A 72,089-nucleotide genomic window follows, 5' to 3' on the forward strand; every position below is an offset into this window, starting at 1 on the left:
ATGCATATCCATGTTCATCTTTGCTCTATTCACAATATCTAGGAAATAAAAGCAGACTAGAGGTCCACCATCTGCTAAATGGATAATCAAAACTTGTGTGTGTGTGTGTGTGTGTGTGTGTGTGTGTGTGTGTGGTACATAGATACATGTACATTTTATTCAGCTGAAAAGAAAAAAAAATGAGATTGTGGAATTTGCAACCAAACAGATGAACTGGAAAATCTTGTACTGAGTGAGGTAATCCTGGAGCAGAAGGACAGATGCTGTGTGTTCTTTCTCATGTGTAGATCCTAGCTTTGATTCTTCTGTTATGTTTCCTTAACATGGACTACCTGGAAGTGGGATCTAGAAAACTAGGAAGGGGACTTCAGGGATGAGGGTTGTCTTACAGGAGGGGGGATGGCAGAACAGGTAAGGATGGAAAATGGGGAGTGAAAAGATTTAAGCAAGGTGGAGTAAGGCAGGGGGTTGGGCAGATGAGGGTGTTGGTGGACAATCAACCAAAAAAAAAAAAGGATATTAAAAAATCCATACAGAAATTTATTCTTTTATAACCCAAATAAAAAATGCAAAAGTGAAGGGAGTTGCCCTATGTGGCTAGATATTGCTGCTCCTCCTAGAAACAGTGGATTTATAAAGCAAAATTTCCAGTCCCAGGAGAGGGACACCTCCACAAGAGTTGGTCAAGAAGGTCAGTTTTCTTGGTTACCCCCTAGAACTAGAGGATAAGACCCTATTGCCGAAGATGCCACATACCTTAGTTATAAGATATGGAGAAAGCAAGCTAGAACTGTGCTGGAAACTTCATGCTAGCTAGCTTTCAAAGTACTAGAAGGTATTTTGTGGGCTACTGATAGAGAAAGAGTATCGATGGTCTTACCCAGCTGTGAACCCTGTGAACCAAAAACCTGCAAAGTAAAATTGGCTCACCTGTACAATAGAGGCATAGGTGTTATGTAGGTAACCAATTCTCCTGCTACTGAATCTGAACCCTCGTCCTCAGGAGGAAACCCATGTCTGGTACTGTAATCCTTGTTAATAATCAATATCCAGGGAGTCCATAGTCCCAAGTGGGGAACTTACTATTGTTGATTAAATAAACTGACACCACATCAAACTGCCTTCTAAATCCCAGTGTTTATACCAATATTCAAAAGCTATTCTCAGCCTTAGATTAGTCTCTCTTTGCAGTGAATAGCAGTGAATCCAGAGACTAATGGCTGCTCAAGACAGTGAAAATAAGTGATGGTTGAGGACTTTAAGACTCAGAGAACACTGCACAAGAGGGGGCAGAAAGCATGTATCCAGAAGGTAGATGAAAGACAGCAAAATGGCATCCTCTCAACTCATACCGCCATTACAATCGTTAACTTACAATTTCAGTTACTTACACTAGGGCTTGCCCTGTCAATAGTCAGTCATGGAAGAGGCTTACAGATCCCTTACCGATGAATAGTTAGCTATTGGTAGATCCTAGAAGAAGGGGAGTCATTGTCATCCATGTATATCTGTTTCTTCGCCCACATAGCCCCAAAAGATAGCTCCAAACCCATGGTCAGACAGACAATCTTGGTTAAACTCAATAGGTCAAAAACTAAATTAATAAATATAATCATGTGAAAAAAATATCTGTAGGGAAGGTGGGCTAGACAGGGCTAACAGAGGGATAGGAGAAGGGAGACGTGACAGTGGTCAGCATGCAGTAAGTACATGTGTAAAATTGTCAAAGAACACATTTAACATTTAGAAAATCCAACCTGAACAACAAATACAAGGCCTTCTTCTTTAACTGGTCCCTAACCCAGCCAGTATCCACTCGGTATCCACGCTCTCGCCATGCTGACTCTGGACTCATTGCTCCCAGCTTGCTGTCCTCCCTCTTTTGTGCTTCTGTGAGCTGCCTTCTCCTCCACTGTGTCTCACTCATGATCTGAGTTTCAGCTCAGGGATCACTACCCTGAATCTTCTTTTCATTGTCCCTACTACCTGGGTGATCATGTCCCTTTCCCAAGCTGTGTAATGCTCTGCATACTCCTGGTGGTGTGTTTTTCCTATTCATCTGTGTATCTATCTTCTCCTCTGGACTGTGAAGACATTGAGAACAAGACTTTGGTCTCAGTCTTCGTGTCTCCTTACAAAAAACAGTGTCTGACATGCACAAAAAGTCAAGCATTTCTGTGCTAATAAAGTGTCATGGCTGAGTGGCTGAATTCTAGTTACTAAGATGCTAATAATGACAGGAAAAAAATATTTGAGAGGAGAGGGACTGTGGTGACTTCCATTTGAACAAAGCTCAGAATATCTGTGGGTCATGGAGAGTAGAGATACCCAGTGCATATACAGATGCAGGAACTGGACACCATAGGAGAGACCTGGGATAAGGATAGAAACTTAGCACCATCTGTCATAGAAGCCAGGCATGGTGATACATGACTTTAATTGGGAGATAGAGGCAGGTAGATCTCTGTTGAGTTCAAGGAGTTTGAGGCCAGGTCTACATAGTGAGTTCTAGGACACTCAGAGATACATGAGAGAACCTGTCTCAAAAAAGCAATATATATATATATATATAAATATTATACGTATATATTTATATATATATATAATTACATAGGATAAATAATGGGTCTTAGAAACCCCAACACTCAATGGGCCACAATAAAAGAGGCAATAAAGTATCTAGCAGAGGAGAAAGTGTGGTGAGGTGATGGATATCAACCACTCCAGTACTTGGAATGTAGGATATGAGGACCAAGAGTTCTAGAGAACTAATCTCAGTTACATAGCAAGTTTGAAGCAATCCTGGGCTATATGAGACTCTACCTCAAAACAAAGAAAAAAAAAGAATATTTAAAACTCCAATACAGAGCTAAGGAAAGGGGAGAGCCCATTACACATGTTAAGACTTCATGTGCTTTGAAACAAACAAACAAAAAGGAATGAAGGAAGAGAGAGAGAGAGAGAGAGAGAGAGAGAGAGAGAGAGAGAGAGAGAGAGAGAGAGAGAGAAAATAAACTTCAAGAATCTTTGGCAAAAATGTCTTTGGCTTCCCAACTACTTTGGCAGAGAAACTAGCTTTCAGCAGCCTGTTGAATTACGTGGATTCCATTCCTAAAGTTCTAAGGAGAAATGTTTTGGGGTGCATAGAGGACATAACAAATTGGTAGATCTGTTCAGTGACTCCACCCATGTCCCCAACCTAGTGCTAATTTGTACAGCCCAGAGTCCATTTCCCATCATTCAAAATCCCTGTGTATTTGAACGGAAATACAATCCATGTGTTCATGATTCATTCGCTCTTTATGTAACCAAATGTTGGGCTAAAGCTGTTTGATGTCCAAGAGGCCATCTGAACACTCTTTGCAGCCAGAGTCATAGACTGCCAAGGAAATTAGGAGGAGAGAAATCTTGGCCAGCCTCATCCAAAATCAGTCAGTCAGCAGGGAGACAAGAAATCCACTCTCCTGGCCACATCCTCACCCTCCGATTCTAGACACTGGATGCTAAATGAGCCACATCAACAAACAGACAATGCCTGGAAATCCATTGCCATTTATCTAACTCATCCACCGTGTACATTACGTCCAATTTGGGTGCTATAAAGAAAGCTTTCTTGGTAATTTTTGCTTATCAAATCCTAAGGATAAACTTGCTAACACAGAACTGGATCAAAGGGGGAAAACAAGATGTTATGATACATTTCAGAAAAGCAATATGCTGGTTTCCTCCCAGGAGGGGTGAGTGGGCATGTCTTTCCCACAAAGTGTTCCAAAGCATGGCGCACTTTCAATAAGTCAATCCAACAGAGTATTATGAGGCCATTAAAAGTATCTTCTCATGCCAGGCAGTGGTGGTGCACGCCTTTAATTCTAGGACCTGGGAGGCAAAGCCAGGTGGATCTCTTGAGTTTGAGACCAGGCTTGTCTACAGAGTAAGTTCCAGGACAGCCAAGGCTACACAGAGAAACCCTGTCTTGAAAAACCAAACTAAGAAAAATAAATAAATATAAGTAGAATTATTTCCCCAGATTATTTTATATAATGTGGTAAAATATTTATAATGTAAATATGAAATTGTATTATTTAATATAAATAATATAATAATAAATAATATAAATAATAATACAATGTAGAAGCTCATTTTTCAAATTATGACACAGATATGATGTTTATTATATTAGGCAATCCTTCCAAAGAGGTGACTCAGGAAACCAGGCTGTCTCCACCTTGTGTTTCCACCTTCTCGATGTAATTCCTCAGCAGCAATTAAGAAAGCTTGGAGAATTATTCCAGGGTGCAGTCATTAGTGAGCGGTCCATGCTGCAGGAAATATCCTACTACACAGGCTCACGCAAGCAATATTAACTAAATTCAGTAGTTCAGTGAGCATGGGCAGAGGATGTGGGAGTAATAGGGAATGCTACATATAAACAAATCACTTTATATACGTGTGAGATTGTCAAAGAAGAAGGAAAATACAAATGAAAGATTTCTATTAAAATATATATCAGTTCCGTGAGAGTGGCATGACCAACCCAAACACTTCATAAAGATCCCATCACCTCCCAGCAATGTTACCTAGGAATAAAATTCCAACATGAGGATTTGGAGAGGTGGCTCCCAAGTGAAGAACTCTTGTAGAGGACTCGAGTTCAGATCCCAGCACCCAGGGTTCAGAGAAGCTCACAACTGTAACTCCAGTTCCAGGAGCTATGGCCTCTTTTTGCCTCCTAGAACACTGCACTTGCATGCACAAACTTGCACTCAGACGCACAATTCATTTTTAATTAATTGAAAAAATTTAGTGTGAGTTTTGCGAGCATAAGCCACATACACCCAGCAATCACAGACTGATCCCAGTGTTCAATGACTTAACCCAAAACCCTGAATGGTCACATAACGCCTGACCTGAATGTGGCAGTGGCAGGCTGGGGCCTATCAACACAATGAACATTAGCAAAGCTTACCCCACTTTCCTGTTTTAAAGTGGCCATTTATTCCTTTTTAATCAGAACACTACAAGTCAACAGGTAACTCAGTTGTTTTTGGGAGTGTGATCCTTAAATCTGACTGTCTGCAACCTGCTTTCTCTGAGTGGATGGACCTCCAGGGTCTCGTGTGTGTGTGTGTGTCTGTGTGTCTGTGTGTGTCTGTGTGTCTGTGTGTGTATGTGTTTGTTTGTGTGAGTGTGTATGTGTGTGTTTATATGTGTATATGTGTGTATGCTTGTGTGTGTGTATATCTTTGTGTGTGTGTATGTATGTGTGTATATCTTTGTGTGTGTGTATGTTTGTGTATGTATGTATATGTTTGTGTGTGTGTGTGTGTATCTGTGGGTGTATCTTTGTGTGTGTGTATGTTTGTGTGTGTGTTTGTATGTGTGTGTCTGTGTGTATGTGTATGTGCACACACGCGTGTGTCCCTTTTGCTTCACTGGTCTCCACTCTATGAAACTTAACAATTCCACTCAAGGTTCCTCCCCAGCCCCTGTCCTCACATTCCTTTTTGTTCTTAGCCAGGTTTGGCTTTCATAACTTATATTAAGATGTACTGATGTGCCTTTCTCCTTTGCATTTTTGTTTCCATTCTTTTCCTAGACTGCCTGAGTCTCACATTGCTGGCAGAAGAGAAAAGAGGCAACAACAGAGCCCAGTGAGGCAGGGAAGTGACAGAAGCCACCAACCTGGCATACACAGAAGTTGGGCATATTCAGTCCTCAGCTAGGTTACTGCAAGAAAGTGATTCCCCTGCTTATTTTCTTAGACCCCTTTCCCCTGAGTTGCCAAAAGACAGGTCCAGATAGTCAATTTCATGATGTCACCAATAAACTAAAGAAAACACCTTTGGTTTCAGAGGCAGAGAGACTGGAGGCTAGCTCTGGTCCCATAGAATAATGGGCAGGATAAGGAATTGGTGAAAAAAGGAAAAGACCATTGCAATCTATTGATCTTGATGTCCAAGCTGGATTCACCTCTCAGTCTCAGTGGGATCTTGCCTATGCAGCCTGGCAGCAGCCCAGGTAAAGCCAACCCCAGCTCCAGAAAAGTTACAAACAGCCCTGAATAGTTCCGCAAAGAGGGCTGGCTGCTCTGCATTCCCAAGACCCCAAAGTTATGGCTTATCAAAGAAGACTTGGCTGAGGGTGTCCTAGAGGAGGTCCCTGCTACAAGGACAAAGTGAACTATCCTAGAAGGCTGCCGTGACGCCACTGAGGACCAAAGTGAAGCTAAGCCAAACAGGGAACTGTAAGAAAGTATTTAATAATACCTTGTGGTACTGCTCCTTGGAAGATGAGGACCTTGAACTATTCCTCCATGGATGAATCCTCTGGCTCAACAAGAATGGGGAGGGGAGATGAGCCACTGAAACCCTGTGTGCCTCTAACATGCCAGGTAGTATAACAACAGGGAAGGAATTCTGGGATCATGTAAATTGCTAACTGCACATGATGACCTCCTTGGGAACACTTGGAAGGAGGTAACACAATATACTCCTTGCTGCTGTTAATTGGGTTTACATAAGTCAGCAATTAGAGGAGAGCCAAGGTATGAGAACTCTGCTGGTGGTTGACTGTGTCCCTGTGCCACCTCTGTAACAGTGAATTGTGCCCCTCTATCTCAAGCTACATAAAAGGAGCTTCAGAGAAGCACTTTGCAGTATAATTGGTATACCCTCTCTGCTCTTGTTTCTCATGTGAAGAGCTCCTGGACTGGTACTCACTCCCACCTGGAAATACTAAAGAGATAAAGGAATAAGGGACTATTATTGAGTTGGCACTTTGATGGCAAAAAAAAGGGAAGTAAGGAAGGAAGAAAAGAGAGAGGGAGGGAGGGAGGGAGGGAGGGAGGGAGGGAAGGAGAAAAGCAGGGAGAGAGGCAGGGAGGGAGGGAGGGAAGTGGCCGCATTGGAAATCTGGGAGCACAAAGAGTCCTTGACTATTTCCTATAGACCAAATATGCAAGACCACACTGTGGGCTCATCTTCAGCTTAAATGGTGGGTAGTCTTGAGAAGGTAGCCAGACCTGTGTGAGCAGAAGACAGCAATAAGGACAACAAGATGCGAGAACAAATGGCTGGACACAACACTCAGTCACTTTTGACAGCAAACTGTTAACAGGCTTTCTTTTAGGTCACCAACCAGCTCCCAAATAAAGACATGGAGAGTTATCAGTTATGAGTGTTTGACCTTAGCTTATGCTTGTCCCACCAGCTCTTCTAATTTTATTTAACCTGTTTCTCTTCATCTATATTTTGCCTCAGGGATTTTTACCTTTCTTTCATTCTGTATGTCCTACTCTGTGGAGCTCTCTCTCTCTCTCTCTCTCTCTCTCTCTCTCTCTCTCTCTCTCTCTCTCTCTCCTCCTACTTATTCTCTCCATCTGCCTGCCTTACCTATCCCTCTACTACCTAATTATTGGCCATTCAGCTTTTTATTAGACTAATCAGGTGCCTTAGGCAGGCAAGGCAACACATCTTTACATTGTTAAACAAATGCAGCATTTAAAAATGTAACATACCTTTTCCTAGTTAAAATAATATTCCACAATTGCAAACCCCTAAGTTAAATCCATAGAAAATGAGATGATTGCAAGTTATTTGCCCAAACACTCAAATTAGTCAGCTTGGCCATTTGCTGTAAGGAGTACAGGTTTTTCCGCCCGCCACCTGGTCTTGACCCGCCGCCACACCAGGCCCAATAACACACCGAGACTCTGTATTTGATATAATCTGTTGGCCTGTTACTAGTTTCTTATTGGCTAGCTCTGTCTTAATTATTAACCCATTTCTGCTGTTCTATGTATTTCCCTTACCAGGAGCCAGCCAGCATACTGCTTTCTCCCACTCTCCATCTCGGCTCCTCCTCCCTACTTCCTATTTCCTCCTTGTCGCCTAGTCCCTCCTATCTTCCTTTCCTATTGGCCAACAGTGCTTGATTCATTAACCAGTATTAGAAACATATACAGAATGACATCTCCCATCAATTTGCCAAGACTGGAGGCCACAGAAGCTGGTCTTCTGTGAAATACCATCAACAGAGAACTTACCAGGTATGCTGGTCTCTTCTTCCCTCAAGCTCCAACTCTAAAGCATTAGAAACTGCAGTGGGTGAGATGCGGGAGCAGAAACAGCAGGGACTGAAACCAAAGCTCAAACTCAACACTAAGTTTAGAATTTGATTACCACACAGGGGGAAAAAGGAGACAGCATCTTATGTATCCCAGACAGAATTCAGTGCTACAATCCTCCTGCCCCAGCTGCCTGAGAACTGCAATTCCAGGCTAACCATTGCATCTTAATTGCTAGAGTGAGCCTATGTTGAAGTGTTTAAGGAGTATAAAATAGTCAAAGGTCATTTTACTGAGGGGAAAGTCATCTTAGGAATCCATTGAGCTAAATAAGAAGAGAGGCAGAGAGTAAAAAGTTGTAGTAGCCAATGAAAGAGTTAGACAGAGAGGGGAGGGCTGTCCATACCTGCAGGTCTCCATTATGTCTTCCTCCTGCAAACTCCTGAGACCCCCCACCCTCCCTGAGGACTTTCTCTTCATCCATCCATGTATGAAGGAATAAAAGGTTGAAAGCCCCAAGTAGCCCTCCAAGTGGGACTTGGAAAAGCAGACTCTTCACAGACTCGCACATCCTGCTTCTCAGAATTTACAGTAAGATAGCCCCAGCCACCCCCAAGCATCCCCTTCTTAGTAAGATGCCTTTTATTAACTCCTTTCTTCCCTGCTTTAGACCACCTCCCATATAAGGGGTCAAGGTCACTTTCTCATTTTTTCGTCCCAGCAGGCCTCTAACTTCCTCTCTTCTGCTGGTGTGCACAACCTATAGTAGTGCCCTCCCAGAGGAAGCCAGGGAAGTGTGGAAGGGTGCAGAACCTGAAGGCCTCTTTTGCCATTCTCTCACCCTGCCATGAAAGAGACCAGATCTGAACTCCTTCCTCCCCATCCCGCCAGTCCCCAAGCTAGCCATGCAAGCCATGGACCCTGCAAGCTCAGTAAGGGTGGTGCTGCTTCCTGCCCATCTGGAAGCACATTCAGGAGCCATGCCAGGTGTTTGGCACATGTTCAACCTTACTCCCTTCAGCCAACAATAATACACCGCAGAGACCATGCAGGGAGGGAGTGGGAGGTTGCCCAGCAGTGTGGACAGCCACAGGAGGTCCCTCTAGGGTGGGAAGAAGAGAAGACATCCATGTGTGACTCCACGTGCTGAGAGTTTACAGCATAGTATGCACAGTGCCTGGATTCTGGAGCAGAACCCTGGGTGTGTCCGTCTGGTACATTTAGCTACCCCAGTGCCCAGGAAGCCTGCATAAGCTGCAGGCATCTGAGTGGCCTAAAACACAGTCCAAGGTTTGCCACTGGACACATGGGCCATCTTGAATGACCTCTCTGCCAGAACAGAATATTTTCTCAGGATAGGTCTCCAGTCAACCTCGTCTGGCTGTCCAGAATTAGTGTACAGGCTGCCTCTAAATACTTTCCATCTAAGCTGGAGTAATACAATAGGGAAAATGAGTTTCCAGATAAACCCAATCAGCATGTATATTCTCCTTTTTAAAGGATTGGTTGAAATATTAAGATATTTAATTAACAAGGAGGCTATGAGTGTAGTTCAGCTCACAGCAGACAATAGGCCCAAGATTCAACCCCCAAGTCACAAAACAGAAAGAAAAAAAAACAGCTTAATTGACAAGTATTTTATATAAGACACACAATGTGACAGTTTGAGAGACACCACTCAGGCTGAACGTTAGATGTTTCTAGAGCATCCAAGAAGCTCATCTTTTAAAAATGTATTTATCCTTTCACAATCTCACACACGTATCCTGCATTAGTCTCTCATTATTCATTTATTTGTTTATTTATTTGAAATTACATGTTGAAAGTGATGCTCGATATCTCTGGCCATCAGGAAAATGAAAATCAAAACATTAAAATCCCTTCTCAACCTTGCTGGGAAAGGCTTTTTAAAAAATGAAAAGCTAGTGGACATGTGGGATAGAGGAACTTTTATACTTTGTACACATCTAGTGAGGATGTAAGTGCAGTCATTGTGCAAAATAAATAAAACAATGTAAACTACCAGAGCCAGAGGAGTCAAGAACACCACAATAGTGTGGCCTACAGAATCAACTAAGCAGCTCACAGAGACTGAAGCAGCAAATATAGGCCCTGTGTGGGGCTGAGCGAGGTCCTCTCCATATAGGGGTATACATCATGGTTGTGTAGCTTGGTGTTTGTACTGGCTGGTTTTGTGCACCAACTTGACACAAGCTAGCGGAAGGAGCCTCAGCTGAGGAAACGCCTTAATGAGATGCAGCATTTTCTCATTTAGTGATCAATGGGGGAGGGCCCAGCCCATGGTGGGTAGTGCCATCCCTGGACTGCTGGTTCTGGGCTCTATAAGGTGGGGTGAGCAAACCACCAGAAGCAAGCCAGTAAGCAACTCCCCTACATGTCCTCTGCATCAGCTCCTGCCTCTAGGATCCTGCCCTGTTTGAATTCCTGTCCTGACTTCCTTCAGTGATGAACAGCAATGTGGAAGTGTAAGCCTAATAAACCCTTTCCTCCCCAAATTGCTTTTTGGTCATGGTGTTTTGTCACAGCAATAGAAATCCTAACTAAGACAAGTTTTTGTGGGACTCCTAAACATGGGAATAGAGGGGTATCTGACTCTTTTGTCTGCACTTGTGGGACCCTTTTCCTCCTACTGGGTTGCCACACCCAGCTTGGATATTAAAGTTTGTGCCAGACCTTTTTTTTTTCCCCACAACACCATGACTTTTATTTTTAGTCGCATGTATAAACATCAATGTATTTACATTGATCATAAATATATAAATGTGATAGTACAATATATGGTGTGCTAATGCAGTCTTTTGCCCTTTTGTCTTGTATTCTTACCATCTTCCTCCCCAATTCACACTCTCCCAAATGCCATATACCTGCAACATATTAAGGCTCATTCAATATTTTTATGATTATGTATTATAAGACTTATACTTTAACAAAGAATTTGTTTTTCAAGATTTAAAAAAAAACTGCTAGAGATATTTCCACACCGATGTAAATACACTTGATACTGCTGAGCTGTGTACTAAGAATGATTGGTGATAAATTTTATGTTATGTGTTTTCTTTTTTCTTTTCCTTTTTTTAATTTAAATTTGAAACAAAGTTGTTTTACATGTCAACCCCAGTTCCCTCACCCTCCCATCTTCCCCAGCACCCCTACAAAACCCCAGGCTATCCCCTTTCTGCTCCCCCAGTCTTATTAATGTATCTTGTGAGGCCATGTCCATGGGAGGCCTGCTTTCTTTAAGGGAAACAGGAGAAGAGTTGATCTGTGGGAGGGGAAGAAGTAGGGAGGGGGACAGAGGGGAAAATGCAGTTGGGATGTAATGTATGAGAGAAGAATAAAAGTTAAAATTTAAAAAAAAAAAATAAGATTAAAAAAGGCAATATAACTACCATATGATCAGGACTGTACTATTTCTAAGTATGTGCATGAAGGAACCAAATTCATCATATAACAGGGACAGCTGAACACTGAAAGTTATAGCTGAACTTATCACATCAGTCAAGTCATGGAATCAACCTAGGTGCACTTAAATAGATGACTGACTAAGGCAGGAGGAGAATATTTTCAGTCCAAGGGTAGTATTGACTATGTAATGAATTCCAGGCCAGCCTCAGCTATACGGTAAAACTGACTCAAAGATAGGACATAAAACAAACCCACTGAAAGGGAGGAAGGGAGGGGGTAGGGAGGGAGAGAGGGAGGGAGGGAGTAGGCGAGAAAGGGATTGGAGAGATGATCCAGGGGTTAAGAGCACTGGCTGCTCTTCCAGAACACTGACTGCTCTTTGGATTTGATTCCCAGCATCTCAAAGCCATCTGACACACTCTTCTGGCCTCTGTGGGCAACAAACACATATGTGATACACAGACATGCATGTTGGCAAAACGCCCATAGACATAAAATTAAAATAAAAAATGATAAAGAAAGTACAGTCTATATGCACGACAGAGTATTGCTAGTAATGAAAAATAAGCCAGGTGTGACATGTGCTTCCTGTCATACCAGCACTTGGGAAACTGAGGCATGAATTCAAGGCCAGCCTCAGATACAGCAGAAGAACCTGCCTCAAAAACCAGAGAATGAAATTATTCTGTTTATTGGAAGATACATGGAACTGGATATCATTATGTTAATAAAAATCTGGAAAACACAAAAGACAGTGGATTTTTTTTTCATACCTGGGGGCGGCGATGGGGCAATGACCTCAAAGTTGAGAGATTAGAACTGAAAAGGGCTTGGGGGCAAGGAGGAGAGGAGAAAAGAATACACTAAAAAATAGGAATGAAAATGTGGACACACATTAATGAGGTAATCACATGTATAGAAATCTCATGGTGAAATTCATTAATTTGGGCAGTTAACCAGTTAACACATGTTAATAATTAAAAGAAAAAAGGGCCATCCTTTCATTATAATTCAAGGAATTGCATGATTAATTAAAATTAAATATTGTTAGCATTATTTTCCAAAATTTTCCATTAATGTTTTTAAACTCAGCCACACACCCAAGTGTTTTGGATTATATAAGAGGCCATTAGCAGTCTGAGATTCACCAAGCTACATGAAGCTTCATAGAGACTGAAATGAGCCACTAGGAAAACTTCACAAGATCATCTGGTTTTCGTTCAAGATGCATGGTTCTGCTGAGCGGTGATGTGCAGGGGAGGATTAAATATTTGAATTTGTTCTTTAACAAATCAAAATCCTGCTTTGCACTATGTTACTTTTGTCATTTAGAAAGTAACTATTGGGGCTTTACTGTGAGGTGTTCAGAAAAAAAGAAAAATGCTATTACAGTGCCATTCAAGGAAATTACAAGTTACAGCTAAATGCTGAAGAGCCAAGAGCTTTCACTGAGGCAGTCTCAAATCAAGGATATCTTCAAATATATAGGAATATATAAGAATGAGTGTATATATATATATATATATATATATATATATATATATAAAATAAGTGTATAAACAAATTTATATCATCCATGCTCTGCAAAATGTACAAGCTCTTCCCAAATCATCCCAATGTTGATTATGAACCTCAGAAGCAGACCAGGTGGTGGTGTCCCACGCCTCTAATCCAGCTCTCAGGAGGCAGAGGCAAGTGGATTGCTATAACAAAGCCAGCCTGGTCTACAGAGTGAATTCCAGGACAACCAAAGCTACACAGAGAAACCCTGTCTTGAAAAACCAAAAATCAACCAATTAATTAAAATGAAAATAAAAGTGAATCTCAAAGGCATGAATACAGCTTAGTCCTCATCTCACTGGAGGCTTGTGTCCTAGCTCAAAATGCCTCTGTATTCCTGCCCTGAGCCCCTGAAGATCACCCTTCTCTCCTTGGCTTCTTCTTTAGACACCACATGTGAGATCTCACTTAGCAGGGGGTTCTATGTTCGTCTGTGCTGTCACAAATGCTTCTGGTCCCACCATGTATCCTGACATGATGTGTGCTCAAGCCTCTGCCCTCCTCCATGACCACTTACTTCACTGTTAGTCTCCGCTGCCCCAGAGTGGACTTTCAGCCTGGCTCCCACTGTCTTCTCCTCTCTGGTTCATTGCCCTGTAGGCCTGGGTCTCCCCACCCATCTCTGATGATGTAGAGCTCCAGATCCCTCAAACAGCTCAGGGTGGACACTGGCCACCTCCTACATGAGTGATCATAGAGGACTACACCATCCCTTTGAGCTCCCATTCAAAATTACCACACATCCCCATAGTTCCACTGTGCAGCCTGGGTGCAGTTAGGCACATTAAGCTTTCAGCATCCTACTCCATCCTCTAGCAGGAGCAGGGCACACTTACAGGGCATGTGACACAGACTCTGCTAACCTAAATTGTAGATTTCCTGTTCTGTAAATTTCAGATGGTATCTATGTGATAAAAGCTGAGGATTACACGGGTTGCCTTGTTCAGGCTACAAAATGGCTTGTACACAGCAAGTGATCAGTAAATGTTTGGTAATGGTGACGGTAATTGTGATGCCAACAGTGCTCTACCCAGAGGACAGAGTAATACCCTAACTTCAAAAAGCTTATAGTGCAGCATAATAGGCAAGCAAAGAAACACTGTTTTGATCCACAGTGAAAGTTGGTGATGGGAAAACACACACACACACACACACACACACACACACACACACCAGTTCACATGCAGTGCCAGGCAAGTCTAGTCTCCTCACATTCTAAGCCTCCATTCACTACATAAGAAAAGAGCAGTGAGTGTCAACAGCATGAGCCAGGCAATAGACATGGAAAGCATTCCGCATCTGCAGCTTCCCTATGAAGCTCATAATGATGTAGAGGAGAAACAAATACTAAAACTTAGGTGTTGAGGGACTAGAGAGATGGTTTGGCAGTCAAGAGCTCTTGCAGAGGATGAGGGTTCAGTCTCAGTAACACCCAGCTGATGACCATCTGTAAGTCAGTTCCAAGGGATGTGATGCCCTCGTCTGGCTTCTGAGAGTGCTGCACATATGTGGTGCACATACACACATACTGACTAAACACTCTAAAATAAACATAATAAAAATCTTTAAAATGAGCATCAGAAGGCAGTATGCAAGATAAGCAGAATTTGGCCGAGACTAGATAGCTCTGAGAACTGCAGATGTGGAAGGCTTCTCATGTATAATCTTTCCCAGGCTACACAGTGAGATGGTGATGGAGATGTGTGACATTGCAGACTATGAGAGGACAGAGTTCAAAGAGGTGCCCTGACCGGCCATAGCCACACCTCTAGGAAGTGGCCAGTGTCCTGAGTCCTCTGTGTGGCCCACTGATCTCCTACTGCCTCTCTAAAAGATGTCTCCATTGACTCTTCTGAACAGCTCTGGGATGAGCTGGTTCTCATGGAGGAGTGGGGGGCAGGCTTGGTGAGAACTAGCTTGCCCTGAGAAGACATGGCTCTGGAGTCGAACAGCATGAGGAGTCCTGGGCCTGGAGCTCAAGTTGGTGAATAGGGACAACTCTGATATCCAGATGAATGACCATCAAATGCCCAAGGCTGATCTTTTACTTGAAGCTTTTCCCAAATCTGCTTAGAGCAGCTTTTACATAATATATGTGTCAGACACATTTTTATAATTTAAAACTTTTAAAAGAAAATTTATATTTTCCTCTTAACAGGATGCTATTAGGATGCTCTTCCTCTTAAAACATTGGTTTTTGAAAATGAAAAGTCCCACATTATTTGACATTAAGCCTAATTTATTGAGCCCTTTCTAGGGATTGACTTGTTAACGTTACTAAAGTCGACATCTTGTGGCCACCATCTGTAACTGCATGCCAAGTCAGGAGCTATGCCTGTCAACCAGATTGCAAGCCACTCCTGACCGACCCGGGATTCTGTTCTTCAAAGTATTTAGCAATCATGAAGCTTACTAGGCCCTACCTCCAAGTAATTAGGCCCTACCTCCAAGTAAATACGTCTCGATGGACCCGCCTGTGTCTTCCCGTAAGCTTTGTGAATCCCTCCCCTGAGCCTCTTTCCCCTTCCCTCCATTGCCAGGTGAGGCCATTGGCCCCTGCAGGCTCTGACGTCACCGAGCTCTGTCCTCTGCCTGCCAGTGATGGCGCTCACTACTGTTTGTTTGAATGTCTTTTCGAAAAGCTTCTTTGATCCTTGAGTTTTGTTTTGGTTGTTTTCTTTTGTTTTTGTTTGTTTGTTATAACTTAATACAAACCTTCCACTTTAGTTTTCAAGCAAGATTTTTCATTTGTAAGAATTTATCTGTTGATCAATTGACTGCTTCATGTGGGGTCCTCCCTTAGGACTAGGATCTTGTAACCCAGTCAAGCTCAGCCATGGGGCTATAACCGAATTTATGTTGTATTATCATCAAATACAAAGCAAAGTGGTCATTTCTCTTGAAAAGCTCTGGATGGTGAATTTACTAGTTATCTTTCACACAGCTGTGATTCCAGAGTACAAATGACCTCCTGCAGTTGACCTTGAGCCTCTCCCTCCTCCTCTCCCTCGTCTTCCTACCCCAGTCCTCCCTCCATCTGAGGGTAGAAACGGAGATGAACTGGCAGCATTGTGCTTACCCACACAGCACGGGATGGACTGGTGCTGCATCTGACACATGCAGTCATTTTTTCCTGCAGCCCTCAGGGAAAGTCTTGGTGCTGGAAAGTGCCCAGGCTTCATCTTTGGGCTTGTGTTCTGTCCCTACTGCAGGAAGCTAGGAAGGTAAGGTCCCACTCAACCCTGAACTTGGATTGGCTAACTAGGGGACTATCAGAAGATGACATGATGACACTGTATCTGGAGGGAAGCAGCCTCTACCTTGGACCTAGTATCTCCAGGCAATGATGTCACCTTCCCCGTACTCATGCCCGTCTATGCTTGGTTCTCAGCAATGGTGTGCTCTTCCTCTACCACCTCTCCCTCCTCTTCTTCCTCTCACTCTTCCTCTTCTGTTGGTCTTTATCCACTGAGTTGTGAAGCCCTGTCTTTTTCTGAGGCCTCTCTAGCCGATACCTTATCTCCACTCTTCCTAACACTGCCTTAATTTAAAACCCCACTGTCCCATTCTCCCTGATCACCTTCAAGATAAAATTCAAGTTCCATTGCTTGATAAATGAAGCTAAGGACAACATTCAGCCTGAAAGCTGTTGCATACAACATACGGCAGCATAGGGTAGCCCAGAGCAGGCCCATTCTGGTCTCCTCACAGTGTCTGTGATGTCTTTGGTTGACACAAGTGGAACACGGCTACTGTCATTTAGTGTGTGGAGTCCAGTAATGCTGACAAACAAGGCACAAGACAGCCCCGAGACAAAGAATTACTAGAACCAAAATGATCAAGGATGCTGTATTAAGAACCCTTGATCTAGAAGCAGAGTCTAGAAGGAAAACCCCAGTTCTGCTTCTTGGAGCTGTGTGGATTTGCCTTGAATAATGCCTCATATAAAACACCGTAGACTGGTGACAAGTCATAAAAAGCATAAAGGTCCTTTATAATGATGTAAGATGTTCAACAAATAGTACTGAGGTATAGGTGACACAGGTAACAAGCTCAGTTCTGAAGTGCTCTGTTATGAGACGTCTCCCATCATCTCCTCTTTTCTGTCTAAAATAAAAAGAAGGGTTTTAACTTTAACAAAGTAAAATATATAACAAAATAGTTATCAAATAAAAACCATAGTTAACAATAGTTAGTCTGTTAACACTTAGCAAGATTTAAAGAAAATATTTTATCATCTATCTTATCTTTGTGAGTCTAAAGTCTTATATGTAACTTATCTTTAATCTTACCTAAGGAAAACTATAAGCATAACTATCTGTCTTCAACTCCATCAAAGACCACAGAAGGATAATATATAAATTCTAGAAATGACAGACACAACCTTCCTGGTCGGTCACCAGAAGTTCTTCTGTAATATTATATTTTCAGCCTATAGGCCAAAGTGTGTCTGAAAGACTCCTCAGCAAAGCAAGAAATTTCAAAATGTCCCACCTGTATTGACAGTTTGTCAGTCACTTTCCTCTGTGTCCTGTAGACTGTCTGACAGACTCTTCCATGAAGCAGGAACCATGTAACAATGTCCATCTTGTATCAGCAGTCACTTTTCTGTGGGTCCTGCACATCCAGTTTATACAGCATGAAGTCAAACAGTCCAGACAAAAGCAGTTTCTTGCCCAAATGGTTAGTATTGCCATATTGAAAACAAACTCCATAACGCATTTCTTCTATGTCCATCTTCCTTTCTGATTCAGTGGGTGTTGCCAGGAGCAGTTATGTCTCACTGTTAAGAAAACTTCTGAACCATTTTAAATGCCATAATCTGTAGGTCTTTGAACAGTTTGAAGAATGCCTATCCATCTCAAATAAGTCTCTGTATATCTTGAAAACCTAACTAACTTAACTCTAAGTTTTGACTATCATAGGTAATTATCTATAATCTGTACTAAATTATATATTACATTTCTAAATGAGCTATATAAACACAACACTTAAACAAAAGGAGAAATATACATGTCATAAAATTGACCTTAAATTTGTATCAATAAATGACAATCCACTCCAAAACAAAGTATTTATAGCTATACCTTTAGTCCCCCTTCTCCCTTGAAAAAGAGATTGGTTGTGGTCATTAACCATTTGTAACCAACCCCATATAAATGAAAACAATTATTAATGAAAACAAATATTTATAAATCATATTTGGGTGTCGTTCTTTCCAAACTGCTTCCTGTTGGTAGGGGGTGCTGTCATGGGGATCCCAAGAAGACTCAGAAATCCTGGCTGTAGTGATCTGCAAAGCTGCCTTGTCCTGGCTGTTTTGAATGTTGGATCATCTGGGATACTGCTTCAAGGGGTCTTGCTTGATCAAACCATGTTAGTCTGAAAGGAATACACAGCTTTTCATTTTCTGTGGAAACAAAAATAGAAATTCTTTTCCCCAGTAACCTGTCCTTAGACTTAAATTTTGAAGTCAGAGCATTTTTAAAATATGTAAATTGGATTAATCCAGAAGCATTTCTTTTAACAGTTGTTGCTATTTCCTCAGCATTCAAACAATACAAAGACAACACAATACCATACAGTATCCAAACTCTCTCTGTCCTTTACATCTTTACATGGCTTTTTTATTACTCAATTTCTTTTACTTCTATTTTTTTCACTTTTTGAGACAGGGTTCCTCTGTGTAACTTTGGCTTCCCTGGAATTTACTCTGTACACCAGGTTCACTTTGAAATCACAGAGATATGCTTGCCTCTGTCTCCCGAGTGCTGGAATTAAAGGCATGTGCCGCCACACCCAGCTACTCTGTTTCTTTATATTTTTTTTAAGCAATTTTATCCTGTTTCTTTTTCTTTCCCAAGCCTGTGTATATTTTAAAACACATTGTAAACGTTTAGAGGTTTTTCTTAATTTGAGTATCTTTACTGTAAATCTTTATCTTTTTCTGGCCTCGAATCTTTTATCTGCTAAACAACATTGCTAAAATTAAAGCCACAGCTGTATTAGTCGCTGTCTATCAAAGATGGCGGTGGGAGGGTACATTTACCGACAGAACCGAGAGCTGAGCTCATTGCCTTGGTCTACGCTGTCATCCAGCAGCATGCTGCCGGCTTGGAGATGTGGTCACTGCCATTGCTAGTTCTCATACACACCATTAAGTTGTTGGCAAAGCTCTTTAAAAGCCATGCAGTTTTTTTGCTGCTTATGCTGAGTCAGGGAACTTCCCTTAAAGGAGCCTCGAAAATCTCTGCTTGTCTCTGGCAAAACAGAGTCAAACGTAGATAAATGCTGGTAACTAGAAGCCTTGTTGGTCTCTGTTCTTTTGCTTTTAAAACCCCCTTTTAAGCTTTTGTTAAGTTTTAAGTGGAAGAGAACCACTTTGTTATGAGTTGTTTTTCTACCAGCCTGGCCCCACAGCTGCGTCAGCCCCAAATAACACACAGAGATTAGATATAAAACTGTTGACATTTCTTATTGACTAGCACTATCTTAAATATTAACCCATTTCTATTAATCTAAGTATTTCCATGTGGTCTTATCTTACCGGAGAGAGGGTCTGGAGTTCTGCTCTCTTGGTCCTACATGTTGAATCTCCTCCTACCTCTTCCTGAATCCTCCTTGTCTCCTAGTCCTGTCTGTCTTGCTTTCCTATTTGCCAACAGTGCTTTATTCATTAACCAATATGAGAAACATATTTACAGAAAGACATCTCCCATCAGTGCTCCTGTTCTTTTAGTGGCACATTCCATGTATAAGAGACACAGGGTTCATTTGCATTTGCATCCTCCATTTCCCAGTTCTGAGTGCCCAAACCTAAGGATTTCTGTGTGCTAGCCAAGTGCTCTAATACTGAGCTGTGCCTCTAATCCCAGGGTTTTCCTACACACACACACACACACACACACACACACACACACACACACACAAACCCACACACACACACACTAATGACCTCGAGGTACGTAGTTATTGACATATTCTGGTGGTAGGAATTGAGTGAGATACTCTTGTGATGGGAGTGAGAATGGGCCAGAATTGGTTGCTATGTTAGAAGATGGTTTTGGCTATTACAAAATGTCTTCCCTGGATACGCAGGTGAACCAAATCTGCCTGCCTGCCTTTGCCCTTGGAGACCTACAAGCCCAGATTTCCCTCTTCTCCCAAGACAGTGACTCTATCCTTAAACTAGCAAGTTTTTTTAAAATACAGATTCTGTTGGCTGCAGAGATGACTCAGAGTTAAAGAGCACTTTCTGCTCTTCCAGAGGTTCGATTCCCAGCACTCACAATCTTTAATGCCAGTACCAGGGGATCTGATGCTCTCTTCTGTCCTTCATGGGTAATGTATGCATGTGATGCACAGTAGGCAGTCAAAATACACACACACACACACACACACACACATATATATATATACATATATATACATACATATATATATATATATATATATATATATATATATATATATATTTAAACTTACAGGATGGAAATTGGGGCTCTCTGGAGATGTGCCTAAGCATGTACATTTTAAGGCCCTGTCCTTGAAGCTCTGGTTTGGTAGTATGAAGTATATGTAGCCTGGACACGGGTGTTGCCAAAGATCTTCAGGTGCTGGAGTACATAGCCAGATTGGCACCTGCTGACAAAGGCCACCTCGAGAACTGTTACTTTGTCATCTGGGTCCTTGTCTATGGAGTTTCCCTCAAAGCCCATGGGCCATCTGAGAGTCACTGATAAAACTCTGCCCAGGCTGAACCCAGCTTTGAATCAAGATGTCTCTTTTGAGTCCTAACATTGGTGACAATGACTATTCCCGAAGGTGACTTCAGCACAGACAGACCACTCAGCCTTTGGTGCCGATGCCTGCTCCTTGAAGTGTGCTCCAGCCCAAGTTAACCTACATAAAACCTACTGTAGCCTACTTTCTACCACTCAATGCATTTCTTTGGGAATAGCCTTACACCTACAAGGCTGGGAGAGCTATTTGTCCTGTTACAATATCTTACATATATGAAAGGCAGAATGAGTAGTTGAATAAATGGAAGGACATACATTCGTTCTGTCCAGATTTTTCCTTTTCAATTCTTTTTTTTTAATGTGTATTAGAATGTCAGGGAGGGGTGTGCATGTGAGGACTATGCCTGAGAAGGCCAGAAGAGAACACCAGTTCTCCTGGAGCTGGAGTTACAGACAGGTGTCAGCCACCTAGCATGAATGCTGAGAGCCCAACTCAGTCCTCTGGAAGAGCAGTGTGCACATTTAATCACTAAGCCATCTCTCCAGCCCTATTGCTGGGACCGTCATTATCTCATGGATGGCATCATGATTGAGTGAGTTGCAAAGATTCACTAGAGGTAAAGGGAGTCTGCAATATGAAAGTTGTTATAAGATCATAGTTCTCCAGCAGAGTAGAGGACCTGACATCCCGGGTGGGAGGCTGAGACAAAAGTAGACTGTGTTTCAGAACACAGTGGTGCACAGTGGTAATCCCAGCACTCAGGATTCAAATATAGGGGAATTTTAACTCCAAGGCAAAACTACAGCTCAAAACTACACATTGTTCCACATGGAAGAAAACTGGGGAGGAAACAATGCAAAACATCCATAAATGTCTGACATTTTTATTACATACACACAACTTTGGAGAGGAGCATAGACCTTAAAGGGCCTGCTAAGCAAGGGATTCTGAGTGGGGGCAGTGAATTCTTCACAATTAGGATACCAACAAAAGCTGATGTAACTTCAAATGCTATTATTTTCAAACACTATTTACTCCCTACAGGTCAGCTCCCACCACTAATTCAATAAGTTTAATAAGGTATTTCTTTTAATACTGTGTTCATGGAGTTCTGTGCCCTACTGGAAAACTGCTTGGGACACAACCAAGATTATTCATTGCTTTTAAGATTTAGAATCGATGAGAGCAGGGCCTGAGAGGCCACGTGTATGCTTGGGGTGTCACTATGTGTTGATGCCCATGGCCTGCTCCACGGCACGAGTATCCTCTGCAGGAGGTTTGGGGAGGTCCAACACGGTGGTCGACTTGTCCCTAGGATTCCCGGTGACCAGCATCCAGTGGTTCTTGGGCTTTTCAACTCTGTGTGAATCCAGATGTGTATGAGCTGCAACCTCAACTTCCTTCCCGAAATAGGTCCTGCAACAAAAAAGAATGGATTCCAGTTAGAACTGAGTGATGGTACTCAGGAATGTTTGCTCATCCCTCCTAGAAAATTCCTCTTGGATTAGACCACTGTACAAATCCCAGTAGAGTCCCTAAAACGTGGTACATTTGCAGGAATATTTCATTCCTGTTTGCAGAGGTTTAGGCACATAAGGTCCCTTTGTAGCCAACATCCTCCCATCAAGGAAGACTTTTCTGAATAACAACATCAAAGTTCTACACAAAACAGAATTTCATCATCACAATTCATAATTATGACATTTAAAAGTATCAGTTATAATTCCAATCAAAAAATAATGCATGGACAGGGTAGGTTTCTCTGACAAAGTATTTCTCAAATATAATAATTAAGCTTCTTTAGTGTTAAAAATAAGTATTTGCAAAATCAAGTATGTTGGATTTTAAATTTAGACCAATCAGGATGATAAACATATGGACTACCCCTGAACTGAAATTAAATTTTGTCTTTTGACTGTCTTAATCAATGTTATAACCTCTTTATGAGTTATAAAATAAAATATGTCACTTGACAAAATGAGATATTTGATGTTGAGCAGAAATATTCTAATAATGTTAAGCATTAACAAGTATTTTCAAGGGGCTGGAGAGATGACTCAGAGGTTAAGAGCACTGATTATTCTTCCAGAGGTCCTAAGTTCAATTCCCAGCAATCACATGGTGGCTCACAATCATCTGTAATGAGATCTGGTGCCCTCTGCTGGCATGCAAACATATATTAAGACAGAATACTACCTACACAATAAATAAATCTTAAAAAAAAAAAAAACAAATATTTTTAAACATTTGACTTGTTCAGCATGCTTAAGAGTAGATGCTGTAAACAATAAATAAAACAAAAATTGGTCTTTACTTTTAAATAATTTTTATAAACCTTGGTGATAAAATAAATCAATGCCATTGTTCTTAATTCAGCACCTAAAGACCTTTACCTCGCATAACTAGACATATACTCTTAATCCAAAATCTCTGCTTTTACACATATGACCTGAGCCAATTACAGCATTCTATTCTGCACCCAGCAATGTGATACCTTAAGGAGAGATGCCGATGGGCTGCCAGGGCTCGGTTTGTTTGTCGATGATAGATGACAAGTTTTTCATTTGCCTTTACAGGAAAGGAATAGAGAGTACTATCAGCATTCTGTCTGACTTTCTGGAAGCAAAAATCTAGAAAACATTAACATATTCATTTCAACGTAGTACATATATAACCTACAAGGCTACCGTGATGGGTTTGATGAAATGCATCATGGTAGATAGCTGCATGGGTTGATATTGAAGAAGATTTTTGACAATGTGAAATATGGCTTATGGTGTTATGTACACACAGATGCACACACGTGTATGTATATATTCAGCAGTTTCTATTTGTGTGTGTGGTAGGCATACATGTTTGTGTGGATATGCCTTGTACCTGTATGTTCATGCATGTGGAGGCCAGAAGTGACACTGGGTATCTTTTCACTGTATTCTACCTTATTCTTTGAGAGGAAGGATCCTTCAGTGAACCTGGAGATGACCAGCTAGACTACCTGGACAGAAAGCCTCAGGAATCCTCCAGCCTCTGCCTCCCAGCACTAGGATTTCAGGATACACTTGACCTCACCTGCCTTTTACATGACTGCTGAGATCCAAACTCAGGTCCTCAAACATGTGTAGCAGTGTGCAGGACTCTACCCAATGAGACATCTCCATAGCTACTCATGATGTCATTCTGGGTATGTATGTGTACATTCTGGAATATGTGTGTACACACATATATGTGTATGTATGTGTATATATATTCTGGCATATATATTCATATGCATAGAAAAATAGTAAATAAAGTGGTTTCTTCTGGGAGATTGAACTAATACTGGTTATTTTAATATCTGTACATTAATGACTATGAAAGTGAATATATATATGTGTATATATATATACACATATATATTCAGTGTTTATAATTAGAAAAAATAACTCACTGGAGATAGGGACTTGGCTGTATATCCTAAGCTAGCCTAGAACTCATGATCCTCTTGCCTCAGATGTGAGCTACTACAGCTGGCCAAAGAAATATTATCTTTTTATCCTGATTCCTGTAAGATGAGCACCACCAGTAGGAAAAGGGGCAGCCCCTGGCATGTGAGCTGGTCTGGTACCCAAGGCTAAGCTCTCCTGGTGAGCAGAATCCATGTCACAGAACTCCATATCAGTTAAGGCCACTATGATCATAATGGATCTGGACAGGACCAAGACCACCCAATCATATATGACCAGCAAAACCTGAGCCAGAAAATTCCCAGTGACAGGCATAGGCAGCAATTTTATTTTATTTTATCTTTTTACCAATACTTTCAGTGGGCTCCTGTCAGCTCTCCCTTGGGAGAAGAGTTACTGACATGCTTGGTTGTAAGATCTCCCTCCCTTCTTCCTGGCAGCTTCGAAGCGCCAGCAACACCCCACTACTGGAGCTGTCTCCAAACCTACCTGACCAAAATCTCTCAGGATCCTTTCTGGGCTTGAGACACCCCATGTCCCCAAAACACATTTGCCCTCGCCTCAGCAGGCTGCTCAGCCACAGGTGCAGCTGGAGGTCTGCTGAGACAGCAACAGCGCATGTGAGGTAGCTTGGTGGGGCAGCGGGGGTTCCAGGCTCTCTGTTTGGCAGATAGGCAAGCTTGCCTGAGTGAGGGTCAGAGACCTGCCTGGACCACGAGGGGAATCCGCTGTGGAGCACAGAAATCCTGTACCCACACTACTCCTACAAAGAAGTGCAGCTACAGCCCCAGAATACAATGAGCTGGCTGCTGCTCGTGCGAACTGACCTGTGGGTTCTTAAAAAAAAAAAAATCTACAGAGGTATCTTGAACACCTCCACCTCTAACTTACAGGAGCACTGACTAGAGGAAATGAAGACCGTACCCACTACCATCCTAGGAAAGCCAAGCTGGGAGAGGGTGGCTACAGAGAAAATTCTGCCGAGCTTCCTTCATTATGGGTACAGTGACCACCATCCACCCTGTACAACTGGAAGAGAGCCTCCAGGAGTTGGGGTCCCCAGCCAGAGCGTTGAAGAAACGGACCCACTGTGTGGGGTGCATTCAGAGAAACCTGTGCCTGAAGCTCCTCCCCTGGCCAATCCAAGCCAGATGTTTCCAGTAATTCCTAGTGTCCATGGGAACCTCCCCAAAGGACCATGCTTCATGTGCTGTCACACTTGGCCCGGAGTCGAAAACAAGAGTGGTCAGGGACTGTGTCTGCCTCAGTCGCAGCTTGCTGCCTCCATCCTGTTCCTCGGCTTCCTAGGTGAGAACTTAGGTCAAGCAAAATAGTGCCTGTTTTGATGTTTGGAAGGAAGGAGAATCTCAGGCCAGACAGGCCTACAGTGTGAGGAAAGAAAGGAGGGGGCAGAGAGAAGGGAGGAGAGGAGAGGAATGGAGGGAGAGAGGAGGGAAGGAAGGAGATAAAGGAGAATAGGAGAGAAACAAATGGAGGGGGCAGGAGGGAGATACATGGGTTGGGGGCGGGAGGCATGCTATGCTGCTGGAATCTCATACAGAGCTGGCAGCCTGTGTTGGGAGTGCCCAGGGACCTTGGGTCTTTTGTACTGCTCTGGTGGTGACTGTAACCTGCAGCCAGGGTTGAGAGACAGGAATGTAGAATGCTGCCTCAGAACAAACCAGTGCTGTGCGGTCCACATTTAAGTTATAATGACAGAAAAAGAGGAAGTCTTCTTGCTATTGAAGCTACAGCGAGCCTCCATCTGACCTTGACCGACAGGTGTGAGCCACAGCCCTTCCTTTCACAGACCCCAGGCCCCAGTGTCCCACAAGCCAAGCTCACCCCAACTGGGAAGCCTTCATATTCCAGGCGCAGCTGGGGGTCAAGGAAGGTAGCCTGCCAGCAGTTCAGATGGGAGGCCTCGTCTGTCAGAATCACCTCCTGGAGCCAGGACTTCTTAGAAGACTTCAGAAGGGTCCGGTGGTCACTTGATAAGTACAGCTGGAAACAGCACATAATCTGAGTCACAGCTACCAAGAGAGCCAATGGCACTGCACAGCAAGCAGGCACAAAAGCAGTTTCCAGAACCCTGCTCCTACCCATCCTATAAGAAATTTTCCCCTTCCTTAGAAATGTATTGTCAGAATAGTATTTCCCCCTCTCCCTCACTACACCCTTTCCCCTCCCTACTCCCTCTCCCTTCCTTCCTTCTTCCCTTCCTCCCTCCTTTCCTTCCTCCTCCTTCCCTTTCTCCCTTCCTCCTTCCCTCCCTCCCACCCTTCTTTCCTGTGATGGTTTCAGTGAAAATAGCCCCCATGCTCATATGCTTGAAGACATGGTGGGACTGCTTGGGAAGAATTAGGAGGTGTGGTCTTACTGGAAGAGGTGTGTCACTGGGGGTGGGCTTTGAGGTTTCAAAAGCCCACAGCATTCTCAGTTAGCGCTCTATCTTTCTGCTTTCTACTTAAGGATCAGATGCAAGATCTCAGCAACTGTTCTGGCACCATCTCTTATCGCTCTGGAACCATGAACCTCCAAATTAAATGTTTTCTTTTGCCTTGGTCATGGTATTTTGTCTCAGCAATAGCAAAATAAGACATTTTCCACACTCTATCCCCTGCTCCCTTTCTCTTTCAAAACATGAGCCCTGGGTCTGTAGCTTATACACTATCAGTAACGTTGCTGAAACTGGACACCTGAGATGAAGTACTCTTCCGCCTGGGGCCATCACATATGGCACTTGCTCATGACTCTACAGTGACCCTGCCCATCTGGAATCCATGTTCCCAATGGGACTAGAGATCAGATGCATGGCTATGCTTTCTCAAGAGCCATCCCATCATGCTGGAAGTCCAGATGTTCTCTCTTTGTTAGCTCTTTCCTTGTTCACCTCCACCTTGAACATGAAGGTGGTTTCTCTGTCCCTTATCAAGCTTTTAGTGTGTTCAAAAAAAATAGATTTATTTTATTTGTGCACATGAATGTTTTGTCAGTGTGTATGTATGTGTGCTGTGTGTACGCCTAGTGCCTGCAAATGTCAGAAGAGGGCTTCAGATCCTCTGGGACTAGTTGTGATCCACTGTGTGTGTGCTGAGAAATGAACTCAGGTCTTCAACAAAAGCAATAAGTGCTCTTAACCACTGAGCCCTTTTGTGAGTGCTTTTTATCTATTAAGCAGTGTGTGAGATACAACAAGGAAGGTATAAGTGAGTTATAACCTTCTGTACATTTTCTACCCAGCAAGAGGGGTGATGGGCTGTGGACAAAAGAGGCATCTTGGACCCTCTGAATGTTCACTGTCCTCCATGTGACTAATGATTCCCAAGGTGGGATATGAGGCCTAAGGAAAAGATCTTCTATGCTTAGAGGTGTTCCTCAGAAGCCAGATCAAACCAATGAGGCCTGGGCCATGGCTTGTACTGAGAATGAAAAGATGGCAATGTGTACTGCAGAGCGAATGAGCTGGCCCTCGGATGGACAGGGGCTTTGCTGCAATGGCATTTAAAAGTAGGCAGGAAGGAAAAACATCAGGACCAGTGCTCCAACCATGTGAAGCACTCATAAAACCTGATCAAGTGCTAGAATGCCTTCCTAAGAGAAGTTAAGAGATGCCTTACAAGAGTAAAAACTTCAAAGTTGTTAATAAAAAAGCACTCAGCTTTACAGTGCCAACCAAACACAAAGTGACTTTTCTCTGAACAGGCAGAGGGACTGGAAAAGATAATTATTGCACTTAAGTCGAAGATTAATTCCTAAGGTAATCCAGACAAAGAAAGATAATGGAGGGAAACAAAGATCTGTCAAAGTGTATTACGGCGCTGTATAATTACAACACTATAGTCCTAAGTAAAAATAGATGATTTCAGGGGATCAAAATAGAACATTCAGGAAGAGTATGCTGTGCGCAGGATAATTTAATATATACTTAGGGAAGGACCATGTGCCAGGAGGAAGAATTATTCTAGAGCTAACATGTGAGATGGACAGTCACTTGGGAAACTTGAGTGCAAAATCCTTTACCAGAATAGACCTCAAATGTATTAAAGATTAAATTTAAACAGTGCCAAACTGTAAACATCTAGAAATTGAAACTTGTTTTTCTTTATATCAGATCTTTGACAGCCTAAACCTTAGAAAGAAAAGCAATGGAGGGGCTAAAAAGATGTCATGGGAGGATGGGAGGGAGAGGGAACTGGGATTGGTATGTAAAATAATATTGTTTATAATTTAAATAAAAATGTATTTTAAAAAAAGAAGAAGATGCCTCAGAGAACAAAAGCTGTCCCTGCACAAGCGTGATGGCCTGTGTTTGCATCCAAGAAAGCCACATAAAACACTAGATGAAGTAGTGTGTACATCAGCAATCCAAACATCCCTATAGTAGTAAGACAGGAGGCAGATATAAGAGAATTGCCTGGAATCCGTGTACCAGCTAGCCTGAAATATACAGTGTGAGAAACAAGAAAGACCATGTCTCAAACAAAGAAGAAAGTGAAAGCTGACTCCTAAATGGTGTCCTATACACATACACACACACACACACACACACACACACACACACACACACACACACGAGTAACTTCACAGAAATATGATAGATTTATCTCAAAAATACAAGTAAAGCAACTACAATTTAAATTGGGGGAGGTAATATTAGCAGCAAATACAGAAATTCAATCATCTATCAAAGGAGCAGTGAGGTAAACCCAAGTCAATACAGAGACAAAGAACACATGGTCCCCAGGGCAAAAGAATGAGGAAGGCAAAGAGAGGGAGGAAAAGTGAGGATATAGGAGGGGGAGGAGGGCAAAAGTACAGGGACAAAAATGGGTACTACAATATTTACATATCCTTTCCTGTTTGTTCTTAAGATTAGCAAAGATTTAAATCATGATATTTGTCACATTTTCGTGTCATTTCTATTTACTGTTGCTGAGAGTACAAATTGGCACAATGAACTAAGGAAAAAAATGGTTGCATGTTATCTTTAAAAAAGAAAAAGAAAAACAAACCAGGATCTATCTATCTATCTATCTATCTATCTATCTATCTCTGAAAAATAGGCTGGCCTGGAGTTTGTGACAATTCTTATGCTTCAGTACCCCAAGTGCTGAAATTATAGGTATATGTCACTATATCCGGCTTTCAATACTTCTAATTGTATTCACATTCTTGAGATCAGTAATTGTATGCTGAAAGAAAAATCTATTCTGAAGATAGACTCACTAACTAGGGTTTGACGGGGAGATGAGCTTTAAGCATTCATACACACACACACACACACAGAGAGAGAGAGAGAGAGAGAGAGAGAGAGAGAGAGAACTTTATACATGATAGAAATTAGAATAACAAATAAAATCAGTTAGATATGGAGGCACACACCTGTTCAAGGCCAGCCTGAGCTGAATGGAAAGACCAACAGAAGAGGAGAGAAAAGGATACGGCCTGAACACAGAGTGAAGGCTGGGTAACTATAATACTGCCACACAGTGATATATTAGGCATTCCTTAAATGTAATTGTTAAGAAGAGCTTTGAAAATGCTGGAGTAGAGAGAACCTGGGTGTTCGTTATGGTCAGAGCGGAGTTTTGTGTTTTGAAGAAGGCACATAGACAAGCACAAATAGAAGAAGCCAGATGCTGGTGTGTCATCTCTGAGTGCTGAACCTAAACTCAGGCTGCAAATTGACAGTCTGGCATAGTTTGACTGGCATCCTCGGTTTGGCTTAGTGGTACCAAAAAACAGATGATACAATGTCATATCAGATTCTGGAATCTCCTGTTGGTCTCATTTCTTTTTCTAATTTCTGTCATCAAATCCTGATATAAGACACAGCCTGCAAGGTGAAGGACTTACTTGGGCTCATAGTTTAAGGAGTTAGTCTTTCATGGTGGGGAAGGCTTGGCAGCAGGAACAGCTTATGACTGTGGCTGTGCATATGGGGCCACTGATTAGGTCTCAGTGGACCAGGAAGCAGAGAGATTGGGCCAGAACTATACGGTCTTTACCCCACTCCAGTTGGTCTCCAGCTCCCAAAAGAGCACTTCCAGTTGAGAACTCAGTGTTCAAACACAGGAGACTATAGGAGGACATTTTACATCCAAACCATAACAATGCATAGCTGAACGTCTATGTTCCCAGTGGTTTTATGTTAGAGACTCACTTGAAGAAAAAAAAAAAAAAAACTGAGTTAATATGTGTGAAGCAATTATAGCATTGCCTGGCACAGCGCTCAAATTTTATGAGTCACTGACACAAATGGTTAATTTACACAAATCCCTATTACATAGTTTGCATGTGAAATTCAAACATTGTGTTTATCTTGTTTTGTTGTTGTCTGTTTTGTTTTGTGGAGACAGGTATCACTCTATAGCCCAGGTAAGTCTCAAACTCATGGCAATCCTCCAGCCTCAGCTTCTCAAGTGCTGAGTTTATAGGTGTGTGCTACCACACCTGACCTATTATATTCTATTATCTCCAAAGTAAGGGAGGATCTCAGAGACTCAAGCTTCCTGGATTCTGCTAACTCATATTGCCCCAATTCCTTCTTAGAAAAAGAAAAAACATAGTTTCTATGCAAAAGCTTAAAATGTCAGAGCTGAACACATTGGTCCATGCCAATAGTCCCAGATATTTGACAGGACACTGAGACAGGAGGATCACGTTGAGTCCAGAAGTTCAAGATTAGTCTGGAAATGTATAACCTTGCTGGTACTGGTGGCATATGACAAATGTCAGTTTACCAAATCATTTAATTTACTGTTTCAAGTAAACTTTTGCCATTTGACACCTGCTTTACCAAAAGTATTTTTCTCTCTTCACTCCTTACCTTTCAAGGCTAGGGATGCTGTTTGCTTGTTTGTTTTGTTATTTACAAAGTTAAGAGGAAAGAATCAAGTACAAAATGCCCAGTGGAACCCACAGACTGAATGCACCTGACAGCAGAAATGGAGCCCTAACCTGCACAGTCCCTTCTGGAGGTGACTACTGGCCACCCTGGTAAACAAGAGTGATCGATGACAGTAGGCATGCACAAGAAGACTCACCATCTTGCATTCCAGGCCTGCTTCTATCCCGAGGCAGAAGCTCTGCCCGTATCTAAGGACTTGGCCCACAGCATCGCTGCTTCTGCTGTCACTGGAGGGTTAGAGCAACATGAGAGAGAGAGGACTATGCCTTACCATCATTTCTATGCTTTTGTTGACAGCGAATATTCACATACCATACTAAATCAAATAACAAAACTTCCTCTCCAGTCTGTTTTGCTTGCCATGGCAAAGACCTCAGTCATCTGACATGATGTCAAGAGACGCTGAGGAGAATCATTACCAATTTGTGCACCACTAATTGAAATATTCTTGAGCACCAACTAAAAGGCTTTCCCCCTCTTTTTGTGCATTAATCTATTCATGTCTTCATTTTTTTTTTTTGATGTTTTGAGACAATCTCACACTAAAGCCCAGGCTGGCCTTAGACTCACATGTAGCTCAAACTGACATGGAACTTGGAGGAATCCTCCTGCCTCAGCCTCCTGGGAATGCTGGAGTTACCATAGCCAGCTATAAAAGTTCTTTCATTTTAGCCTCAACATTCAGCTAGCATGAACATGATATCCCCATGCTATCTGTCCCACAGATCAAACCCAGAACCTCCACACTCTGTATAGCCTTTGAAGCAGAGTGGACTAAGCATGTCGACATCTGCCAAGAACTTCTGGTCATGTGCACTGACATTTTTAACCAGAGTCAAGATTATTCTTCTGCAGACATTTAATACAATATTCCCCCGTAATCTTCCAGGGACAGAAATGGTCACCAAGTATAAGTTATTTTACCACAGAGCATCTGTACTCAAGAAAAATTAAAGGAAGGGTACATAAGACAGGCTCTAGTCTTGTCACTGAAGTATTGTCACAAAGTGTCAACAAAGTTAAAGTTGTAGTTTTAATTGTGATTATATGTCTCTAAAGGTCTCGCTGATCATTTCTGAAACCTCAAGTCAATTTCTGATAGACGACTGAGTTTAAAAGAGTAAAACCCATTTCATGCAGCCTTTTATTAAATGAAGCTAACATAACATTGAGAACAATGCAAGCACTCTTATGAACACAAAGCATCTTGTAACACTGTTTGGAAAATCTTTCTTTGCTTCCAGGCAGAATGTAAGTTTAAATTTCTGGATCTGACCATCATGAGCAAATGTTTTGAACTGAACACAAGTAGCTACTTGACCTGCTGTCTTAGGCAAACAAGGCAAGACCTCAGAAAATGTTCACATGACTTTTGCCTGCAGCCATCATTGCCTGATCCCACTGTGTGTGTTGTGTGTTGTATGTATCCATCTATCTGTGTGTTTGTGTGTTGACAATGCTGTTGAGAGAGAGAGAGAGAGAGAGAGAGAGAGAGAAAGAGACTTATTTGGCCTGAAGTTCACCAAGTAAGGTAAAGGTAGGCTGACTGGCCAGCAAGGCTCAGAGATCTGCATGTCTCTCCAGCCACAGTGCTAGAATTACAAGTGTGTACCACCACACTAGGCTTTTTGTAATATGGTTCCTGGGAATCCAAATCAGGTCCTCACATGTATGAGGTAAACACTGACTATTGCCTCCTCATTTTAAAGCTACAAATCCAAGCAGATACTGTGATGTTGACAGAGTGTCTCTACCTCAGGATGGTGAAAGTGTTTCTGCCCATCGGGACTGTGGTCAGAACAGCACTCAAACCACAGGGCATTTCCAATTCATCAAGTAGCTGGGCTTTAACTTCATCCGGGCTCATGCATAGGCACAGGTCTCCTTCCAGAAACATGCCAGCTTCCTCCCCCCGGGGGTGATCAGGATTCACAAGCATCACTTTGTCGCCATAATGGACAAATCCATCTTTGGATACCGAAAGCTCCATCTACAGTTTTAACAGAAATTTCCAAGAAGCCCATCAACTCCTTTACTGCTGAGAACAAGGCCCCTCCTGAGTGCACCTCCTTTCTTTCTCAGACTGGCACCATTTCAATAATGCCCTCCCTCTCTCCCTCCCTCCGACCCTTAGTATCCTTCCCTTCCATGTTGTCAAGCAAATTCCCAATGACCCTAAACAAGGTAGAGCAAAGCTGTCAGAATTCACATAGGTAGATTCAACATTTGTGAGCAGAAACTGAAAGGCACTCTACTTGGACAAGCATTAATCCATCCCTTCATACGCAAATGTAATTAAGTAACATAATTAAAGGCGGACTTCCCTTTATGTTTCTCAAATCTTGCGGAACTTTAAGCACTGTATTTTCAGATTATTCTTTTTAAGTTTCCAAAATGGTTAGTTGTTTATAGAAAATTTCCTTGCTTAACTTATTTTACAGTAGTGTGAAATTGGTGTTGGAATTTGAGATTACCGGTCTCAAGAGGTTCTTTTTCACCCTTCTGTTTCTCTGTATAAGGAGTTCTCCCTTCTCCCTCTTCTCTAGGAAGTCTCTCATACGCTCCTGGGGATGCAAAGACAGAGTAATCGGGAGTCCAAGGCAGAGCCACTGCAGAGCACAGGTACTGGTAGCTTTGCCCTCTCTCGGAAGCATCTCAAGTTCAAAGACAGTTTGGGAACACAAAAGGAAATGTGATCGTGATGGAGATGGCAGAAATATCCGCAGCATGTCACGGTGGAATGTTTTAGAAGAAGCTGAGAAAACTGCACGGAGAAGAAAAAGAGAGGGCCCTGTGCTTATCCCGTCCAGAAACAAACAGGAGTGGTATTTGGAGGCCAGCAGTCTCTACCGGGGTCTTCCTGACTGGGGTGACCATATGGAAAGCCCATCGCCATACACTCATAACCCCAGAACCTTACCAACACCTAGGGGGCGCCACAGAGTTGATAAAGAAAGAGAACCAGGGAGGAGGCGAACTGTGCTTGCTCTGGGTTCAGGAACCGTGAAATGGGGGCTCTCAGTGAGGCTGGGTGGTCAGAGACAGCAGATGAGCTACCTAAGGTTCATCAAGGGTGTATAGGGGACATAGAAAGGCTGGGTGAGAAGAGGCTAAGTGCTCAGAGCAGCACAAAGGGAATATATGAAGGGCAGGGTCTGGGATCCTAGGAACGCGGCGGCACCCTGCGCACCTCCTCCAGGTAGACATCTTCGTTCCAGTTGCCCATCCGGACTCCAGGACCATACAAGTTCTGTGCCATCGTCCCGGCTCAGTCAGAAAGTTGGCCTCCTGGGACAGCAGCGTTAGCGTGTCTCGTTGCCATGACGACTAGGCAGCTCCTGGTTGGTCAAGGTCCTCTTGGTTAGCCAATAAATGACAGCACAGCAGGTGTGTGGTTCCGCCTTGGGCTGCTACTTACTCTCCAGCTCACCCTGCCCCTCCCATCACTGCCACCGCCTTCAAAGAGGACCACCGCACAGCTGATCAGGAAACCTGGAGAACACTGTTCCAAATGCTCCCGAAGGGAAAAAGTCTTGAAAATTTTTATGCCGTTTTTTCTTGAGTTGGGTTTTTAAGTCTGCATCTGGATACATATCCCAGGCTGGTCTTGAACTCATTATGTAGCACAATCGGGTCTTGAGCTGGAGATCTTCCTGACTGCCTTCTAGTGCTGGGATAACAGGTGTGCATGCTACAATGGCATTATTTTTTTTTTAATTGGGATCTAAGTTAAAACACTCTGAAAGTAGAATGCCGCTAGCTTTCCAGTGGAGTTGTGGTTCAATTCCAGCTTTGTTTCTAATTGCTGTCAGCAGTGATTTCACAAAACAACACCGCTTCACTCTAGACACTGGAAAACCAAAACATAAAAGGCAGCACTCAAATTTCACAGCTTCCAAAAGAAGAGACAAACCACTGTGCTACCATATTTTTATGTATGCATTTCTGAGGTAGTCCATATTTTCATGGATTTTATGGCAACCCTCCCCTCCAATGTCCAAATGCAAGGGCAAGCCCGTGATTTGCAGGCATTCTTAATAAAAAACAAAGTTTGCTTTAGCCAACATTTGAAAAGGAGGAATGAGCAGTTAGATAGAGCCACCTGGTGCTGGCTGCTGGCATTCATTAATTCCCCCAATGACTAGCACCTCCCAATGCAGGCAAGAAAGGGAAGGTCAAACCCAGCCTAACTGGGAAGCCAGATCCTGAAAACAAATTGCTTCCAGAGATTGTAATACACAGAAGCCACCGAAGAAATGACGAAGGGGGTACTGGAGGGGAACTGGGGGGGAGGGGTTTAAGTCGTTGTGCAAGTGACATCTGGGCAAACTTTAGGAAAGAGAATTCCTTGTAATCATGGAAGGATCTGAGCTTGGGAGCTGCAGTAGGTGACACAAATAGGCACATTCTGCTCCTCTTGGGTTCCTTTCCCTCCATCACACATTCTAAGATTCCTCCAAAGACTCTAAGTCAGACATCACATTGCATCAGACACATGTCACTTGGGGAACGTGATGAACTGGAAACAGACTCAGCAAAGCTAGCAGCATACCTTAGCTCAAACTGCTAACGCTATCCTCATAGCACATGGTGAATAGTAGACATCCTGTGCAACTGTTCACGTGGGATGGTGATCATCTGAAAGCAAGCTGTCTCCTGGTGATGCCGCAGCAGTACTATCAAAGCACAGAGCAGAGCTCACACGTTTCTGTTGATGCTAGTATAAAGGAAAAACCTGTGTGCTGACTGCTGAGCAAAAGCACAGCATGCACAATTACGGGTAACACATGAGGCTTGTAGTGACACTAAATGACTGCTACTGGCTTACTATTTACTGTAAGGCACTTTTACCTCTATTTTGGAAGCTATGCCTTCTGCTTACAGGGTGCTATGAAGCAGTGGGGGAGTGGGGGTTCCCCTGTAAGAAATCTCCTGCAGTTCACACTGGAACATCTCCAGACTGTTTAATTTGTTCTTGGGCTGGTCTGGTCACTATCACCCAAAGTGTTCAGAGCCAATGCTAATGTTGGAGGGGAGCTGATGTTGAATGATTGACCTGGAAACAAAGGTTAACGTGTTTTTTTTTCTAAAACCCCAAATCAATAATGGTTATTCCTCACCAGTCAATCATGTCCAGATTCACTACAGCCAGTTTTGAAAAGTATGAAAAACATTGGGGATTCACTAAAGACAATACCACTAACAGGAAATTGAAGAGAGCCAATAACAGATACAGAGGAACTTTAAGATCTCGACTTGAACACATAGCACTGATGTTTGCACAGTGAAGGCAACCACTTAATAATAATGCAGCTCTCAGATGTATCCCTGCTCCAGCCAGGTATGCTGGCACAGGCCTGTAATCTCAACACTCACTACTTGGAGGCAGAAGGATCAGGAGTTCAACGTCATCCTGAAACACAAAGTAAGTTTGAGACCAGCCAGAGTTCTGGGGAAATTATCTCAAAAAAGGCAGGGGGTGCTAGAAAGATGGCTCAGCAGAAAGAGCACATATCACTCTGCCAGAGGACCCGAGTTTGGGTCTCAGCACCAGTGCTGAATAACTCTAATCTGCCTGTAACTCCAGTACCAGGGAATCTGATGCCTCTGACCTCTATCAGGCACTCACCCACACACATATCCACATATACATCTAGTTAAAAGTAAAAAAAGATTTTAAATCCCTGTTGGGAAGTAGAGGCAGTCAGATCTTTGTGAGTCAGAGGCCGTCCCAATCCATTTAGCAACTTAGGGCTATACAGTGAGACCTGATCTCAAAACCCACACACACACATACATATGCATGCAGAACTATTGTACTGTATCTCAAAGCAAAGACTCTTATATGCAGACTCCTGACTCTAAAGCCAGTGTCATTCCTCCTAAGAGTTTCCATGTTCCCCACAAAATTGGGTACTAAACAAGGAAACATTGAGGGCATTGGACCTGGACACCTCTCTCATAGACAGCAGCCCATAAAGTAAGGACTGAAAGCAGGACTTCAATTGCCTATCAGAAGAATGGGACCTGAGTCCTATCTCTGGAAAGAGATGAGATAGCCTAAACTGCTTAGAAGGCTTGAATCTTACAAGATTATTTTACATCAGGAAGCTGTCTCATAAAGAACAAAAGCATAGTCCTGTTCCTTCCTGTGGGAGTCATCCAACGGGGTCTGCCAATCACTTGGACAAGTCAAAGTCTACCAAGCCCTTGTGAGGTCATAAAATATTTAGTTTATATATAATTATACAAAAAGTCTCATCTACATTTCTTTAAAACCCTCAAAACCAAGACCTGTGTGGTTGACTAAATCTGACTTTAGTAACAAACTTGCCCCACACCCTCTACTTTACAACTGTGATCTTTGACATAAAGCAACCATATACCAAAAAGGGTTTTATTTGTGTGTGTGTGTGTGTGTGTGTGTGTGTTATTTGATGAGGCATAGAAAACTATGACCGGAGTCTTTTATTACTTACATTTAAGACATCTGGTAGACAGCCAGAGAAACACATAAAAAGAATCAGGTTCAGGAAAGAAAAATGGAACAAAGTTCAGACTCTGGGAAGGAGAACCAGGAGATGTGTGCTAAAAGCAGAGTATAGTAGTCCTCAGTGGGTGTGGATGGCATGCAGGTCAGCCCAGGGTCGCATTGAGAAAGCCAGGTAGAGCAGCTATTTTGCTGGCTGTACAACACAGTTGTCTCTAGGCCTTAGAGTTCTCATCTCTGGTAGAAACAGGAGGTCACTGTACTGCCAACACTCTGAAAGGCATGGGCAAAATAATCTGCAATGTGTTAATAGTAAAAAGGAGAAAGAATTGGGCTGTCAAGTAAACTTAGGTGGGAAGTAGGGAGGATTCTTGATTGCAGAGACCCTCAGTCTTTGGTTGAAGGCCAAGGCATGTACTGGAAATCTATGACAGAGCTTCAGGCAGAGCTTCAGCCCAGGTTCACTTCAATGTGAAATCTGTTTCCTTGACATCACCTTGTCAAATCAATATTTTAAGAAGCACTGACTACACTTGAAAAAAATTTTTTTTGAGAAAAAAAAATCTCAAATAGCCCAGGCTGGCCTCATGGTGTAGACAAGAATGACCCTGAGTTTCTCATCCTTCTGTCTTTACTTCATAGGTTACAGAATTCCAGGAACACACCATCACACCGGGTTTGTGTGATGCTGGGCATTGGATGCAGGACAGGTGCCATTACAAACACTATTCTAGTGCAGCCCATTAGGCTAAAGCGCTGGGCAGGACCAGCTCACAAGGACAGCGCACACCACACAGGTGACAGTGCCAGGTACTCCATCACATCTGAGGTGAAAAGTCCAGTATACAAGAGTAATGTGCTCACCCTGCTGGAGTCAGAAGAGAGGCTAATAAGTTGTGCTGAAGTTGGTGCTGGTCCTACGCATCCATCCACTTAGCCTATGGGATGACCCACAACTGTTAAACAAATAAATAGTGTGCCCTGTGTTTGGAGAGCAGAGGAGAGCAGAAGGGAGGGGAGCTACGTTTGGGTTCATGTTATCAGGGGTTTTGTCCATGTCACTTGGCCCCATGACTGCTGGCCTGTACTAAGGCAGAACATCATGGCAAAAGAGGAAGGTGTGGTGAGACAGAGCTCTCCATCTCATGGAAGACAGGAAGCAGAGATGGGAAGGGGCCCTAAATAAGGTATGTCCTCCCTGGGGACAACTAGTGACCTGCATCCTCTAACTAGGCCCCCTAACTTCTGCAACTAAGTTTCAAAACAACAACAGCAACAACTGGAGGCCAAGCTTTTAGCATGTGAGTCTAATAGACAATTAGTATTCCAATAATAACACCAACTCAAGTGATTTTTGAGGCTCAAAGGACACGAAAATATAAAAAAGAATTAAAACTTGGACACAAAGAGGCAGGAATAACAACAAAAAAAATGCTTCCAGCAAAGAAACAGAGTAAAGAGAAACAGAAATTCATACAGGGCAAATTAAACAAAAAGGGAACAGAAAGGAAAGGCTAGAGAGACCTTCAGCATCAAGGCAAGGCCTGTGGCTACTCATCTAAAGGCAGCACGAAATTTCTCAAAAGAAAGTGATAGAGGGCAGAGTTCAGCTGTGGAAGTCTGCCATGGCTACAGGCTGTTGTACAGATTTAGGGCAGGCAGTCCAGGAAACCTGTTAGGAGACCCCAGGAGGAAGGGATGCTGTAGCCGTGAAGATGGAGGAGTGGAAGTGAGTGAGAAAATAATCAAGTGACCATGTGGGGACAGAGCTATGCCATCAGGGAACCCACACAAGTGTTCATTTAGCTGAGACTTGTCGTGTGTGGTGTCCTGGGATCTGTCCTGGGAAAACAGCTAAGTAAGAAGAGACTCTTGGTCCCTGTCTTTGTGGAGAGTCAGAAGGAGGAAGCCCTTCCACGTGGTGATGGCGGACTGGGAGTGAGTACAGGAAAGGCATCTCTAAATGGAAGTTGACTGAAGAGTTCTTTGATACAGAAGACAAGGTACTATAAATGAATCTACTCTAATGGAGTGACAGAACTTTCTTTAATGTCTCCTCCAACCAGGGCATCTATTCCCACCCTCAACAAAGAACACATGCTGTTGACACAGCAGAAAGGAGTTGTCCAGGTTTTTATGTTTCCATCTGGTTTTCCCTTCTGTTTTCATTAGACTCCTACAGGCAAGAACACCACATGAATACCATATATCTCTCCTGAACTAGGCATGACCCCACCCCCAACCAGGCATGAGCCTAGCATCACCCCCCTCCCCACCCCCAGGAACAGCTGAGTTCCCTTGGACTCTTTCAACCAGAACTTGGCTGTCTGGCACTAAGTCTTAGGTTCCCTCATCAGTGCAACCCTCAGATGCCCCACTCCTGAACACCCTGATGTCTTGACCCCAGAAGCAACGTCCTACTTTCCAGCCCCTTACCTTCCTCACTGTGGGCAGAGAAGAGTGAAGAGTGGGTCCTGGGCAAAGGAAGCCTTTTTTTTTTTTTTTTCCTCCACACCCTGGTGGCTTTAGAAATCCAAGAGCAGATTCAGGGCTGGGTTTAGAAGCAAGAACTAGAAGGAGCCAAATGTCCTTGCCAGGAGAGCAGAAAACAAAACAAAACAAAAAACCATGCTTTCCACTAAGGAGGAAGACTCTGCCGAAGCAGCTGACTCCCAGGAAAGGGGAACCAGGAGGGCAGAAGCCTGCGGGAGACTCACAGATGTCCCTGGGAGGGCTCCAGCTTTCAGCCAGCATGAAGGTGAAGTTTTAGGCCTTGTCTTTTGGGATCCCAAACCAGAGAGGCCCTGTGGCTACAGAGTGAAGATACCTTCTAAGTCACTGAAAATTTGTTTCAAACTTCATCCCTCCCCCTTTACAAGCAGAGGCAAGACAAACCTAAATTGCATATGACAAGCAGATAAAAAGGGTGGTGTTATGGTTTGACTCAAATGATGAGCTGGGACAGAAACTTCCCACTTGTCACAGCGAAGAGCCATCACAGCCTGCAGCACAGTATGACCACATGGGCCACATGAGACCCTCTACATGGGAACCTCACTACATGGGAACCTCTGGAGCCCACAGAGTGTGACTGAGCTGTGGAAAGCCACATGACTCTCCTGATGACTGATGAGGGCCAGGGTGATTTCCACCCAACTCAGGGTTTTCTCCTTCAGCAAACTCCAGCTTCACAGACACTCCTTTGTCTGCCACCAACCCATTCATTCATCCCATCTCCCTGGTCAAAAAACATCTAGTCTTTATGGCTTCACAAAAATACAAGTATTTCATACATAGGCAAATTCAGAATGAAGTTGAGCTGTTTGGCTTCATTTCCTCCCCACCCTTTATCATCATCATCATCATCACTATTTTATCATCATTATTTGTTATTGTGTAGAAACAGCATTTCTACACATTCGGCATGCCATGATTCCATTCATGTGCTTACAGAGCGATGAAACAAGTTCCCAGAGCCTGCTTTTCCTCTTCCTTTAGTCTCATAGGAAAAGTTATGGTTTACTTTTATGTCACAGACAAAAGAAGGCAAGCACAGAGTTCTGGGAAATACCCAAGGCAGCATGGAAGCCAAAACTGAAACCCGTCTCAAGAGTGAAGAGGATGGAAGAAAGAAAACAGAAAAATATCACTTTCTATTTGCAAAGCAGTTACAGGCGTTTGCATGCCCTTTTCAGTCTAGTACTGTCAGTACAAGAGATGTGCAACAATTCTACATTATACGGCTAGTTTTGTGACTTAAATCATAGACTCTGAGTCAGGCATCCTCGACTCAATGGGCAGAACTCACCATTTACCTGCTTTGTGACCTTGGGTAAAGTCATGTCCTGTGACTCAGTTTCCTAGTGTGTAAAGGAAATACACTAAAACCCTCATCTTAGGGTTATGGTGATCTGTGTGTCAGGAGGTGAGTGCAGTACACTAGTATGGCAGCTGTTTCTGCTTTCCGATATGAAGCTGTTGCACCAGAGGAAGTACAGGTGCCAGGATCTCACAGCTGGCCAGGTATCGCACTCAGCAGATGCTTGCAGCTTCTGAATGTTCATGTTGGATACTCCTTCGTGTGGTCTTATCCAAAAGTCAGCTGAGCAGAACCAGGTCCTTTCTGATTCTGCTTTGGACATAAATTTGATTTCATAATTTGGCAATGGTGCCCTCTTGTGGCAAGTCATGGGTATAGTATGCTAGCCCTAAAGAAAACAAACGCCACTGCCATCAGGACTGAGGATAGCCTTAGGACTCTGTTCTGGGGATCCCAGTTGGAGGGGCTCATAAGGCCCCTCCCATCCCTGAAGGTCTATAGGCAGTTAGCAATTGCTAAGGAAGTGGAGCTCAATGGGCCTCTCCCCTCCCTAAAGATCTATAAGCAGTAAAAGGTTGCTGGGAGGAGAAAGATGTTTTCTTCAGCAATGTGGTCACTGTTAAGGTGCCCATGCCCCTGTAAATAAACCCACAACAGCATTCCTATAAGGAACCCCAGTGAAATTCATTGGTCACCCTATCCCCAGAAAAGGACATGAAAATAGATCGGGGACTAGTTGGGAAGAGGAAAGGTATCCTCAAGATAGGAGAGGGACAAGATAATTAATAATTATGAAGAGCTAGAAATGTACAGCAGTTGATAGGTTGCTTGCCTGGCATGAATGGAGTCTTGTGCATGACCCCCAGCACCACAGGAAACTGGCTGTGGTGGTTCACACTGGCAACCCCAGTAGAGGGGAAGTAGAGACAGAGTCCTAGGTCACCCTTGGCTATTCATTGAGGTCAAGACCTAGTCTCAAAAAAGCAAGCCAAAAACAAATACAAAACCCACATTTTACTAAGTGACTATTTAATTGTAATTGCCTCAGCGTCCTCTCCTGTAAATTATAGTTCATGCCACATTCTAAGAGCCAAGTGTTAGAGGCTGCCATCCAACCTTACTGTTTCTTCTGTTAGGTTTTACTTATTCAATATCCTGCTCCCTGTAACTTATTCTCATCCATCGAAACCATCTTCAAAGGTCAGCTCCCTCTATATCTCTAAAGTGGATTCAGCCAGTTGCCCCACCCTTCATTGCCTGGCGCTTTGTATTTTCTCTGCAAATCCTGCTCCGGGCAATGTTTTCTCGGCAATATGTGAGGGACCTGTGTGAGCCCCATTTGCACGGTCTTTCCACCCACCCACCCACCCACCATTGACACTATTTATGGAGCTGTGGCTGATCCACAGCAGGTGTTTCAAAGCACGTGTTACATCCGAAATTACTCAGTATCCCCTCCTTTTGCAGGCCTCTTGGGACCATCTGCAGTACAATGAATACTTCCTTTGCACAACTCCAGTCACAGCTTTTGTTCACAGAAGGTGTGCAGCTACCCACCCACCAAACACTGGGGCTGGTTTAGGCATGGGTTTGATTTTTTTTTTTTTTTTTTTTTTTTGCCTGTTCTGGCCTCGGAGTGCCTATCTACTTGAGCACACGTAAATCTTCAAATACCTGTCCTGGGTCATGAGTGAGGAATGCATCTTCATTTCCCTAGTACTGTTGCTTGATTAACGAAATTCTTTCTCTCCCTAAAGTTCAAGGCTCAGGATGAATGTGGGGTCAAGCAAACCAGCTTTCCAGGGTGATGGTAAAATCTCCAGTCAGCGTGATTGAATTATGGAACATATAAGGAGTTGATGAATATGTCTCCAAGGATATTTTGAAAAAGACTAAATGAGAGAGGAACTGCCCAGCATGTGAGCAGGTCCCATCCATAAACTAGGGTCCTGAAATGAATAACTGGAAAAGGCAAGTACCCCACTCCCAGCTCTCTACTTCCTGACCTGCCTAGATGAGGTAAGCAGACTCGTGCTAATGGCACCACAGTGGACAGCCACTCCTGCTATCATGCCTTCCTCAATGGGCTGTCTTCTAACTGTGAGCCCAAATAGGTCCTTCCTCCCTTATTTTGTTTCTTGTTTGGTTACAACAATGAGACAAGAAATTAATACACCCAGTGACCAGTTTGTTCTCATCTCTATTCTTGGCTTCTGAACACCTATGATGATGTCCCAGACTACGGAGCAGGCTCTCTGCCCTGGCCCAAGGACAGGCACACTCTGTTCAGCTGGCTGAGGGTGGAGTGTTGACTCAGTTTATTTGACAGATTGATCCCTTCCCTTCCTGTAGGCTGGGTGTGTCTGGGTAGGATGGACAGTTGAATATTCTGTAATCAGTCCTTTCTAAAGAGGATGTTGAGACCCAGAGGAGTCAGGCCACTGCGACCTATAAAGAGTCCACCCTACATGTTTTGGTCATAACACAACAATTGTAAGAGTTGTCACTTTTGTGAGCATTCTCACTGATGGTGGTCATAGACTTCTCCAACGCTCCTACACTTTTGAATCCCAGGCAAGGGCATCCCTTATACAGCCCGCAGATGATGTCTTCTATCAATGTAGTATCCAAGGCAAGCCTGTTAGCTTCTCTGGAAGTCCTCCTTGTATGATTGCCAAATTCATTGACTAGGCATCTATGAACTATGTGTGAGGAGATCTCTAGGGCCTTGGAGAAGTGATGGTCAGACTCAAAATAAATAAATAAATAAATAAATAAATAAATAAATAAATAAATAAAATCTGGAGACTACAGCCCTGGTTGGGAAAGAAGTCCCCTTCAGCCTATTCTCCCTCTCAGCCACTGTACCCAGCAGAAAGCCATGGTGAAGAGAGGTCAAATAAAAAACAAACATCCACTTTGTATCCCCAACTGTGTTTGAGGCATTTCTCAATGGAAAACAACTGCATACGTACAAAATTTAAGCACGGCTTGATGTAATGTTAGACCCCTGTAATGCCAGGACTTTGGAGGCTGAGGCAGGACAGTGAGTTTGAGGCCAGCCTAAACTACATAGTAAGACCCTTGACAAAAGAGATGTGCAGAAAGGAATAGTAATGGAACCTGTCTTTATTTACATAAAGAGAAGTCAGAGAGTGTGCATTAAATGATGTTCTAACCCATCCCCCTGGTACTTACTAGAAACTCTAGAAACTTGGTAAGTTTAAACAAGTTCACACTAGAAAGGCCCCTCACCCAGTGACCAGTGTCTTTATCAGAAGAGGGAAATTTGGACACAGATACATGGAGCAAATGTCAAGAGAAGATGGAGACAGAGAATGGAGTGATGCGCCCATGAACCATGGTGCCCTGAGGATACTGGCAACCATCAAATACAGAGAAAAGCCTTGGAGTGATATACCTGTGAGCTGTAGTATCCTGAGGAGTGCCAGCAGATTCCTCCTCCTGCCTCTAGGGTAGGGCAAGCTGGCTCTTCCCAGAGCTGGCTTTCAGACTCTGGCTTCCAGAACTTTAAGATAAGAAGTATCAGCTGGTTTTTCTTTTGTTTTGTCTTTGTTTGGCTTTTGGTTTTTTAAGACAGGCTTTCTCTGTGTAGCCTGTCCTGAAACTTGCTCTATAGATCACACTGGCCTCACACTGAGAGATCCACCTGCCTCTACTTCCTGAGTGCTGGGATTAAAGGCATGTGCCACCACCACCTTGCAGAAATTTCAGTTGTTTTAAGTCACCCTTTTGCAACAACTTTTCACAGTATCTTTAGGACATGATCTGATCTAAACTTGATTAGTTCCCAAAGCCTCACCTTCAAGTTCTATTACACCAGGTTGGGGGTCGCCGATCTTCCACATATGGAGGGGAAGGAGACAGACAGGTCCAATCCTGGGCAACCAGTTCCTCTGATGATGCAAAGGAGGGAGAAGGTCTGTTACTCTCAGATGCAGTAATGAACCTTTAGTTCCTTATATGGGTGGTCTATTAGGAGCAGAGTAAACTGACAAAGAAGACTGGTGTGCCTTTGAAAAGACAATAGCTTTTGGGTTTTGGTTCTTGGTTCAGTTCCCAGCACCTACATGATGGTTCACAACTATCCATAAGTCTAATTCCAGGGGAAATTCTGGCCTCCATGTGCACCAAGCATGCACATATTTACCTACAAGCAAAATGCAGAAGAAATAAAGTAAATAAATCTAATGAAAAATGCTTAAAGCACTGAGACTCCATACTAGACCAGAGGCATATGCCCTTAATCCCAGTGCACAGAAGCAGAAGCCAGCAATTCTCAATGAATTAGAGGTCAACCTCCTCTACGCAGCAAGTTCCAGGCCTCCAGTTAGAGACTCTGTCGGGGGGGGGGGGTGACAAAAATCTAAAGATACGTCATTACACAAAGCTGGATCCATGTCCAAACCATTATATTATGACTTTAGCTCACATGCTCTCAATGTCTTCCTAAAATCTGAATAACATATTTACCTCTTCAGATTGTCAGTATAGCCAACTAGGGTGCTGGGCAAGTCTATCAAAGGCATGAACTATGCAGGTTTAGTAAGAGGATTCTTTAAGCTATATCACCTTCCTAAGACTGGGAAGATGGGTTAGTTTTGCAAGCATGAGGATTTAAGTTCAGATCCTCAGATCCATCCAGGAACAGTGATACAGGCCTATAATGACAAGGATGGCTAATGTGGAATATGGAGACAGATTAATGCCTGGAAGCTGGCAGCCTCATTAGCCTGACCTCCTTGGAAAACTCCAGTCCAATGAAAGACCTTATCTCAAAAGAAAGTGGAGAGCATCAGGGCCGGCAGTTAAGATTGTCTTCTGACCTCCACATATGGATCTAAGTATGATGCACACCCATACTCAGACAAGCAGAGATATGTAAATGAACACACAGAGATACACACACAGAGACAGATGATATACTATATATTTCTAGTTCTTACAAAGATCAGATAGTGACACTTCCATGTGTGTATGAGTCTCTGGGATCTGTCTACCTTGTTAGTTCTGTCCTAAACTAGGAAAAAACTTCCACTGTGTCTGTCTTGTGAGCTTTGTGTCAGCACTGATGGTGTTTTGGGTGCCAGAAGAAACAGAGTGGCCAAGATGCCTGTCCCTATCCTACTGTTCAATATTGTCCTTCTAGCCCCTCTGGTGGGGCCATGAATCCTTGTTTCACTCACTTGAGCTGCCTGATCTTCATGGCCAGTCTTAAGTGCTCTGAGAATTCAACTCTGAGATTCTGTCTTAAAGCTACCGACTCCATATCGACTGGCACTCACTGCTGTAGTGAAATGATTCTTCTTCAAATAATTTTACCAGACTTTAAGTGTAGAAAACATAAGGCTTAGACCCAAGACATTTTGAACAAATTCTTTTGTATATTTTCCCTTGGGTCCTGAGCACCAATGACCATCCTTCTCGAACCTCCCGTTTAAGATCAGAGGAGAGTTTTGTTCTATGCCTGGATATTTTACATCCTCGTCACAGCCGAAGTTCTACTTGTAGGAAAGAATGTCTTCCTTGTAGCTCCTGGCTTCCTCTCACTTATCTCCCTCCATTATTCAAGTCAGGGCAATCTGACCTCATCTCCTGTCCCCATTGTTATTCATTCCATGTGACTCATGTCCAACTGCCATGTACATCAGCTGGGAGTAGCACTAAACCCTAATCCCTGGCCTGTTGATGATGGGATGTCCAAAATGTCCAGAAGAGTCTGGACTCTGATGTCCTTCTGGACTCTGATGAAACAGCACACTCATTTCCCTGATTTTCATAACTTGTGCAAATGTTCCAGGTTTCCATGTGTGCCTTCCCCATCAATTCTCACCAGAGAACACACATCAACACCCTGTCACAAAATATGGCAGAAATAGCAGGCTGTGGTGGCACATGTCTTTATAGCCAGCACTTGGGAGGCAGTGGCAGGAGGATCTCCACGAGTTTGAGGTCAGTCTGGTTCACAGAAAGAATTCTAGGACAGCCAAGGCTACATGGAGAGATTTTGTCTCAAAAAACAAACAAACACATGAAAATGCTGGCAGCCCAACTCTGCTTGTGTCTCCATGGTTTCCGTTCTTAGATCTCTGCCTACTGCCTCACCAGCCACAGGAGGAAGAGCTGAGGATCTCAGGGTGGCTGCTTTGGGAGAGGATCTGGACCAGCTGAACAGGGATGGGGGAGATAGAGTAGGAGGCCCACCAGAGGTCACAATCAGAAACTCTTTTCTGAAAAGACAAAGTTTATCTCCATCATATGAGCACCCCTCCTCCCACTCGTAACGGGGCCACTTTGGTGTGCAATGGTCTTGAACTCCATCTCAGCTCAACTGAATCATTTACTAAAAGGCTCTGAATCCTTGCTGTCGTCAAAGCAGTTGCCAACATTTCCATCTCAGTCAGCAAGACCTCTATTAGCTTTATGAGACAATCCTCACTACCTTGCTCCACCCTCCATGGATTTCTGGTTTTCAACTAGCTTCCTTCCACTACCTGGGATAAGAGAATTGTAGAAGAAAGTAGGGTATGTCTTAGCATTGGGGTAAACATGGAAACTTCCATTTCCCACATTGGCATTTAGTGCTACTTTCTGATTTAGAACATCTAATGTACATCTCCTCACTAAGAACCTGCTATACTTTACTGGAGGAAAGGAACTTGAAAACCAGCCCCATCGCTTGCCAGTTAGGTGGTTTTGCACATCTTTTTCTCCTCTCCATCCCTATGTGTTCTTATCTGCTCACTCCAACCGTTAAGTGCCTTAAGGCCTGTGTGTGGGTCTAAGTAGTACTGAGCTCATCCTGATTCAGAGTGGCCTCGGTCTTCATCATCGTGATGTCCAGCTGCCATCCTTCTGTGGGGCTGACACTTCTGAGCTTTCAAATTTCTAAGTGCCTGTGCCTGGCAAGCCTTAATTAACCTTCCTTTATCTGCTCCCCTCTTCCCTTGTCACATCAGGATGTTTTGTGCCTATAGACTTTCCACACTGTCTTCCACAATAAGGACAGGATTCTTCCCTACCAAACTATTGTCCAGTTTAATAATCTCATGCCAGCTTTACTTCTGGTCCTCCCCCCTTGCCTTATCATTTAAATCCTGTGTCTTGAAATATCTATAAACTATGTCAGTCTTACCAAGCACACGAGCTTGCCCTCTTCTGCAGTGATAGAAAAAATAAATATCTATCAAATTGCTGTGACCCAATTTTTGGATTGAGTTTTCATAGTACAGCATGGATCACCTTCCTCTCAGTTTCCTACAAGGGATCTTGTGCGGGAACTGGCCTAGAAAACCTGAACTTGGCCTCATCTCAACACCTTCTTTGACCCAGTTCTAACCCAGCAACTCAGGGAGATTGCAGCCAGTCTTCCTGAAGCTTTCCCTGTGTGAGAATATTCTAGGTCCCTTACTACTCATGCTGAATAAACCTGGGCTTCTTGGCACATTGTTCCTGCCATGTGGCAGAGTCAGTTGTTGGCTCAGTTCAGGAGCATGAAGACTCAGTAGCAATGGGATGCCAGCCTCGCCCCAGTATTCCAGATGGTACTTGCTGCCCCCAATTGTGTCTGCAGAACTACAGAACCTTTTGCCAAGGAAGGGAACCTTGGTGTGGCCTACAACAACATGGTGAGGTCAGTTGGTCAGGTGCATACTTCAGATTCCTGGAGCAAGTCCAGTCATTGTCTCCATGCTGAGCTTTGGAGGGTGCCGCTGCTCATTAATCAGCATCACACAGTATCCCTGCCAGAAGAACTAAGGACAAGCAGAGGTGAGGACAGAGATCTGGGGACAGCTCCAGAGGGATCTGTTAGAAGACCAGTAGGTCCTGGCTCTTCCATTAGGAGTGTGTAGATACACGTGGCCACTGGCTAGCAAGTCATTGTTGCCCAGAGTCCCCAGCCTCATCTCTGAGACCACCCAGATGTCATGGCATCACCAGCAGCACTATTTAAAATTTCAAGGTACAGTATTTGATAGTACAGGAAATGCCTCTACCTCTAACCCAGTTCTGCTTCTGCTTCTTCCTCACTGTTACATATTTGGGTGAGCCCAGGCTCCCCATGAAAGGAAGTCTAGAAGGATCAAAAGTTCCATGGGGAAAATGAACATGATCTGACACAAAACAAAGCCCTGGGATCTCAGTATTTCCCAAGAAACTTCCTCAGGCACATTAAACTGGTGTCAAGTCACTGGCTGGAGAGTTTGAACTGGGTCAACCAGCCCTCAGTTTGGGGAAGTGAAAAAAGGAACTGGCATTGGGAAGGGCAAACAGTTGGGAACCTGAGGAATGCACAAAGGCCAATTTGAAGCCTTGAGATAAATACCTGGCCACATTCAATGTTTTTATTAAAAGCCCAGCCTGGGAAGATAGTTGGGTCAATAAAGTGCTTACTGGTCACATAGGAGGCAATTTCTAAGATGGAGATATTTGACCCAGAATTCTATACACACACCAAGGAATGGCCCAAAATTCACCTTGGCTCTCAGTTCTACAAGGGACATGTGCATCTCCCATTCCTGCGTAGTGTTCCAGGAGGGACAGAGGCCAGTGTAGGAAGTCTGGCAGGAAGATGGTTCCTTCTCAATGACAGCCCTTGGGGTTGGTTCTCCACAGTGATCCTCTCCTCTCCCATCTGGCAAGCTTCTCTCTTTGGAATAAAGGATGGGGCAGGGCTCCTCTCTGGTGTCTGCTGCTGTAGATAAGTCCTTGATGACTCCCATTCAGGGAGATACATTTCCTATTTATGAGGAAGCTATGCACCCCTGCCCCAGAGGGAGGTGCTGGTCTCCCACCCTTGGCAACAGTGGGAAGTGACTACGCCCACCCTTCCCCAGCCCTGGGGGATTCCAGCAGTTGAAAGTTCTGAGCTGGAAAGATAAACATCACTGCTTATCCCTCACTCCCTCATTGTTCCCCTTCGAAAACAGAAAAGGAACCGGGAAGGGAATATGACTGCACGGAAATCCATCTGTGGGGTTGTTAAGGGAAACAGCCTGAAATGGTGCTGGAGGTGGGGCTCCTCCCTTCCTCCTCTCTGACACCCTTATCCACCCATTCAGCAAATGAAAGAAAAAGGAAACCCCAAACTTCTCTTCTTATTTCCCAAAGGAAACTTCTGGAGCTTGGCGTTTCAGAGGCCTTTTCTCTGTGTCTCTAGTCTCAAACCTCCAAGTCACAAAGGAAGTACAAGATTGCCAGAGGAGCCCTGGTTTTCTGTTACTTAACATCTCTGTAGCCTGGTTACCCATTCCAAAAATGAGAGTCATCCCCTAGCCCTGTCCTTAGCCCCCACCAAGCACTTCTTGCATTGTACCTGCCTACAGAACTCAACTCCTAACTGCAGAGGGCCAACCAAGTCTTGGTTCCATTACAAGCACTCATTTGAACAGCTTTCTGTCAGAGAACCTCTGCCTTTTCATCCTTCGTAGCAGATCCTGAAGTCTCTCTCCAAGAAGCTGTCTGTTCCCATTCTGACTTGTCTGCACAGAACCAATCTCATCCATGCTGGACTCCTCAGCCCCTTTCTCTGTTGTCTGATTTTCATTCATTCATTCATTCATTCATTCATTCATTCATTCATTCATTTTATGTGTAGGGGTGGGTGTTTCGCTTGCTTGTCTGTCTGTGTGCCATGTGTGTGCCTGGTGTCTGTGAAGGCCGGAAGAGGGAATGCTGGGACTGGAGTTACAGATGGAGTTACATGTGGGAGCTGGGAACTGAACCCTGTTCCTCTGGAAGAGCAGCCAGTGCCATTAACTGCTAAACCAGCTGCTCTCAACCTGTGGATCTCCACCTCTTTGGAGTCAAATGACCTTTTCACAGGGGTCGCCTAAGACCATCAGAAAACACAGATATTTACATTGTGATTCATAACAGTAGCAAAATTACAGTTATAAAGTACTGTGAAGTACTATGAAGTAGCAAGGAAAATGTTATGATTGGGGTCACCACATGAGGAACTGTATTAAAGGGTCACAGCATTAGGAAGGTTGAGAACCACTGTACTAAGTCATCTTACCCACCCCTGTTGCCTGGTTTTTTAGTGCTATCATGCATTTGAGCTCTTTTAAACACCTGCCTGAACCTTCAACAGACCAACCATAAGTAATTCATGCTCAGAACCATTCCTTCACTACACACCCAGTGCCTGGCACTTATCATGGGCCAAGGTTGTGGTAGTAGAGGCTGTAGAAGGAATAACAATTGCCTAGTGTGGCAGCACACGCCTTAGTCCCAGCACTCAGGAGGTAGAGGCAGGGGGATCTCTGTGAGTTTGAGGCCAGCCTGTTCTACATAGTGAGCTCCAGAGGTCCAGGAGAGCCAGCGCTCCATAGTAAAACCCTGTCTCAAAGAAAGCAAGAAGAGAAAAGAAGAGAAGAGAAGAGAAGAGGAGAGGAGAGAAGAGAAGAGAAGAGAAGAGAAAAGAAGAGAAGAGAAGAGAAGAGAGAAGGAAATAAAGAAGAAGATGAAAAGGATGAGGAGGAGACAGCAATTGTTCATACATTTGAAGCATATGTGTTTGTATGCATGCATTTATTTGGAAAAAAATTATATCTCACTATTTCCCAAAAGAGTTTAAGAAAACACCAAAAGCCAACATAGCTAGAAGAATAAGCTAGAGTGGAAACAGAACCGTGTGTCTTGAGGCACCTGGGATGACTTGTTTACTACAGTTGAGTGCTGGATTTATCTCTGGCTTTCCTGCATGAAAGGAAAATGTGCTGGCGCATACACTTTTCATTGTACAACGGATTTGGAATCGAAGTGAAAAGAGAAATTTTTCCTGGCACTGTCTTCAAGGAGAAATTCATCAAGTGGGTCTTTATATAACCAACATGAGGTAATACAACAGCCACATCTCCAGGGAGGCTTTACCAAAGGGAAGCAGAAGTTTTCACATGGGCAGTCCTCTGTGAGTGTGGTATGTGGGTGCGTACCCATTCATATGTGTGCATGTGTATGTGTACCAGTTCATGTGTAAGTGTGGTATATGGTTGTGTACCCATTCATTTGTGAGTGTGTGTGTGTGTATGTGTATACCCACCCATATGAGAGTATGGTATATGGTTATATACCCATTCATTTGTGTGCATGTATGTGTGAGTGTGGTGTGTGGGTATGTACCTATTCATGTATAAGTGTGGCATAAGGATGTGTACCTGTTTATGTGAGTGTGGCATATGTGTGTGTACCTGTGTACGTGTGTATGTATGTGGATATGTAAGTGTGTGTGTGTGTGTGTGTGTGTGTGTATGTGTCCACGTGTATGAATGGAAATGTGCAAACCAAGGTACATATGGAGAGCAGAGAACAATATTGGATGTCGGTCTTTACCTTTCCGTTTATCTGAGGCCATCTCTTTGGGTGACCAGTGCTTCCCAGAGTTCCCCTGTGTCTGCTTCCCATCTCGCTGTAGGGGCACGGAGATTATAAATGGCACTAACTTACTGTGGGCTCTGAAGACTGGAGTTCAAGTCTTCATGCTCGCATGGCAAGTGTTTCACCCAGGAAGTTACCCCTTCCCTGCACTCACCATGTTCCACTTACTTTCTCCCTGAGCTTAGAGCTCACCCTTCAGCTAGACTGGGTGGCCATCTTGGGAATCCTCCTGTCTCTATGTTCTTAGCTCTAGAGTTACAAACACTTGTCACCACACCCAACTTTACATAGATGCGATCAGACAGTTGCTTACACTTATCCCACAAGTACTCTGCCCACTGAGCCATCTCCTCAGCCCCATTTTTTTCTTAATTCATCCCAATAATCAAGCCTCATTCTCAGCATCTGTTGTGTATCTGTCTTCAGTTCTTAACATCTGATGCTACAGAGGGCATCTGCAGCCGCTAGCAGGGCAGGTGTGTCTCTCTCACAGTAGAATCAGCACAGAGAGCCAAAGCAGCACAGGTCCAGGTGAAATGGCAGCTCAGAAGGCACCCGCTATACCCACAGCCTAGTAGAAAGGAAAGGCCAGGCCTCACATTCATTGAGTGCCACCCTCTGCTCCAAGCCTATAGGATGCTGGTCACTTAGGTGGAACCTCAGGAAGGAACACCCCCTCCAGGAAATGAGACTGCTCCTAAAGCCTAATCTAAGGCCAACCAGACTAGAAAGACTTTTGCAGGGAGCTAGAGAAATGACTTCAATAACTCTAGCTCCAGAGGATCCAACATATTTCTGACCTCTATGGACACACACACATGCGCGCATGTCCACGTGCGCATGTGCGCACACATACACATACACACACACACACACACACACACACACACACACACACACACAAGCACATTTTTTTAAAGGAAATCTTTTGCAAGTATGTTCAACTAAGCCTAGAATCCTCCCACCTTCCTGCATGCCTCTGAAGGGCTCCCCTGGACACTGCCTCTGTTCACCTGCACTCACTCTCTATGTGGTGTCAATAAAGAAACGAGGTGTACACAGGGAAGGAAATCGCTCAGGGCCACAGTTAATCTGCAGCCAAGCTAAGTTTCGAGGCCAGCCCAGCCCTGCCCCCAGCTTCCCCATGAAAACAGGACACTATACTCTGTGCTAAACTAAAAGTGAGGTCTTGATCTAGCCCTGTGTTGGGGGAGAGGTTTGTTTTTTGTTTCAAAGAATGAACTGTTGTCTTTGTGGGGCTCCCTGGGTTCTAAAATCTCTTTTACTGCTTCTCCCTTCTTCCTCTGCCCACCCCACCCCCTCTTTCCTTTCACTTTCTCTGTGTCTTTGTCTAAAGAGTCAGGGTCTCCAGGAAACCCTGGTTTCTTTCTCCAGGCCCTCAGCTCATCTGGTCCTCATGTAACTATAATTACCCGCACATTTGTACCGCGCAGGGTGGAGGGAGATGCGTTAGTTCACTGAGGGGCTGGGAAAGGAATGGCCTTGATCTGGCTGCAGTCTGGTTCTAATTTTAGCAGCCACAGAGCAGTGGACTTCCTGGAGGAATCAGATTGCTGGGTTCTCCCCCACAGGGCTGACACCAGACATGTGGAAGAGATTCAGCTCACAGAATTACCAAAGCAGGTTACACCTCCAGGTCATCAGGCCCAGGCTGTGTCTCAGATAGTAAGGACACACTGTCTGAGCTTAGCAAGTGCCTTGTAAAACTTGCTCGGTCTATGCACAAAAGAAGGGTAAATGAAACCACCCACCAGGAAAGGCCAGCACAGTTGGCTCAAGAATCCAGGTCCCCTTCCTCCTGCCTCACATGGTCCTGCTGATTTCATTCTCTACTTACTGTGGGTGGGCAACACTGAGGATGGTCCGTAAAAAGTCCTGAGCTGAGTCCTGACCATTCCAAAGTATTTTGAGTAACTTTTCCTAACTCCTTATTATTTTTAGTGAGGTAAAATTGCCATACAGTGAAAATACAGATCTCAACTATATAACAATGGATTTGACAAATAGCAAAGGGAACAGTTGGATCGCCCCAGAGTATACCCTGGAAGTCTTCAGACTTCCCCAAAAGTAACCTCAGTTCTCAGCCTTTTCCAGGATACATTAGTGATGACCAGTTCTTCAGGGAAATGGGTTCACCATGTCTAGGTGACAGGCTGCATGCTAACTCTGAGCCTCTTGCAGGTTCCTCATAGGTTCACTCAGCTCTCTTGTGCTGGGCTGTGTGTATAAGAATAGCTCAGTGAATGGTATCCATTCCCTAAGTCCACAACGTGGGAAATTTCAAACAAACCATCAGGATCGGGACTTTATAGGTATGGGATTTTTTTGGTCTGGGAAATGCTGTTTAAAGTTTGGCTTTGCAAACCAAACTTTCACCTAACCTGTAAGCAAGTTAATAATGTGCTTTGAGATCATTTCTAACTATGCACTCATTCAGCTTATATACAGTGTGCGCAACATGTTCAGAATCAACTGACCTCTAGGAAAAACTAATCCATTTTACTCTACTCTGGACCTCCAACGTAATTAACTCTTACTGGCTCAGGCTCAGCTTAAGGCCAGCTTTAACTGTACTGTATTCCCATTCATGCCTGTGACTCAGAACAATGTATGTGTGCATGTGAGATTCAATAACCAGAACTAACACCCTTCACTGGATGCCACCACCACACACCCACAGAAAAAACACTGGAAACAACACAAGGCTATAGAGGGATTGGACGCTGTTCTGAGCCCCCTATGGAAGAATGAATAAGTAAATAACAGGTCCTCCCCATTCCCTGTTGTCACCATATTTGCTGTGCTGTTCAGCATATGAAGACAGTGGCCATTGGTCAGGACTATGTCTTAGATATAAGACTCTTATAATAGAGTTTGTTTAGATTAGAACGGGGTGAGTGGGGAACCAAAGCCCTTCTGAATAAATCAAAGCCACTCTCAGGTGAATGACACTATGAGTTAGTCTTTTTTTTTTTTTTTCTTTTATAAAGCATCATCACATGTGGGCGAGTTAGGAACCTTCCAGGAGTCTTGTTTCCTGCCTCAGGAGAGGCTCGTTCTCCTGGGAAAGGGCTCTTTACCCCTTTTTTCTGATCCCCTGGAGCAGCAGCTGCAAATAGCAGTTGCATAATAGCAACTCTTCCTCCTACAGTTAACCTGAATGCTTTTTGAATTAAAATGCAAGAATGTTCCTTTTTTTTTTTTTTTTAATATGGTCCCTCAGCCTAGTGAAGTTTTTGAACAGCTGGTCAACAGCATAGTACTTCAGTGAGAATGTGGTCTATGTGTACTTGGATCTGTTATCTTGGCGGGCAGCCATATTGCAAACTTTGGGGTCCATCATTGGTTTATAATGGTTGCTGCATAGTACTTCAGTGAGAATGTGGTCTATGTGCACTTGGATCTGTTATCTTGGCGGGCAGCCATATTGCAAACTTTGGGGTCCATCATTGGTTTATAATAGTTGCTGCGTATAGCTTCCATGTGAGTTATAACTCTGCTCCTGCTTTGAGTCTTGTCATTATGACCTCACAGAATCGTTCAAGGGTTTCTGAAGGTCTCATTATCTCAAAATTTCACACATTTGTCTCGGTAAAGAATGCTACAGGGCATAGTCAGGCAGGTACACTGACTTCACTTGGGAATGAACACAAACAGTCTCCCAGAGCACTGCCCGCTCACCTTCCCATAACCAGGGTACCTTCCTGGTCCTGACCCTCTCTATATTTTCCCTTCAAGGCTCCATGACAGAGGCCTTCCCTGCCTTTAGAATAACTTTATCCCAAGGTGGGAGAAGAAGACAAGAGGAAAAGTCCCTGTCTTCATCATTTGTCTAGTTTCTGGGACAAGCTATCTGACAGAAGCACCATACAGAAGAGTTTATTTGGACTAACAGTTTGAGGGGACACAGTCAAGTACATCAGAGAAGGCACACAGAAGGGATGTGAGTGGCTAGTCTCACTGTGTTCACAATCAGGAAACAAACGAAGAAATGAATACTGCTGCTCAGCTGATTGGAGTTTCTATTGCTGTGAAGAGACACCACAGCAACCCTTATAAAGGACAATATTTAATTGGAAGGCTTTTCATTTCAGAAGTTTAATTCATTATCATCATGGCAGGACACATAACATGCAGGCAGACATGGTGCTAGGGAAGGAGTTGAAAGTGAAAAGGAAGCTACGTCTTGATCCCAGAGACAACAGGAAGTGGTCTGAGACACTGGGGGTATCTTAAGCATAGGAGACCTCAAAGCCTGCCTCCACAGTGACACACTTCCTTCAACAAGACCACACCCACTCCAATAAAGCCACACCTCTTAATAGTGCCACTCCCTTTGAGGCCATTTTCTTTCAAACCACTACCTATGTCAATGTTGCTTTGATTGTAAATATAAACCAGTTGCTTTCCTGATTTGTGGAGATCTCTTGAAGTTTATTTTATGGATAGATATAGAAAACAATCTAAACCAAGCATCTTTCAAACTTGTTTGTACCCTAGTACTCACATACTCCCTATGCTGGCCACTGTGGGACATTCCGTGGGGTCCAGGCCCCTAGTGCATGCCATAACAATGACATGGCACAGATAAGTCAGACAATGAGTGATAGAGCTCCCGAAGGACAGGCACATCTGGGAGTGACTGTGAGTCATGTAAATGCCTCAACTGACCCAGATGACATGGCTCTCTAGGTCAGCTCTAAGTTTCAGATGTATTTTGGCCACACCAATTCCAGCTTTCATGGGGGAGAAGAAGAGTGTGAACAGATAATAAAATGTGGTTGAGAACTCTCTGTGTGTGTGAGGCTGGGACGATAGCTCAGTTGCTAAAGTGTCTGCTATGAAACTATGAGGAGCCGAGTTTGGATCCCAAGCACCCACATAAAAGCCAGGCAGCACACACCTGTAACCACCAAGAACACAGGTTAGGGGAGGCAAAGACAAAAGGATTCTTACAGCTTGCTGGCCAGCCAGTCTAGCCAAACTGAGGAGCTTAGTTTCAGTGAGAGACCCTGTCTCATAGAATAAAGTACAGGGCCCAGAAGACAGCTAGCTCCATTGATAGAGTCCCTGCCCCTCATGAATAAGGCCTGGTGTTCAATTCCTAGTACCCTATAAACCAGGTGTATTAATACAAGCCTACAATCCCAACACTTGAGTGGTAAGGAGAGGAGAATCAGGAGTTCAAGGCCAACATCCTCTGCTACATAGTGAACTTGAGGATAATATATGTTACAATAAGGCTCTGTCTCAAAATTTAAAAAACACAAAAAGTCAAGCTAAGTGATTAAGACTCACCCACCATTGAACCTCTCAGCTTCTCATGCTCCTTACACACACACACACACACACACATACACACCACATATTTACCAAAACATGTACATTAAAATATACACATTATTGTTTGACCAAATTGTATAAAAACATAAAACTGTGTGAATACATTGCTAAGGCCTCCCCCAAGACCTCAGAAGGGATACAGAGGATGAGGGCACCTGTAGCTCATGCTTCATAGATTCCCTATTTAGGTTTCCAGAATCAGTTCACACAGCAGAGTGATACAGTGAGAGTCTTAGTTACCATAATTAGAATAGGGTGTTGCGTGGGCCTTTTTTTAATTATTACTACAATTGAGAAATTACACTGCTGAGAAAGAGACTTTTACATTCTGATAATTAACTTCCTCCTAAAGATGAGTAAGAGGAAGCTGAGCCCTAACCATTACCTCACTCTCCCCTTCAAAATGAATTAGCCATGGGCAAAGGGGAAGGAAAGAATCTGAAGGGTTAGTGGAACCTTTGCTCTCAGCAGTATTTAAGCTATTCTGAGGGTTTGCCAATGCCAATCATAAATAATAAATGTTATAAGAAAATCATTAAAGGTGACTGGGCAAGTTAAAAAGTAAGGAAAATAATATATTGCTGTTTGTTAAATGTTTGCTTATGCTGAGTAAGTAGTGGTGTAGCTCCAAGCCTGTTAGTCAGAAGGCATCTGGGAAGAAGTTACAGATGGACAGTGGGGTAGCAAAGGGCAATCTGAATCCCTATAGTCAAAGGGTCAAGAACATTTGCATTTTGTAGAGAAGGATGAACAGAATAAAAGTAGCCAAGATAGAACATCCTTACTGCTGAACAACTCAAAGGAGGTGGGAAGAGGGTGAGAAGACCTCAGCAATAAGGCTCTGGAGTGAACCATCCAGGTGGAAGTGAGGAGAGAAAGAACAGAAGAAAGAAAGTGATGAGAGAAATCCTTCTGAGCTGGAATGGGTTGTTGTAGGAATGGTTCCTGGGGAAATGAATGAATATCTATTCACCATCCCAGTTAAGACACTAATAAGAGACCAAATACATGATTCCACTCAGATGTAGCTTGGAAGGCCAGTGAACTAAATTTGGGTTACTTAAAAGAACATAGGGATGGTTTACAGGAACACAGCTTGCCAGAAGCTACATCACTGAAGATGTCTCTCTTACTATTCCCAAACTGTTAACTGCTTATAAACCCTTAAAGAGGGGGTGTGAACCCATGACCCTTTGTCCCACCAATTGTAAACTGTCTATACATCTTAATGAGCCTCTCTCCTCTCCATGATGGAACATGAATGGACCCAGTCCTGCACATTCATGTCATGTGGGGTCATCATAGCTACTAAGAGTACAAGAGGGTAATAACCAAGCCATGCCAAGCTGTAACACAAAATAAATAAAATAAAATAAAGGCCCAGAGACAGATATTAGGGTTCAAGCTTCAAGCTAAATACCAGAGAAGCAAAGTAGACAAGCCAGTAGACCTTACCTCTACCCAGCTGAAATGGCAATCCTATCTCCACGAATCCTTAGAGGCAAAAGGCTCTGAATTCCTGTCTCCTCCTCCTTTTATTCCTTTCTCTGCCCAGCCATATCCTCCTGTCTCCTCCTCCCTAGTGCTGGGATTAAAAACTTGAAATCCCAAGTGTTAGGATGAAAGGCATAAGCTCTACTCTTCCCTCTTGTAAGCTAGGGTGACCTTGAACTCAGAGAAATCCATCTGCCTGTCTCCAGAATCCTAGGATTAAAGCTGTGTGCCACCACTGCCTAGCTTCTACAGCTAACTAGTGTGGCTGGTTTTGCCTTCTGATACTTCAAGCAATCTTTAATAAATCATAAATAACATATCACCACACCAAAAGCACAGGGTTTCACAATGGGTCTTCTATTCTAGAATTTGAGGTCAAAGGCCCCTTCCAAAAGGCCTTCCATATGGTGCCCAAGTGGTCCCAGAGAGGCTCTATCATCATATAATCAGCTACCCAGACTAACATGGTGGGAAAGCAGTCACCATCACAAGCAGAAGACTTAAGCAGAAATCCTCTCCAACACAGAAAAGGAGAGAGTAGACCAGAGGGAGGATAAGAATGGGTGGGAAGGGAAGCCTAGTCTTTTGTCTTCCAGGCTCCTCCCCAGAAGCCAGGATGAACCCAGGGGAGGAAAGCATCAAGTTACTTGTAGTGATGAAGTTTATGATTCAGAATTCAGACCAAGGGAAAAGAATGGGAGAGTTGTCACAGCACAAAGATGAGAGGGAAGGAGAGAAACATTAAACAAACTCTCCACACGGTAAGTTCAGGTTGTTTAATACATTATTCTTAAGTGCAAAGGGCGAGGATAGATAGGTGCAGAGCTGCTGTGTGACAGATGATCCTTCATGCCAGCCCTCTGTTCTTTCCCACATCCCACAGTGTACATGCTTGGAGCTGTCACTGGATCTTAGTCTGATGAATTCCCCAGTCAGTGGGAGAGATTCTCTCCAAACTTCTGTTTCATTAATCAGAATGATCATCATGAAAATTAATGCTAAAGAGAAAGATTGATGGTTTTCCCTTGATAATGCATGCACCCTGTGAGCATAAAAGCAATTTCAAATTCGCAGTGATTTTTCTACTTAGCCACCTTATCCACTGAGGAAAGTAGCCAAAACTAAATTTTCACTTTTCTGGGTCACATCTTCCTGCTCTCAAAGGAGTGTGGCTTCTTTTCTTAGGGTTTAGGATTAGCAGGCTTCAGGCCCACATGCCAAATCCCAGTCTTTCTACTCTGTGGGGGTTTTATGTAGAATTCAGTGCTAGAAATCATCATGATGTAATTCAGTAAACATTGACAGGTAGTATAATGGTTTGAATGAGATGGTCCCTATAGGGTCATATTCATGAATGCCTAGTCTCTAGTTAGGGAAACTGTTTGGGAAGGAGTAGGGGTGTGGCCTGATTGGATAGGTGTGGCTTTGTTGGAGAAGTGTTACTGGGGGTGGGCTTTGAGGTTTCAAAAGCCTCCACTAGACCCAATCTAGCTTTCTGTCTGCCTGCTGCCTGGGATCAGGATGTAAAGTTCCCAGTTCCTTGTCTAGCACTGTGCCTGATGCCACCACACTCCCTACCACAGTGGCCATGAACTAACCCTGTAAGACTGAAAGCAAGTCCTCAGTTAAATGTTCTCCTCTACAAGTTGTCTTGGTCATGGTGTCTCTTTGCACTAATGGGACAGTAGCTAAGGCAGGCAGTCTTTTTATTTATTTCTCCAACTTCTGTCAATGTTTCTTCCATAAAGCAGAAACCAGAAAATCCCTAACTTGGCTCAGTCCCCTGCTGCTGACACAGCCTACTCCACTGCCTGTTCATCTGTCTGGCCCTGAGCATGACCCATCTCTTTCTCCTGACCTGTTTCCATCATCAGACTTGGGCTGACCTTTCACCTCTAAGATGTATTCTACAGCTTGCTTCTCAAACCTGAACTCCAGCAGCTTCCTCCCTGAGATGGTCTGGTTTGTTTTCTTATCAACAGATTCTTTCTCTGCCCACTTCAGAAACCTCTTGAACTCCTCTGCAGCCTCTTTATACTCATTCCATAGCCATAAATATGAATATGGGTAAACAAATACAGTAATTATGTGCTGTGTGCTATGAGAAGTAATGTTAATAATAAAAATTAGAATAAAACATTTATATTCACCTTGGCCAGGCTAGCAAGGTAGACAGATTTTAGGATGAATTGTTTTCATTAAAATTCTGACAGCGTGGAAAGACTAACATGTTCATCTGTGTTTCTGGCATGACATGCTCAAGACACCTAGGCTGGCTTCACCCCATTATGTAGTTGACGATGGCCCCAAACTCCTGATTGTTCTCCTTTTGCCACCTCAGTGCCGAGGTTACAGGCATTTGCCACCATGCCTAATTTATTTGGTGCTGGGAATTGAACCCAACCCTTCCTGTGTTCTAGGCAGTCACTCTTCAAACTCAACTGTAGTACATCCCCAGCTCAAAACCATACTTTTAATAAAGCAAGTTAAAGACAACAGCCTTTGCATCTCTCACTGCAGGGTAACTGGTAGATGGAGGGATATTAGTGCATCAGAAGCAGAGCTCCAGAGTGAGAATCGATCACAGGAACACATGTGCCCAGACCCCAGGATCCTTTGAGATACTGAAGAGGCTGCTAGACTCCACACTGTGTGGAGTCACAGTGTCCCCACAGTTGCCTCTAAACAGAGGTTATAGGCACTCTTATCTCTTAATCACTTCAGTAAACATCTGCTAATCCCCAAATCAAGCCCTGGATTGTGGGGCTTAATGTTTTTCTAGTCACTGCACCCTTCCTGCAGCAAGATAGGACAGGGGAATAGGTACTCACCCTTTGCCTACACCAGAAAGCAACCCTCAGCCAAGGCCTGATGGACAGCAGTGCAAGAGGATGACTGCTCCCTTGTGCCTGGTGGACAGGCTGGCTCTGTGCGGTGTAGAGATTTGCCTGTTGAGTGCATTGCAGTCAATCTTAGAGACAGCTAGCTCAATAGAGCACTTTTCACAGTCTCTCATCCCCTCCCTGTCTCAGCCTGCCAATACACACAGACACCTCCTCATGTGTCTGTTAATACATTGGCACCAATGTCCATCTCTCAGGAGCTGTTTCTGGTGAAACCCAGTCCACAAAACCCCATCCTCACAGCTACAGTCATGGGGGCTGTCAGCTAACACCTGGGAACTCTCCTCAGTGTCACTGACCTGCATGTTGTTGCTCCTGCAATCACTATCTCCTCCTCGTCTGTGTCATTCTTCTTGCAAATGACTTTAAGCATCCTTTCTTGTTGACTGACCTGACTTCTCTACCCCCACATATCAACTGAAAGAAGCCAAGAGGAGTCCAAGGCATTTTCGCTTGTGAAAAATGTGATGCCTGGCTAAAGAATGGAAAACAGGAATCGCCCAGCTTGGCCCTTTGTTGTTCTTGTGCACTTGGGAAGTGTCACCGCGTTCTTTCCTGACAGTATAAAATTCATTCCCCTGAGGGAAGCCAGGCGTGTTGGAAGAGAAGGTGGCAGAACCATATTCCAAATTCTCTCAGTAAAGGGCCTTTGCTGCCTTCTGCCCTAGTCTCTTGCTTTTTCTAGCCACTTCAGTTCTCTGCACCTGTCTAGCACAACCTAAGGTGACGTGGGAAAAGCCACTGAAATCCTAGTGTTGGCTAGAGTGGCAGGTCTAAACACTGGTCCGTGGCTGGCTGTACTGCCTATAGGGCCAGCTCTGATTGGCAACCTGGGCTGCACATGTACGCGCGTGCGCGTGTGTGCGCGCGCGTGCACACACACACACACACACACACACACACACACACACACACACACACACATTTTCTTCACCACAAGCTCCATTTGGAAGTTCTTATGCTGACCCAGCCTTTGTCTGTATTAGGTAGAGAGGCCTCCACGTCCTCCTATGCACTTCCATGTGTGAAGAAGGGTCAAGCCCCTTGTCAGAGGGTTATAAATAAAGACATGAGATGAAAGAGCGACGATGTGTGTAGTGAAGACAAGACAAACTTACAGAGCTTAAGGAGTCTACAGAACAGAACCGAGCAGCCCACAGACAGCAGACAGCAAGCAAACAGGCCTTTCTAGGAAGAACTGAGAACTCACAGATGTTAGCCTAATCCCAGTACTGACGAGGAAAGACAACAGCCCATCCTGGACCATCTCTTAATGGCTGAAGAAGATAACAGGGTGCCTTGACCTGAGCCTGAACAAAGAGTAAGAAAAAGAGAGTGCTATTGAGAATTCCTATCCATGAGTTCAAGGATTCAAATTGCTTCTCTTTCCAACTTGGGGCTCTGAGGCCAAAATTCCACCATGTGTTAAGAATTTGATAACAGCTAAGAGTGAAGTCAGTTCTCTCTAGATGAATGGACCTTAAAATCAGGCCCATTTCTCCCCCACAGTCAAGGAGACAAGTGGAAATAAGAAATAACCCTTAGTCCACAACTACAGATATTGGGATTATTAGATAAATAATATCAAATAAATGTGTCTGAGAAAGAAAGGTGGGTGCCAAAAATATAAGAGATTATAGACAATGGTTAAGTAGATAGACATGAAGAAATGAGAATAAAAGTGATGTTAATAAATAAAATAAAGTAAAGTAAATTAAATTTACTGGGCACACACTTTTTATCCTAGAACTTCAGAGGCAGAGGCAGAGGCAGGCAGATCTCTGAGTTCAAGGCCAGCCAATCTACAGAGCGAGTTCCAGGAAAGCCACAGCTACACAGAGAAATCCTGACTCCAAAAATAAAAACAAGCAAAGAAAATTAAATTTATGGACAGATTGAACAGTAGAATAAAGATAGCTAATTTAAAAAGAAAGGGTGAACAGGGACTAAGAAAGGGAAAAGAACATGTAGAATACAACATGGAGACAGAGAGATGAAGCTGGGGAGGATGTGTGGGAACGGGAAACACAGTGAGAAGAGCTAGCATGTGCTCAGTGAGAGCTCCAGAAAAAGCAAAGAGAGCGAGTGAAACAGGAAACACTTCCTGACATAATACTTAGGAACTTTGCAGAACCTACGAAAAACAATCCTCACATCCGAGCAGACCAGACCATCTAAAGAAGAGTTCCTAGCTATGCATCCAAGATGGCTACTCCAGTAACATTTACCACCAGAACAGTAGAAGAAGCCAGACTTTAAATTTGCCCCCAGGCTCCTGCCCTGAGCCTCTGTGTGCTTCTCACGTAGAGCAGTAAGAGCATGAGCAACAATGCTAACAGCAAACACACGTGTGGCACTTTCATGATGTGTGCTCTCCCCCATCTGGCATCTTCACTCTGTGAAGCCTGTCTACAAATGCAGACCTCTCAAAGCTTCAGCCAGGGTCTAAAACAATGACAACCACAACAAAACCCAGACAAACAACGAGACAGAGTAAGACAGAGAGGACCAATCCTCAGTGATTTATTTAGTGGCTCACTTTAAGCAATGCCTGTACTGCCTGCTTGCCAAGCATGACTTCACTTGCTACCTGGAACAGAATGACCTGGAGGAATGGCGGAAACAATGGATCGTTGCCCTTAACAACCTTATTCAATTGCCCCAGATTGTGGTTTTAGAACACAAAATGGACCTGATACCAAGGCCTTTTGGGAGTTGTCGTGGCTTTGGTCCAACAGTGACATCTCCTCTCTTGTACTCTCATTGGTGTCTGAGTGCCTATTCCAAAAAGGTGCTTGCAAAACAACAGCGACATACAAACCCTGCAGGTGCTTTGGAACTCTGCTCAACCCTGCCCAGAGAGACATACAGAAGCACAGTCCCACGCTCTGGCCCTGTTTCTTCCCTAGGGCACACATGCAGTGCTCCTTCATTTCACATGAGTATCTTCTGCCTCCTCATGTCTTTCTCATCCAGCTGTATTCAGTCTTTCCGAGAATTTCTAGTTCCTGGAAACCAGGACACAACAGCTAATACATTGCTTAGACTGATTTTTACAAAAAGAGCCGGACCACCACCAATCATGGCACATGCCTTTACTCCCAGCATTCATGTAGATACTCATGGAGGCAGAGACAGGTGGATCTCTGAGGTTGAGGTCAGCCTGGTCTACAGAGCGAGTTCTAGGACAGGTAGGTCTACACAAATAAACCCTGTCTCAAAGAAAGAAAGAAAGAAAGAAAGAAAGAAAGAAAGAAAGAAGAAAAGAAAAGGAAAAAAATCAAAAGAAAAGGAAGGAGAAGGAGCAAGGCGATGGAATGGATTTGGAGGATTTGGATCGCACTATTTCCCCCCATGTGGCTTGTGGCTGGTTATTAAACTTCTCTGAGTGTCAGTTTCCCCATCTCTAAAATGGAGACAGTCACTAAATCAGACAGAATTATATAAGATGAGAGAGGGAGGGAGGGAGGGAGGGAGGGAGGGAGGGGGAGAGAGGAAGAGGGAGAGAGAGAGAGAGAGAGAGAGAGATCAAAAGCACCTTAAACAACGCTAAACAAAAAGGGAGCTTATTGGTTATATAGCTGGATAGGCAAAGGGATAACCAGGAACAGTTCCATCTGGGCATAACAAACCACAACCAGACTCCCTAACCCACCATTTCTTAGTCTCCATCCATTCACCTTTACTGTCCCCTCTCTCCCAGCTCACCACCTCCTTGGCAGTTCTAGGCTCTGTTTTCCAAGCTTGGAAGCTCACACCAGAAACCTAACAGCCAACAGAGAACACGTGCTCCAGTTTCTCTAAAATCATACTGACTGGCCCAGCCCTAGGTCACATGCTTAGCCCTAGCATGGCCCTGAATGAGGAAGAGGGAGACCCCACACCCTTCTGCATCTGAGTGTTGGAATTTTAGAGAATTCTTCCAGAGAAAGTTGTCTGTTAAACCCGTTTTATCTAACAACCCACCCTAAAGCTTGGCAGCTTAAAATAACAGCCATAATTATCTCATCACGCCTGTGTGCTGACAATCTTGGTGTGGATTCATGAGAGGTCTGACGCCAGGGTGTCTTTGGAGATAAGGCTGAAGTCATCTGTGAACTCTGCTAAGCTGAGGGGTCATCTCATCCCTGGGAATGCAGTCCCTGCCTAGCTGGAGCCTTGGGTAGTCGCAGTCTGCATGGGCCTCTGCTCATACCTGCTCTCAACCTGGTAACTCGTAGGTTCCAGAGTGAATAGTGAGTGGCAAAGAAGGAAAATAGACTAAAAGAAGTGAGAACTGAGAAGACACAACCAAAATTCACAAGTGACATACTGTTACTTCTTCGAGCTGCCAACACTAGTACACATGAAGGAGAGAAATGGAGTGCCATTTGCTGGTGTGAGGCGTACTGGGGACCACGATGGAGACCACACATTTAGTGACCTGGAGAGTAACCATTTCATCTCCCTTTGCCCAGTCCTGGCCCGGGCTAAAATATGAAAGGCTGAATCTGGGGAACTCCTGTGAGTTTGAAGAAAACTGGCATGGTCCATCAAGCAAGAGTCTGCTGATACCAAAAGGGTTTTTCACAGAGAAAAGGGAGTCATCTGAATCCTGTTCCTCAGCAGGTGGCTGAGGTCCACAGTAAAGATGGACAGAGTTCAAGGAAGACTCCAAATCTTCTGCTCCCAACTCTACTGCCCAACCAACCCTACCCTTCTACTTAGCACTGACAGCTTCTGAAAGAACATGGGGTTCCAGTGACCTGTCACTCAGCAACCTGCCTCACCACTCCATTTCCTTTCTCCTTCCAACCAAGTGGACAATGGTGCAATCAGTGGTTCAAGGTCTAGAAGGGGGTGGACCAAAAATGACCACTGTACAACAGATCTAAGACAAAGTTCAGAGAAGAGAGACCTGGGTCAAACCCTAATGCTCCCACTCAAGCTTCTGGAAAAAATAAAGTTAGGCACAGTGTTTGACTCCTCCTAGCTCAACACCTACATTTGTGAAATGGGCACACACCAAGTATTTCCTATTCCAACCTCTCTCCATCTCTTACCCCTGTGATAGTCTGGTGGGATGACTTGGGTTCCCAGACCCTAAGCTCAAAACAAACAAAACACAACCAGCCTTCTCCCAGACAGTTCCTCATCAGTCTCCTCTCTGCTGATGGAGCTAAGGTTGTACTGAATGTATGTTATGTGTTCCCAAAATGCTTAACAAAATCAAGGAACCTGACAGGCATTCCCAGACCTCTGGCCTCATTATCTTCCATCCAAGAATCCCAGATGGGCCCAACATTTGCTAAGACACTGAGACTTCAGTCAATTCACCTCCCCCCCCCAGCCCCACAAACCCCCAAACCTCTCCACTCCACCCCATAATCCCCACCTCCCCAACTCACCTCACCTCTATGTCTGTGTTCCAAGGGCTTTGTCCCTCTCAACTTCATCTCTCCAAGGTATTTTCTCAGCAAATGTACCTTCCTTTTTAAGATGCACACTGTCCTGCTCAAAGGAGGAGGCAGATACAAACTGTCTTTGACTTCCCCAGAAATAGGTGTTAACTATTCTGTGCAGCTCAAGAGAATGCCCAGGCATCCTATCTTCCCAGTCTCTTCGACTCCACCTACTACATTTCTCTATCCCTGTTTGGATTTCCCATCTGGCTAAATCCTGCCTGTCCATTGGCAGCAGCAGCTTTATTCATCAACCAATAAGAGAAACATATTCACAGCATACAGAAGCATCATGACTGATGACTAGTGTGTTTGTTTCCCAAACGAAAGAAAGCAAGTCTTCCCAGTGCCCCAGGTCATATGAAACACCTTACTGACACCTGCATGTCAAACTGACTGATGTCCCTGAGAGCCAATCAGGTCAGGGTTTCCCTTGCTCAGAGAAACCCTGTGCTCTGTTTCTCTTTGCCCAGAACAGAAGATTCAGCCATCAGTGGGAAAGGCAGAGAGAGAACACTGGGCGGCCTTGGCTCTGGGCCTCATCCAATAGCTCTGATTCCTTCCCCTGTGCTTAAGTAGCTGAGAGTATTGCCAATAAATACAGTCCAGGGTGTTATCAGCCAAAAGTTGCTTTGTTTCATTCAAGGGAGAAATTATATTTAGGGAAATAAAAATTTTCATTTCACATAAAATGAGAATTCAGTGGATACGAAGATGGGGCAGCAAATTTAGAGAGCATATGTGGTTTGTAGCCCATACTGAGAACAAGTACAGGCAGAAGGGAGCAGGGTGGCCATCTTCAGTGGACATGTGAAAGGCAGGTGGGTAGGTGGCAGAACCATCTTCAAGAGTTTTTGATAGTGTTTGAGTGGGGGGAGGGAAGGAAGGATGGACAGGAAGAGGGAGAGGGGTCCTGTGTGCCTTCTTTCTCCAAAATCAATATTTGAATCTACCTTGTTCATACCTGACTTGTGTGTGACCTCAGTGATCAAGATCTAGATTTAATCCTGCTTCCTCCCAAATTCTAACCTAAATGACCAAAGAACTATTGTGAGCCGGGAATCTCCTATCAGCAGCCGTCAGAACCAGAAGGGCTCTTCAGTCAGAGCTGGGCCTGCTCAGCACCCCCAGGCTCTCCCATGGATGACTGACCCTGGGCTACCCTTCTCCCTGTGTCCTGAGCCTTATGCTGACCTCTGCAGGCCCTTCCTCTCAGGACTTCTTCCCCACCTGTCCTCATTCCCTGCCCAAGGAGGCATTCCTCCTTGTAGACTCAGCCCCAGTCTCTTCTCTGTGGACTTTTGCAAGCCCTGCTTCCATTTTTCCCTCTCCTGTTTTCTCTGTTTTCATAGGGCCACTAGGGTGGTCCTTTTTTAAACCTAAGTCATTTCAGACTCAATAGCCCCCACCAGACTCAAGGCAAAAGATAGGCGTCCTTCCATCGAGGTCCCATCTGAGACCATACTGATGGCTCTCTGATGACATCTTCTGTGACAACCTACCCCCATCACCCCATTCCAGCCATGAGGTCCTTTCCAGTGTTCCTTAAACATTCCAAACTCTCTCCTTCCCCAGGCCTTTGAATATGCTGTGTTCCCTACCTGTAACTCTCCTTCCAACTTATGCCCAGCTTACCACCTTTTCCTAACAGTCCTCCAAAGTCTCTACTCTTCCTCATTCTCTAGCACCCTTTCTGATTCTAGCCCTTATCTGATTCACTTAGCACATCTCTACCACCATCACATTGTTTGCTATGTCTCTCTACCCTCTTCCTTTGTCTGTCCTCAAGGCGGGCTGGATACCAGTAAATGCTCAATATGAGGATTGGAATTCAAAGTCATCTTCAAGTATATAACAAGTTTGAACCCAGCCTGGACTACATGATGACAAAAGGTAGGAGGAGAAGGAAAGCAAAGGGAGAGAGGGAGGAAAGAGTGAGAGGAAGGGAAAAAAATTAAATTGATGTTTATAATGTAGAAAGAACTAAGAAAAAATCAAGACGCTCTGTTCCTCAATGTTTGAGGCAGCCAAATCTTCTCATGCAGTGCCAGCTTTGTCCCTGAGGCATGATGGTGAAGTTTGGAGAAAACCAAGTTGGCCATATTTAGTGCCTGGTTACCAGGGTTGTCGCTGATCTAGCAAAGTGGAAATTATTGATTTCAACTGTATGATCTACATGTTTCAGTCTGACTCTCTCCATGATAAGTCAATGGCAAGTGGAAGGACTCATGACCACAATCCTTGCCATCACAAACACGTAGGAGACTGTGGATGGCACCTCTGGGAAGCTGTGACATGATGGGCATGAGGCTGTCCATAACATCATCCCTGAATCCACTGGTGCTGCCAAGGCTGTGGGCAAGGTCATCCCAGAGCTGAATGGGAAACTCACTGGCATGTCCTCCTATGTTCTTATGTGTCCATTGTGGATCTGCCTGTCTCCTGAAGAAGGCTGCCAAGTACGACATCAAGAAGGTGGTGAAGCAGGCATCCAAGGGCCCACTGAATGGCCTCGGGCCATACTGAGGACCAGGTTGTCTCCTGCGACTTCAACAGTGACTCCCACTCTTCTACCTTTAATGCTGGGACCAGCATTGCTCTCAAAGACAATTTTGTAAAGCTCATTTACTGGTATGACAATGGATAAGGCTACAGCTACAGGGTGGTGAACTTCACAGTATATATGGCCCACAAAGAATAAGAAGCCCTAGAGCAACTACCCCAGCAAGGACAGGAGAGCAAGAGAGAGGCCCTCAGCTATTGAGCAGTTCCTGTCCCAACTCAGCCCCCGACATTGAGCATCTACAGTTTCCATCCCAGACCCCCAGAATAATGGGAGAGGCTTAGGTAGACCCACCCCCTTGAATACTATCAATATCAGATTTACAAAGACAGGCAAAAATAAAAAGCTTATCCACAGCAGAAATAAAGAAGGAGAGGGAAGAGAGGCTAGCTATGGGTTTAGTTTATACATTTGTATTGTTGAGGGGTGAGAAGCTGGAAAGGGGTGCCTACGAATCTTACTGTTTGTCCATGGGATCCGTGAGCTGATCAGCTCTCTGGTAGTTCTCATGAGGTTATTATATATGATAAAACCTGTCCCTGTTATCTTCCTTCTCTTTGTTCCTGTCCAAGATTCAGCTACTCCTTCCTACATTGCTCTCACTACACATACATCTTCTACCTATCTCTGTAGCAGCACCAACAGCTGCTCCTTGGCTGAGTTACTTTTTGCCTCTCCTCCTTTGACCCAGCATTCTCAATTCTAAAGAAAATCCACACCTAAGCAATTAGGATGTCCTTAGAGCTACAAGTCCCAGAACATCTGGTGACCTTCAGATGACATCAGTGTATGTCAAGCCTTCCTTATTCTTTTGTCTTTTGTGTCAGCTAACATAAGCTTTTAAATAGCTATGAGGAAAAGATGTTTGTCAAAAGAACTGGGGAAACAAGACCTAGACTATCAATATCATTGTGATGCTCTAGTGGGAGGGGTCATAAAAAAGATACACTCCATGGATGAGGAAGTTTCTACTCTATGTGGTTTTTCCTGCCTATTGCCCTCTACAACTTTCTCTCTGCTGAAGTATTTTCACAAACCTGCATTATATAAAATGGTCTCTAAGGAAGGTAACTTTTGTCCCCATAATATTGCCATTTGAATGTTGAGTAGAATGTGAATCTCAACATTCTAACACTGAACATTGACTCTCCCAAAATGTTACTGTCCTCATGAATTATCTGCTGTGGGTATTTCACTGTAGTAACACAAAACTAATACCAAAAATACATTTTTTTAAAATCATCCCACTACTAATTTAAAAATTACAAATTAAAATATCACTTTTGATCCATTGGCAAATATCTTTTTAAGCTATAATACATATCAGTCACCAGAACTGTAAGGTTAGATCAGTAAAGATAAAAAGAGTTAATCATTCACTAACAGCAAGCATGTGACCTGGTTGAATCTTTCTAAAAAAATGATTTTTTCTTGTGCAATATGTGTCTTTAGTGTATCTTC

At 43.8% G+C, this 72,089-nt stretch overlaps 1 protein-coding gene across 1 annotated transcript; it reads right to left on the minus strand.

The window, feature by feature from the left end:
- Positions 1–21,839: 21,839 nt before the first annotated feature.
- Cfap161 (cilia and flagella associated protein 161) lies at positions 21,840–34,467 on the minus strand. The gene is made up of 7 exons (XM_051206561.1): positions 34,341–34,467; positions 33,625–33,714; positions 32,905–33,140; positions 31,287–31,377; positions 26,083–26,241; positions 23,289–23,362; positions 21,840–22,210 (listed from the first exon to the last, which is right to left on the minus strand). Exons 1-7 carry the CDS (start codon positions 34,407–34,409, stop codon positions 22,018–22,020), a joined length of 912 nt encoding a protein of 303 aa, XP_051062518.1. The 5' UTR covers positions 34,410–34,467; the 3' UTR covers positions 21,840–22,017.
- Between the last annotated feature and the right edge of the window lie 37,622 nt (positions 34,468–72,089).

Source organism: Phodopus roborovskii, unplaced genomic scaffold (genome assembly GCF_943737965.1).
Source record: "Phodopus roborovskii unplaced genomic scaffold, PHOROB, whole genome shotgun sequence".
Taxonomy (NCBI): domain Eukaryota; kingdom Metazoa; phylum Chordata; class Mammalia; order Rodentia; family Cricetidae; genus Phodopus; species Phodopus roborovskii.

Excerpts from the sequence above, each read along its gene's own strand:
- Cfap161 (XM_051206561.1), bottom strand. The coding sequence starts at position 34,409 with ATGGCACAGAACTTGTATGGTCCTGGAGTCCGGATGGGCAACTGGAAC. Across the intron at positions 33,715-34,340 it reads AAGATGTCTACCTGGAGGAG|GAGCGTATGAGAGACTTCCT; the intron begins GTGCGCAGGGTG and ends TTGCATCCCCAG. Across the intron at positions 26,242-31,286 it reads CAGGCCTGGAATGCAAGATG|CTGTACTTATCAAGTGACCA; the intron begins GTGAGTCTTCTT and ends TGCTGTTTCCAG.